The 72,089-nt window shown below is 42.8% G+C and overlaps 3 protein-coding genes and 1 long non-coding RNA gene across 6 annotated transcripts in view; 3 read left to right on the top strand and 1 right to left on the bottom strand.

Annotated features, from left to right (window-relative positions):
* Positions 1-3,894: 3,894 nt before the first annotated feature.
* On the bottom strand, positions 3,895-13,157 carry LOC120033635. The gene is made up of 3 exons (XR_005473973.1): positions 12,925-13,157; positions 4,759-4,881; positions 3,895-3,944 (listed from the first exon to the last, which is right to left on the bottom strand). It is a non-coding gene; the product is annotated as an uncharacterized LOC120033635 (long non-coding RNA).
* Positions 13,158-23,068: 9,911 nt separating this feature from the next.
* On the top strand, positions 23,069-36,630 carry atp6v0ca (ATPase H+ transporting V0 subunit ca). The gene is made up of 3 exons (XM_038980051.1): positions 23,069-23,334; positions 35,058-35,241; positions 35,574-36,630. Exons 1-3 carry the CDS (start codon positions 23,262-23,264, stop codon positions 35,776-35,778), a joined length of 462 nt encoding a protein of 153 aa, XP_038835979.1. The 5' UTR covers positions 23,069-23,261; the 3' UTR covers positions 35,779-36,630.
* A 1,568-nt stretch (positions 36,631-38,198) lies between these two features.
* On the top strand, positions 38,199-53,628 carry spsb3a (splA/ryanodine receptor domain and SOCS box containing 3a). Of its 2 annotated transcripts, none has more exons than XM_038979942.1 (7): positions 38,199-38,364; positions 45,991-46,129; positions 46,470-46,647; positions 46,934-47,121; positions 47,465-47,567; positions 50,824-50,949; positions 52,047-53,628. In XM_038979942.1, exons 2-7 carry the CDS (start codon positions 46,004-46,006, stop codon positions 52,454-52,456), a joined length of 1,131 nt encoding a protein of 376 aa, XP_038835870.1. In that variant the 5' UTR covers positions 38,199-38,364; positions 45,991-46,003; the 3' UTR covers positions 52,457-53,628. The 2 variants fall into 2 exon arrangements, with proteins under 2 accessions (XP_038835870.1, XP_038835861.1); XM_038979933.1 differs by having other exon boundaries at positions 38,199-38,381.
* A 17,887-nt stretch (positions 53,629-71,515) lies between these two features.
* The window catches only part of mrps34 (mitochondrial ribosomal protein S34), a 6,780-nt gene continuing 6,206 nt past the window's right edge, over positions 71,516-72,089 (top strand). The window contains exon 1 of one of the 2 annotated variants that reach the window (XM_038979966.1): positions 71,516-71,602. The gene's annotated coding sequence lies outside the window, so the exon portion shown is untranslated. Of the gene's footprint in view, positions 71,603-71,639; positions 71,847-72,089 lie in introns of those variants that run through there. The other variant, XM_038979973.1, reaches the window with a different exon arrangement.

Genomic DNA, 72,089 nt, shown 5'->3' with positions numbered 1-72,089 from the left:
CTCTGTCCGGAGCTGCTTTTCAGTCCGGAGTTGCCCCTCTGTCGTGAGCTACCTCTCTGTCTTGAGCTACCTCTCTGTCTTGAGCTACCTCTCTGTCTTGAGCTACCTCTCTGTCTTGAGCTACCTCTCTGTCTTGAGCTACCTCTCTGTCCTGAGCTACCTCTCTGTCCTGAGCTATCTCTATCTAGGGGGGGCCTTGGTGAGGGTTCCTAGACCAAGGTCGGGGGCGAGGGTCGCCACTCAAAGGACGCTAAGGAAGGGGACAAAGACAGTGGTAGTGGTGTCCTCGTCCTGCGCCGGAGCCGCCACCGCGGACAGATGCCCACCCAGACCCTCCTCTTGAGTTTTAGGGGTGCGTTTGGAGTCCGCACCTCAGGAGGGGGGTACTGTAACGTCCTGACCAGAGTTCTTATGTGTTTTGCTTGTTTAGTGTTGGTCAGGACGTGAGCTGGGTGGGAATTCTATGTTGTGTGTCTAGTTTGTCTGTTTCTGTGTCCAGCCTAATATGGTTCTCAATCAGAGGCAGCTGTCAATCGTTGTCCCTGATTGAGAATCATATATAGGAGGCTTGTTTTGTGTTGGGATTTTGTGGGTGATTGTTTCCTGTCTCTGTGTTTGTGTTCTGCACCAGATAGGTCTGTCTCGGTTTTCACATTTGTTATTTGGTATTTTGTATAGTGTTCACGTATTCGTCTCTTTGTTTATTAAATATGTTGAACACTAGCCGCGCTGCATTTTGGTCCTCTCCTTCACCAATGGAAGAAAACCGTTACAACTATGGTGCATCAAGTTTGTTGGAACCTCTCCAGCTATCTGTTAATAAACAATTATTCATTTAAGATTGACTTCTAGTGTCCCCTGTGTAGAATTTCCCCGACAGCAGGAATGCAAGCAAAGAACAAACACAAAACCGGTGTAGGTCCTAATAATGATAAAATAAGATAACTAACACTTTGAGTTGTGCCCATCACGCATGGCATGAACATGCCTGTTGTGGCCTATATTGACAACTATTGCTGGTATAAGAGTGAAAATGTACAAATAATATAGATGTTTATCCCCACATAAAACAGAATGATACTTGGACTATAATCCTGCTTAATCTAGTACTGTAATGATATCAACTGTAAACCAGAAAGATAAATTATAGGCAGAATTTGCAGCATAAACACTCAATGAGATTGTTACTCACAACATAGGAAGTTCTTCTATCACCTTCGAGAAAAATAGTAGTCCATCCGTGATGAAGCACGCCACCATGCGGATCTTCCATAGCCTACCACGCTACTCAATTTGTTCGGCCTCATTGACATCCGCGACACACTTCTTTGCCTCCTTTGGGTCTGTGAAACAACGTAGTGATCCTGTCGGTGTATCTTAAGAATTTCACAAGGATAGGCCGGGGGTTGTGTGGGGCTGGCTCTGGGCACAGTATCGTGTCGGTATCCAATGTGTTCTCTCGATGGTCATGTTGTTAACATCCTCCGGTGTGTCCTCAAATAAATTGCCTTAAAAGTATTTTACACAATCCACCGTATTTATGTGGATTTCGGTAACCCCTCTGATCCGAAGTGTGTTTCTCTGACTGTCATTTTCCTGGTATTGAAGTCATTCTTCAAGTTTTTCGATCACTGTCTCCATTTTTTCAACAGTGTCGTTTAGGCGGGTGTTCTTGTCCTCCAAAGATGATATCCTCTCTTCTACATTTGTAACTCGGTGGTTGAGAGTGTTTACTTTTGTTTTCAGTGCGCCCACTGTATGTTGTATTTCAGCCACATCTTCACCCACTTTCACAATTTTCTCATCGAGATTTTTGTTCATTTTGTGAATCTCCTTTAGAACTGGGTCATCAGGCTGTTCTTTACCACCATTTTCCTCGCTAGCAGCAGCTTCGTGTTTTTTGTCAAACTTGTCTGCTTTTGTGCGTTTCTAAGTTGTTTTTCCATGTAACCGATATCTTGGACAATTAGTTACCAAAATGTGTAACTGGGTGTTGAATAATTAGTTCAAATATAGTTGGAGCTACACAGCCTCTTTAGTTAGCTGCTGCTCCTCGACACATCATCACCGTAAGTCTCCACCATTGGTATTTCTGTCTTTTCTGTAGATGTTACAAACATGTATTGCTACCACTGTATCATCAAAGGTATTATCTCAGTGAGTTTCAGAGATTGTCAGAATATGAATGTCATCTGTTACTAGCAAATTATTGATTTCATGAACCTTGTTTCTTAAGCTACATATGTTAAAGTGGGCTACTTTTAGCACTTTTCTGGGATGCTTGATTGTTTTCATTGCTTTACTGGGAAGCTTAGCTGAAGTAGACATGCTCATGTTATTTATATTTGTGCATGTTGAGCTGCACACAGTGGACTTCCTACTAGGGCACACCATGCCTCAGTGCTAAAAGTGTAACTCTGGTTCATAGGCACATGATTACTGCATACAATTGCTGTAGGATCAGCAGAGGCATTCAGATCAGTTAGAAGGACATCACTTAGGATACTTACATTAAGTTGGCGCCCCCCCTTGGTTTGTGCTGTGGTGGAGATCCTTGTGGGCTATACTCGGCCTTGTCTCAGGATGGTAAGTTGGTGGTTGAAGATATCCCTCTAGTGGTGTGGGGGCTGTGCTTTGGCAAAGTGGGTGGGGTTATATCCTTCCTGTTTGGCCCTGTCCGGGGGTATCATCGGATGGGGCCACAGTGTCTCCTGACCCCTCCTGTCTCAGCCTCCAGTATTTATGCTGCAGTAGTTTATGTGTCGGGGGGCTAGGGTCAGTTGGTTATATCTGGAGTACTTCTCCTGTCTTATCCGGTGTCCTGTGTGAATTTAAGTATGCTCTCTCTAATTCTCTCCTTCTCTCTTTCTTTCTCTCTCTCGGAGGACCTGAGCCCTGGGACCATGCGTCAGGACTACCGGGCATGATGACTCCTTGCTGTCCCCAGTCCACCTGGCCTTGCTGCTGTTCCAGTTTCAACTGTTCTGCCTGCGGCTATGGAACCCTGACCTGTCCACCGGACGTGCTACCTGTCCCAGACCTGCTGTTTAGCCCATAAACAACCATAAATTCCACGCAAGGAAAACACACCATAACACAGAAGACTGATAACACTAGACAAGGAACAATCACGCACAAAACCCAGAGGGTTAAATAGGGAAATAAAGCGCTTGAGTGGGCCAACGCTGAATGGGGAAATATAGACGCAGCGTTGGCCCACTCAAGCGCTTTCCCCGACAGACAGTAGATGAGGGCGGACACGCTCTCGTATCCCGAGGGAGCTGGGTGGACGGTCGCCAGGTAGAGCTCCAACTGAAGCAGGAACCCCTGGCACCCGGCAGCCATCCCATCATATGCACTTAGGAGCGAGAGTCAATTCCCACTGGGTCCAGGTGACTGAAGGGTGGACATCGGTGTGGGTTGTGGTGTTGGTTGGGGTGAAGTTGATGGGGGTGTAGGCAAACCCCCTCTCTCCCATCGCTCCATGGTGAGCAGCACGCGATCCATTGCGGTGCCGAGATGTTGGACGCGTTCCTCCACTGGTACCGGAGGACTGGGTGCACCTGCTGACTCCATTGGGGTGGTGCGTGATTCTGTCATGTATCAATATGCAGAGGTGAGTACGGAGTCAGGCGCTGGACACAGAACTGAGTAAAATAACGTACTTTATTCGGAAAATAATCAACCATAAATTCCACGCAAGGAAAACACACCATAACACAGAAGACTGATAACACTAGACAAGGAACAATCACGCACAAAACATCATGGGAACCAGAGGGTTAAATAGGGAAATAATTAAAACGTAATGGGAACCAGGTGTGTACAATCAAGACATAACAAATTGAAAAATAATTGTAGATCGGTGGCAGCTAGAAAGCCGGTGACGACGACCGCCAAACGAACAAGGAGAGGCACCAACTTCGGCGGAAGTCGTGACACACCTACAACAAATAACACAGCAATACACAATTTAACCACCCCACTAATGGTATTGATCTCTATTAGACTGGCTAGCTTAACACACCTAACATGGACATTTCAATATGGTCAACTTGCTGTTAGTTAGCATCACTAAATTGGCAGTAATATTGTTAGACAGCTGAGAACCAACTAACCAACCATAAACAATGTATACACATTCATAAAAAATAAAAAAAACTTTACTTAACTAGGCAAGTTAAGAACAAATTCCTATTTACAATGATGGCCTACCAGGGAACAGTGGCTAACGTTACTAATTCAGGGGCAGTACGACAGATTTTTACCTTGTCAGCTCGGGAATTAACCTTTCGGTTACTGGCCCAATGCTCTAACCACTAGGCTACCTGCCGCCCCAATTCATCACTGCTAGAGAGTGAGTTACCTATCCAGAATTCTATTTTTATTAATGGAATGTTTTTCAGATAAGGGTGGAATAGATGGCTACCAGATTGAGCTACTCTTATTTGTTAATATTAGCTAGGTTATGTTAAGTAACGATAGCCAAAGATAGCACAAACAAACAAACATGTTTACTTTGCTGAAGGTACCAGTATAGCAGTGACTACGATGGCATAGGCAAAAAAGTGTGTATCCAAAAGATAGCTAGCTAGCTATATGATTTAGCTGATGGAAGAATTCAATACAGGACTGTAACATTAGCTAGCTAACTTACCTAGTCCAGTTAGGCTAGCATGCTATCTAATGTTACTTCTAATTGAAAATCTTCAGTTTTGTTGTGAAGGGAGAAAACGATGGTATCGCTCCACTTCTCACCTGTTGTCTAAATGGATTCCCCATCAGTTCAGCCTGAAAATCCCTTTGATAATCTTTGGTCACCGAAAGCATCATTCTTGATAGCCACAAGCCACTGGCAGCATCGGGGTGAATCTCTGGTAGCTAGAACGGCGAAAGATAACACATTTTTACACTTGTTTGTAATTAGCACAGACAGACACAGAACACTACACAGGCATTATGACAAACGTTAGTTTTCAAAAACATCTTGCCTAGAGAAATTCTGAGATTACCTTGTGTTGGTTGTTCAACTGCCGTAAAAATTACCACTGACATGCTGACCAGACCGGACACGTCGCGTGCGCGAGCGTCGCAAAATAAATGTAGAAATCCATGTTATTCAATTATTGCACCCACACTGCTTGCGCGCGCCAACGAGCGTCTGCGACACCAAGGGCTAAAATAGATGTCGTTCCTATTTCTGACGCAGATCGCGCTGCAAGTCCTGCCTCTCCCATCTCCTCATTGGTTTATAGAAGCAGGTACCCACGTGCCATCTCCTCATTGGTTATGCCCACGTGGGTGATAGAAAGACGAACTGTTTTGCCGGTAGTCATGGTAATACAATGAAAGTTTAGATGCGATCACCATATAATTTAAACGATGAAAAAGCCTGGAAGGAGGAGAGATGACTAGAAACGATTCGGTTGGCCGTTTTATGTGTGGATTAATTGTCGGAGTAGAGATCCTTGTGCATTTCAGGTAAAATAACAACTCAATGTTTATATCCCAGGACAAATTAGCTAGCAACAGCAAGCTAGTGCAAGCTAATTAGCCCAAATTACCATACATGTTTAATGCTTTTCGACCTGTCCCCAAATTAATGTCATTGGTTCAGAGTTTGTTTTGATATTTTAACCTGCGTGTCGTGACCGCGTTTCGTGTGGGAGGGCAAAATAAATGTATGCATGATAGCGCACGATGGCGCATGCGCGCAGCCAGTTTGTGCAAGGTGTAAGGACCCCAAAGTCAAGCTTAAATTAATTTATGTTTATTCACGCCAGCGGAGAGATTACAGACAGCACTTCAACAGCACTTCATGTGGAAGTTAGTCAGAAGCTCTGAGGTACTTCCCCCTCAGCATATTTATAATATCACTATGGGTTACACAAAGATAGCCAAGTGCATCCTTTCTCAGCAAAGCGTTTGCTCTCAGAGACCAGCTGCAAAGGAGGAGAGCACCTGGCAACCACAGAGTCTGGGCGTTCAGCCAATATTCCACTCCTACTGAGCCAACCTTGTGAGAGCAAACCTCAGGCACCCTGTCTGTCTATGGCAGGCACATTTCTAAGTATACAACAGGTCAAACATGTATGATAAGTGTGAAACACTGTAAGCCGAAAGAGAAACAGTAATATTCCACTACATTTCCCTCCTTTTATCACTATTTGTGATAATTAACAATATTTTACAAGTCTATCAAAAAGGAGGTATCTATACTAAAATCAGAAACTCAAAACGAAAAGAGAACACCCTGGAAACCACAGTGTGCCTTAATTGTTGTGAGGGCCCAGTAGGGCTCTCTTTCGACAATGACCATCTACTTCTGGGCCTCTATTCCGGGCCGGCGTTGGTCCCTTTCGCTCATGACTCCTTCTACGATGACCATCTACTTCTGGGCCATTACTCCGGGCCGGCATTTGCCCCTTTCGCTAAGGACTCATCTCACCCTATGTCAGGTTTCCCACAAGAGGACAACCTACTGTTCTTATTAGCACACTTGTGCTAATGCAGAGGAGGGCCACACTGCACCACTGGAACTGGCGAGGGCCCATCTTCTTCTGAATCAGGAACTTGTCTGCAGTGCAAAACGTGGATCCAGGTATCTCTCTCAACAACCTTCACCACATGGAGGTGGTCAGAAAAACTTGGTATGGGCCTCTCCAACGAGGGTCCTTCCAACTCTTTCTCCTGAAGTCTTTCACCACCACGAAATCACCTGGGTTCAAACAGTGTTCAGCTCCAACTGTTAGATTTTGCAAAGACGCCTTCACCTGGGGGAGAATAGTCTTAAGAACACTGTGGGTGATAGAATACTCAACCATGTCTTCCTCCATTCCTTGCAGGGACAACCTGTTCTGGGAAAAATATGTATTCGTAATCCGCATGGGACGGCCACTCAACACCTCATGTGGAGAGAGACCAGTGACTGTATGGGATCTACCTCTCATACTCATCAGTGCCACTGGAAGCACTTTCACCCATGTCAGGCATCAATTTAATTTTCAAAGATTGGTTTTCCCTTTCTACCGCACCCCCAGATCGAGGATGATAGGCACAATGGGTTCTTAAATCAATCTGCAAAGCCTCTGACAGGGATTGAACAATCACATTCACAAAATGTTGACCATTGTCGGAATATATTTTTGATGGCAGACCCCACCTCTCCTGCAAGGGAAAGCTTCAATCCATTTAGAAAACATGTCAAAAATCACCAAACAATGGTTATTCCCCTCACAGGGGGTCAACTCAATGAAGTCCACCATTAAGTGCTCAAAAGGTCCTTCAGGCCTTGGATGGGACGCGGGATTACTGAAATGCCGCGTCCAACATTGTTAGTCATACAAATCAAAACTTTCTTGCAGAAATTTCCTGCAAACACAGTAAAACTTACTGTACACCAATGTTTATTTACAAATCCACCATCCCTCCTTTTGACACATGGTATTTACTGAAAAGTACAACGGGGCATGGCAGGTCTGCTCCACTCATCAAGCCATTCACTCGAGGTGTCCTTTTTACAGCACCCCGCCCACTTGAGTTTCTCTGAAGCATCAGCCGTGGCCTGTAAAGCAATGATATCATTAACAGAGAAGTGGTTGGTGGGAGCTGGAACTGCTGCAATCTGTAGGAGGGGGGGGGGGGGGGGGGGAACAGAAAAAGAAGGAGCCAGTTTAGCTGCACAGTCAGCCTTAGCATTCACCAGAGAAATGTTACCTTTAGAGGGAGTATGGGCCTGACACTTTCTCACCGAGATTGACAAGGGAAGTTGAACAGCCTCCAACAGAGGACACAAGCTTACCGTGAGCTATTTGTTTTCCAGAGGAAGTCAAAAACTATTGGTTCTTCCATGCATATCTACTATCAGTCTAGAAATTTCCAGAGCTGTTCTCAAACCAAAATACATGCTCTTGTCAAACCAAATAATTCTGCAGCCTGTGCAAAAAGATGTGATGGGAGTCTAGCACTCTCAACAGTAGAAAGAGAAGTAACAACTGCATAGGCAACCAATGGTTCTCCTTTGTTATTTCTTTGTGCAGAACCATCAACAAAAAACTCACAGTCAACATTAGGTAAGGGAACGTCCTTCAAGCCAAGTCTTGGGCTGCAATCAATCTCAATAGTCAGCTCACAGTCATGCTCGTCACCTGAGTCTGCAGTTGGCAGTAAGGTGGCAGGGTTAAGTACAGTACACCTTTTCAGCGTAACATGTGACATAGTTAGTAGAATGTTCAGATAGTCAAACAATCTGGCTGGGGTCAGGTGTGCAGTTTTGGCCTGAGTAATAATCGCATGTACCGCATGGGGAACATGCACAGTCAGCTCAGTCATTGCAACAATAGCAGAACATGATTTAACAGCCTCTGTAGCTGAGCAACAGAGCAAAGGCAGGAAACCATTCCTCTAATAAGTGTCAAAATGCTTAGAATAGTACTCCACTGGTCTATAACCAACCCCATGGTATTGAGTCAGCGCAGCTGACATAAAACCACCCGTTTCAGAAACAAAGAGATGACAAGGTTTTGTATGGTCTGGCAACCCTGAACAAGGGATTGAGAGTAAGGTTTGCTATAACCTTACAAGGGCATTTCCAGCCTCATCAGTCCAAACAAAAACCTCTGACGCCTCCATCTTCCTCCCATAGATACAATCCTGCAAGGGCTGGACTATCTCCGCATAGTCTTTCAACCATGGATGACATTAACTAGCCACTCCCAACAGGGACAGCATGTGTTGTTTAGTGACAGGTTTAGGCAACGTCTTTATTGCCTCCAATCTGTCCTGCTAAAGGGAGCGACCCTCAGAAGTAATGTCATGACCCAAATACTTAACTGAACTCCTACACAGCTGTATTTTAGAAGGGGAAACTTTGTGACCATTCTCTGCTAGAAAGATCAATAGGGCCCTGGTGTCCTCGTGACAGATCTCATCAGAAGAGGAACAGACCAACAGGTCATCTACATAATGGACCACAGTACTCCCACCTGGTGGGAGGAAACTCTCAAGGTTTCAAGCCATTTCCCTAAATGGCAGGTGATTCGACATAGCCTTACTAGAAAAACATTTCCCAAGAAATGTGTAGGAAAACCACTCCTGTGACTCTGATTCCACAGGGATACCTTAAAAGGCCTTAGCCAAATCATTAACTGAAAAACAACTTCCAGGGGGAACCTGGGAGAGAATGGTGACAGAGTTTGGCACTAAAGGTGCTTTGGCAAACAGCATCATTCATAATCCTCAGCACGAGTGTTACTCTGTTCTCGGTCGATTTATCCCTTTCATGCATCTAGATACCATCTGTGGTCACCTTCGCCATAACCTTGAGAGAGATGACAGACCAGAACAACAGTTTAGGACATTTCTGATTCAGGAAATCCAGACAAACTATTCACTGTATGACAAATCACATTCCCAATATTCTTAATACAAATGTCTAAGACAAATGTCAAAGAGAATAACAACACACTGTTGAAACCATTTTGCAAATTGGATTATACTCCCTTATCATATTGGCGACCTCACCACAGAGTTACAGGGTCAGGGAGTTAGAGGGCTAATCCTCAGGGAGAAATCCTGACCATCCAGCAGATCCAATCTGGTGAGATTTATATTAGAGCAAAAACAAAAACATCTTTACACTTCTTCATATATCACATGAGGTGGGGAAAACTTCAATCTCTTTGGTGTAACTGTCAATCATTACCAACATATATTTATTCCTTTTATAGGCAGAAATCAATTAGTATTTTTTCTTAAGGACCCCAGAGGACTGGTAATTCCCCCTTTGGACACATGACTTACATCGTGATTCATGCGTCCCCCCAAAAAACAACACTGCCTGTTAACCTGTTTGGCGTGCAAGCCCGACGTCGGTACACTTATGACAACAGCCAGCTCAAAGTGCAGGGCGCGAAATTCAAAAGATATTTTTTTTTTAATATTTAACTTTCACACATTAACAAGTCAAATACAGCATATGAAAGGTACACATCTTGTGAATCAAGCCAACATGTCCGATTTTTAAAATGTTTTACAGGGAAGACACAATATGTAAATCTATTAGCTAACCACGTTAGCAAAAGACACCACTTTTCTTACTCCATCAGTTTTTTACTCCATCAGTAGCTATCACAAATTCGACCAAATAAAGATATAAATAGCCACTAACCAAGAAACAACTTCATCAGATGACAGTCTGATAACATATTTATTGTATAGCATATGTTTTGTTAGAAAAATGTGCATATTTCAGGTATAAATCATAGTTTACATTGCAGCTACAGTCAGAAATTGCACCGAAAGCAGACAGAAAAATTACAGACACCAACGCCAAATAACTAAATACTCATCATAAAACATTTCTGAAAAATACATAGTGTACAGCAATTGAAAGACAGGCATCTTGTGATTCCAGACAATATTTCCGATTTATCAAGTGTTTTACAGCGAAAACACAATATAGCGTTATATTAGCGTAGCCACAATAGCCAGAAACACTTGGGCGCCGACGACCAGTTCACATGCACGACAGATATTAGAAATAGCATCATAAAATGTTTCTTACTTTTGGTGATCTTCCGTCAGAATGTTGGACAAGGTGTCCTTTGTCCAGAACAGTCGTTGTTTGGATCTGGAACGGCAAATTTCCCTCTTGATTTAGCATGGGCACTTGCCAAGTGGCACGGATCTCTCCAACGTCAACAAAGTCAGAGAACGGAACACGGCAAAACTCCCGAAAAAAATTCAATAATCTGATTAAACTATATTGAAAAAACATACTTTACGATGATATGGTCACATGTATCAAATAAAATCTAAACCGGAGATGTTAGTCGTCCATAACGACAGCTAAACAGAAGGCAAATCCATGTCCCCTTTCGCGCGCTCCAGAAACAGGAAATGGACGGTCACGTCATACAAAGAGCTTTAATTCCACCTCAGACCAAGATAAACACGAAATTTCTTCTCTCACCGCCTCTTGACAACCAGGGGAAGGTGTATGAAGTGTACGTAGACTCTTACGTATCATGCCCATGTATAGGCAGGAAGTTGAACAGAGCATCGATTTCTGACATTCCACTTCCTGGTCAGGAAATGTGCTGCAGAATGAGTTCTGTTTCACTCAGAGAAATAATTCAAACGGTTTTAGAAACTAGAGAGTGTTTTCTATCCAATAGTAATAATAATATGCATATTGTACGAGCAAGAATTGAGTACGAGGCCGTTTGAAATGGGCACGATTTAACTGGCTACTCAATACTGCCCCTTGCAGCCATAAGAAGTTAAATCAAAATAACAAATTAAATTTGAATTACAACCCTCGATAACTCCATCTAAAAATAATTGTATCCCATGTGGTAATTCAAGGAATAGTAAAATTGACTAGATACAGATGTCCCTTATTCAGAGGCAACACTCTCTCTCTCTGTCCTTGCGGTCTGAATCACACATAGGACTATTGCTAAATTATAAACTTCTTCCTAATTCTTAGTGTTTCCATATTACATTTAAATGTCGCCCAATGTAACCTCACCAGAAAGTCAAAACAGAGGTCAGAGTTCATTCAATACCATTAAGTGAGTGTTTCTTTCCCTGAACTTCAGACTCATTATTTAAAGACATTTTAAACATTCTGTGTGACAGGTTTACATCAGATTTTTCAACACATTTCTTATCAGGAGAATGTACATGTGTGCAACCAAAACTCTGACAATAAATACTTGAGAAAATTTCATTTGTGTGCCCTTTAAGGTGCTAACCTGTGAAAAACCCACGAAAACCAAAATAAAAAGACCCCACACAATAAATCAAACATGGTATTAACACCACTAACAAATATTCATAACAGGTGGGTTGTGTGTGGTAAAGCGTAGGGGGAAAACAAACAAATGGCCAGGCCTTACTTTTTTGGGTATCTGTACTTTACTTTTACTTCATTACATTCCTTTAGAAAAGTATGTACTTTTTACTCCATACATTTTGCCTGACACCCAAAAGTACTCATTACATTTAAAATACTTTGCAGAACAGGAAAATGGTTTAATTCACACACTTATCAAGAGAACATCCCTGGTCATCCCTACTGCCTCTGATCTGGCAGACTCACTAAACACATCCTCATTTGTAAACTATGTTTGGGGTTGGAGTGTGCCTCTGGCTATCCGTAAATTTAAAAAACAAGAAAATTGTGCTATCTGGTTTGCTTAATATAAGGAATTTGAAATGATTTATACTTTTACTTTTGATACTTAAGTATGTTTTAGCAATTACATTTACTTTTGATACTTAAGTATATTTAAAACCAAATAATTTTTTACTTTTACTCAAGTAGGATTTTAATGGGTAATTTTCACTTTTACTTGAGTCATTTTCTATTAAGGTATCTTTACTTTTACTGAAATATGACAATTGGGTACTTTTTCACCACTGCTATTTGCTTCATACTCATTTCATTGGTTAATAATCTTACCCTTTACAGTCTAAGAATTAACAATCCACACTCTCCTCATTCACACGGGAGGCTATTCCTCCTGTCAAAAAGGTTAGTCATTCACACTATTTCAACACACCACTGTACAGTGGTCTGTACAGTGGTCAACTCTCACGTCTCTATTTTCACTACTCGTAGCTCTCAGGCTACATAGACATTTCTCTTATGCCTATCTTTACTGCTCGTACCTCTCAGGCTACATAGACATTTCTCTTCTGCCTATCTTCACTGCTTGTGGCTCTCAGGCTACATAGACATTTATCCTATGCTTATATTCACTACTCGTAGCTCTCAGGCTACATAGACATGTATATTATGCCTAAAAACTGTACTGTCAACGGGGCTCTCACTAGCCCCGCCAAATCCACTCTCTGGGATTTAGGATCCTTGACACTATTTTTATTTTCGCTACAAATTCATTTAAATTGACTTACTGAAATGCAGTGGGTTGTTCTGTCCAGATTCGTGAATGTGGTGTTTTCCCCCAGGCAGTCACCACTGGAGGTCTGGTCAGGGTGTGTCCTAGTCATCTTTGGTCGGACAGGAATTTTCTTCACTCTCCCATTTCTATGTATGCAACAGGTCAAACATGTGTAATACGTGTGAGACACTGTAGGCAGAAAGAGACACAGTAATATTCCACTACACGACATAAACAATACCATTATCCAAGTTAGGCACGCTATGAATGCCGGATGTTGTGGTTCACTATGAGCAGGCGAATACACAGGAAGTCGAAACTTCCCGAGTCTACCAGTGAAACAAAAATGTGCTCATTGAAGCTTGTGGTTTGGATCATTTTGATAATTATGACAAAAAAGTAATGTTGTTAATATAATGACTACAGTTGAAGTCGGAAGTTTACATACACCTTAGCCAAATAGCTTATAAACTCAGGTTTTCACAATTCCTGACATTTAATCCTAGTAGAAACTCCCTGTTTTAGGTCAGTTAGGATCACCACTTTATTTTAAGGATGTGAAATGTCAGAATAATAGTAGAGAGAATTATTTCTTTCAGCTTTTATTTCTTTCATCACATTCCCAGTGAGTCAGAAGTTTACATACACTCAATTAGTATTTGGTAGCATTGCCTTTAAATTGTTTAAATTGGGTGAAACGTTTCGGGTAGCCTTCAACAAGCTTCCCACAATAAGTTGGGTGAATTTTGGCCCATTCCTCCTGATAGAGCTAGTGTAACTGAGTCAGGTTTGTAGGCCTCCTTGCTCGCACACGCTTTTTCAGTTCTGCCCACAAATTTTCTATGGGATTGAGGTCAGGGCTTTGTGATGGTCACTCCAATACCTTCACTTTGTTGTCCTTAAGCCATTTTGCCACAACTTTGGAAGTATGCTTGGGGTCATTGTCCATTTGGAAGACCCATTTGCGACCAAGCTTTAACTTCCTGACTGATGTCTTGAGATGTTGCTTCAATATATCCACATAATTTCCCTTCCTCATGATGCCATCTATTTAGTAAAGTGCACCAGTCCCTCCTGCAGCAAAGCACCCCCACAACATGATGCTGCCACCCCCATGCTTCACGGTTGGGATGGTGTTCTGAGCTGCCTGCCTGCCCAGCGCCGTCTGAGCTGCCTGCCTGCCCAGCGCCGTCTGAGCTGCCTGCCTGCCCAGCGCCGTCTGAGCTGCCTGCCTGCCCAGCGCCATCTGAGCTGCCTGCCTGCCCAGCGCCATCTGAGCCATCCGTCTGCCCAGCGCCATCTGAGCCATCCGTCTGCCCAGCGCCATCTGAGCCATCCGTCTGCCCAGCGCCGTCAGAGCCGTCCGTCTGTCCCGAGCCGTCAGAGCCGCCCGTCTGTCCCGAGCCATTAGAGCCGTCCGTCAGTCAGGAGCCGCTAGAGCCGTCCGTCAGTCAGGAGCTGCCAGAGCCGCCAGCCAGTCAGGAGCTGCCAGAGCCGCCAGCCAGTCAGGAGCTGCCAGAGCCGCCAGCCAGTCAGGAGCTGCCAGAGCCGCCAGTCAGTCAGGAACTGCCAGAGCCGCCCGCCAGTCATGAGCCGCCCGCCAGTCATGAGCTGCCTTCCAGTCATGAGCTGCCTTCCAGTCATGAGCTGCCCTCCAGTCATGAGCTGCCCTCCAGTCATGAGGTGCCCTCCAGCAATGAGCTGCCCTCCAGTCATGAGCTGCCTTCCAGTCATGAGCTGCCTTCCAGTCATGAGCTGCCCTCCAGTCATGAGCTGCCCTCCAGTCATGAGCTGCCCTCCAGTCATGAGCTGCCCTCCAGTCATGAGCTGCCATTCAGTCATGAGCTGCCATTCAGTCTGGAGCTGCCATTCAGTCCGGAGCTGCCATTCGTCCTGAGCTACCTCTCTGTCCTGAGCTACCTCTCTGTCCTAAGCTACTTCTCGGTTCGGAGCTGTCTCCTCAGTCTGATGGGGCCCTTGGTGAGGGTTCCTAGGCCAAGGTCGGCGGCGAGGGTCACCACTCAAAGGACGCTAAGGAGGGGGACAAAGACAATGGTGGAGTGCTGTCCTCGTCCAGCGCCGGAGCCGCCACCGCGGACAGATGCCCACCCAGACCCTCCCCTAGAGTTTTAGGGGGTGCGTTCGGAGTCCGCACCTCAGGAGGGGGATACTGTCACGTTCTGACCATAGTTCTTGTGTGTTTTGCTTGTTTTAGTGTTGGTCAGGACGTGAGCTGGGTGGGCATTCTATGTTGTGTGTCTAGTTTGTCTGTTTCTATGTTTGGCCTAATATGGTTCTCAATCAGAGGCAGGTGTTTTGTGTTGTCTCTGATTGGGAATCATATATAGGTGGCTTGTTTTGTGTTGGGGTTTGTGGGTGGTTGTTTCCTGTCTTTGTGTTTTCTCTGCACCAGATAGGGCTGTATCGGTTTGCCACATTTGTTATTTTGTATTGTGTTAAGTGTTCACTGTTTATCGTTTTATTAAACATGTTGAGCACTGGCTACGCTGCGTGTTGGTCCGATCCCTGTTACACCCTCTCTTCTCGTGAAGAGAGGGAAGGCTGCCGTTACAGAACCACCCACCAATCTCAGACCAAGCAGCGTAGCAACGGGCAGCAGCGGCAGCAGCAGCAGCAGCGGTACCAGGAGGAATGGACTTGAGAAGCGGTGTTGGACGGAAAGGGTTGCTACACATGGGAGGAGATCCTGGCTGGTAAGGATCGCCTTCCATGGGAACAGGTGGAGGCAGCTAGGAGAGCGGAAGCAGCCGCGAAGGGGAACCGGTGTTATGAGGGAACACGGCTGGCCAGGAAGCCCGAGAAGAAACCCCAAAAATTTATTGGGGGGGGGGGGGGGGCTAAAGGGGAGTGTGGCGAAGTCAGGTAGGAGACCTGCGCCAACTTCCCGGGCTTGCCGTGGAGAGCGAGAGTACGGGCAGACACCGTGTTGTGCGGAAAGGCGCACGGTATCTCCTGTACGTGTGTATAGCCCGGTGCGGTACATCCCAGCTCCACGTATTGGCCGGGCTAGAGTGGGCATCGAGCCAGGTGCCATGAAGCCGGCTCAACATATCTGGTCTCCAGTACGTCTCCTCGGGCCGGTGTACATGGCACCAGCTTTACGCATGGTGTCCCCGGTTCGCCAGCACAGCCCAGTGCGGGCTATTCCACCTCGCCGGCCTGGCTACGGGGAGCATTGAACCAGGTAAGGTTGGGCAGGCTCGGTGCTTAAGAGCTCCTGTACGCCTTCACGGTCCGGTATATCCGGCGCCACCTCCCTTGTGAGCTGGGTGGGCATTCTATGTTGTGTGTCTAGTTTGTCTGTTTCTATGTTTGGCCTATTATGGTTCTCAATCAGAGGCAGGTGTTTTGTGTTGTCTCTGATTGGGAATCATATATAGGTGGCTTGTTTTGTGTTGGGGTTTGTGGGTGGTTGTTTCCTGTCTTTGTGTTTTCTCTGCACCAGATAGGGCTGTATCGGTTTGCCACATTTGTTATTTTGTATTGTGTTAAGTGTTCACTGTTTATCGTTTTATTAAACATGTTGAGCACTGGCTACGCTGCGTGTTGGTCCGATCCCTGTTACACCCTCTCTTCTCGTGAAGAGAGGGAAGGCTGCCGTTACACATGCACAAAGTAGATGTCCTAACCTTCTTGCCAAAACTATAGTTTGTTAACAAGAAATGTGTGGAGTGGTTGAAAAACGAGTTTTAATGTCTCCAACCTAAGTGTATGTAAACTTCCGACTTCAACTGTATATGCCATGGCAGAACCAGAGTGAAATTTCCTTATAATTTTGAGTGATCTTAATTTGGATTGGTTTGCTGCCAGCTTCTGGTAGGCTGAAACATATCTGCATTGAGCTAAATGTAACTCAACCGATAACTGAACCAACCCACCCCAACTGTAAAATCTTTAAAATCTACAAACACCCCTCATAGGTATACAGTCAATGGAATTTTTGCTAACGAGTTCAGTGATGGTATTATTAGGAAGAGATTATAGACATTTTAACGAGCAATAATTCTTGTCTGATCTGGGATTGTGTGGATGGGGGATTGTGTCAGATATCTCTGACTCGGATCAGGCCCAAAATTGTTTAACTTCTTTGTTCAACTCTATTGCAGATAAGCATGCACCGTTCAAAAAACTATTGGTAAGGCATAGTGCTATTCCCTGTTTCACGCATGAACTATCAGATGAACTTCAGGAAAGAAATTTAGCTTGGGCTAAGGCCGACTGATTCTAAGTCTGACTGGCAGTCCTTCAGACACTTGAGAAATAGATGTCTATCCCTGGTTAAAAAAGCAAAATTGACATACTTCTTGAACTGTGTATCTGAGAATGGTGGGAATCCAGCTGCCTTCTGGAAGATAACCAAATCTCTGAAACAAAACTTCACGCCCTCATTACCCCAGCAGGTTATGACAGCTTCTGGTCCCATAACAGATAAGATGGAAATGTGTGGTACTTTTAATAACCCCTTTGCCTCAGCGGGCCACCTATTTGATAGAATAGCTTCTGAAAACTGTGATCCCAGTAGAGGGTGTCCCTAAGCCAAAGCTACATTTCTCTCCTGAAGTTTCTGTGATAGTTCACGCATCCAGGTTGCAGAGAACGATAGATTCCCGGATAGGTTGCAAAGAACAATACAATTTCAACATTTGATGTCTATGATGCACCAAGTGCCTAATTGAAGATCAATGTAAAATAATCCACTGTGGCTGACTCACTTCATCCCTTTTTACTGCAGATTTCTGCCCCACTTATTGCAGAATCATTCACCTATATTTTTTACTCTACAATTGTTTCTGGGGTTTTCCCTGCAATCTGGAAAAGTCCTTCCCCTACACAAAGGCAGAGAGCCTTCTGACTTGGATAACTACCATCCAATTTCCAAGCCAACTCTCAGCTGAGAACTTCTCATTCTATTCTTAATGAGCAGCAATCTGGTTTTAGACCTTGACATAGCACTGTTTCAGTGGCTACACTTGTCTTAGATGATGTGCGATATTGTTTAGACCATAAAAATCATTACGCTGTCTTATTTATTGACCTGTCGAAGGTGTTTTGATACAGTTGACACTTTTTTTTTGTTCAAAGGCTGTCTGAAATAGGCCTAGATCAGGCATTTTGCAATTGGTTCAAGAACTATCTAACGGATAGGACACAATGTGTGCTTACTGACGGTATCAAATTTAGTTTCCTCAATATCAAATCAAATGTTATTTGTCACATGCAGCGAACACAACAGGTGTAGACATTACAGTGAAATGTTTACTTACAAGTTCTTAACCAACAATGCAGTTCAAGAAATAGAGTTAAGAAAATATTTACTAAATAAAATAAAAAGTAACAAAATAAAATAACAATAATGAGTCTATATACAGGGGTACCGGTACTGAGTCAATGTGCGGGGGTACAGGTTAGTCGAGGAAATTTGTACATGTAAGTAGGGGTAAAGCGACTTTGCGTCGATAATGAACAGGGTTTAGCAGCAGTGAAAAAACATAGTGGGAGGAGTGTCAATGTAAATAGTCCGGGTTGCCATTTGATTAACTGTTCAGAAGTCTTATAGCTTGGGCGTAGAAGCTGTTAAGGAGCTTTTTAGACCTAGACTTGGCGCTCAGGTACTGCTTGCTGTGCGGTAGCAGAGAGAACAGTCTATGACTTGGGTGACTGGAGTCTTTGATAATGTTTTGGGCCTTCCTCTGACACCGCCTAGTATATAGGTCCTGAATGGCAGGAAGTTTGGCCCCAGTGATGTACTGGGCCATACGCACTACCCTCTGTAGCACTTTTCGGTCAGATGCCGAGCAGTTGCCATACCAGGCAGTGATGTAACCGGTCAGGATGCTCTCGATGGTGCAGCTTGTTAGCAGTTGATGTTATTCTTCAATAATAGAGACCCCACAGCAAATCAGGGGGAGAAAAATTGGTTAATTCAAAGAGAACAAATCGTGTGGGGAGATAAATGGTTGATGTTCATTCTGGATGGAAATGTTATTGTGTGTATGTAGTCGTATGTTTAGCACAATGCTGCTTTTGTAATAATCTGTATTGGTTGGGTTCATGCGAGTGGCGAGTTGACTGCACAAAGGAGTAAAACAATTTGGCAGTATGCCCAGCACATTGCTCTGGGAACTAGAAGGAGTGATACAATGTCTCAGTTTCAAAGTAAGAAACCTGATGTGGTATCAGTCAGTCACATGCAGGAACCAACCATGCTTATTTGACTTGTTTGTGTCACAGTATAAAGGAACTGAAAGGGAACCTCCCCTTTGGAGTTTTCATTAAGCTTGTATTGAGTTTGTGAACCTCTCCGGACGTGATATTAAAGATTGCTTCATTTACTTTGAGTCCTCAGTGGTGAATTTCCACAACACTTTCTTTCATTGATCCCAATATTCTGAACCCATTCTCCCTGTGTATTCTCTAGGCAAATTTATATTTAAAGGTACATTGTATTTAAAAGGATGGCTTAAGATAAATTTACTGAAAACCCTATTAAATGAAGAGAGAGAATCGGTTGGCCAGCAAGTGGGTTTCCAGTGGTTGAATGTAATGAATTTTTATTGAGACCTACAGTGCATTTGGAAAGTATTCAGACCCCTTCACTTTTTCACCATTTTGTTATGTTACAGCTGTTGGGTTTTGAGAATGTGAAATATACTTATTCATGTCACTGATGGAGTGCTAAGGTTTAGAGGGTCTACACCAAAATTTAAGGGTTATAGGAGGAAGGTATATAGTGTGTGCAACTAAGCTTGGAATGTGTTGAGTGCAGGGAAGCAATTACATGTGGCAGACATTGATAAGGGGAGACGGGTGGAGATCTTAGAAACTAACAATGTCACTGAGGGAGAGAGGGTAATGTATAACGTTTACATTATGTCAGGATATGTTATTGTTAGCCATCAGGGATCCTCTGGGAGGAGAAGAGACACAGTCTGGTATCAATAACCATGACAGCCTTGAGTTAGGGAGGAGTAAGCACTTTGGGGTAGAGGTCAGGTTAGATGAAGTGAGGAAGAACAGTGTCACGTTCGTGATAAAACACGGACCAAGGCACAGCGTGATTAGAGTTCCACATCTTTTATTTAAGTGAAACTTCTACAAAACAATAAACCAACAACGAAACGTGAAAGTAGTGGGTCAACATGCATATACACTAAACAATATCCCACAAAGCAGGTGGGAACAGGGACACCTTAAAGTATGATCCCCAATTAGAGACAACGAACATCAGCTGCCTCTAATTGGGAACCATACCAAGAGCACCAACATGGAAATGAAAAGACTAGAACACCCCCTAGTCACACCCTGACCTACAACACCATAGAGAACCAAGGGCTCTCTATGGTCAGGGCGTGACAAACAGATATCACTATGGTTCTGTCTAGCAACAGAGATGCATTGACTGTTCAGTTGTGGAGGAGGAGACTCAGCCTAGGAGAAAGGGTTAAATATCAGTGCTTGTGTGAAATGTCGGTTGTCTGAATTACAGCTGTATCGACCCTTTGGGAAGAATTCAACTTGGTTAAGTTTCTCTAGTGCCCGTGAGTTATTTACTATGAAAATTAGAACCTAACATAGCCTTATTTTAAAATTGATTAAAGAAAGTTTTTTTTCCTCATAAATCTACACACAATACCCCATAATGACAAAGATAAACAGGTTAAAAAAATTAATAATAATAACTAAAATAACCTTATTTACATAAGTATTCAGACCCTTTGCTATGAGACTCGAAATTTGCGTCTTTTTTCCATTGATAATCTTTGAGATGTTTCTACAACTTGATTGGAGTTCACCTGTGGTCAATTCAATTGATTGGACATGATTTGGAAAGGTACATACCTGTCTATATAAGGTCCCACAGTTGACAGTGAATGAGGTCAAAGGAATTGTCAGTAGAGCTCCGAGACAGGATTGTGTCGAGGCACAGATCTGGGGAAGGGTACCAAAAAATGTCTGCAGCATTGAAGGTCCCCAAGAACACAGTGGCCTACATCATTCTTAAATGGAAGAAGTTTGAAACCACCAAGTCTCTTCCTAGAGCTGGCCACCTGGCCAAACTGAGCAATCGGGGGAGAAGGGTCTTGGTCAGCGTAGTGACCAAGAACCCGATGATCACTCTGACAGAGCTCCAGAGTTCCTCCATGGAGATCTGAGAACCTTCCAGAAGGACAACCATCTCTGCAGCACTCCACCAATCAGGCCTTTATGGTAGAGTGGCCAGACGGAAGCCACTCCTCAGTAAAAGGCACATGACAGCCAGCTTGGAGTTTTTCCAAAAGGAGTTTTTCCAAAAGATTCTCTGGTCTGATGAAACCAAGATTGAACTCTTTGGCCTGAATGCCAAGTGTCATGTCTGGAGAAAACCAGGCACCGCTCATCACCTGTTCAATACCATCCCTATAGTGAAGCATGGTGGTGGCAGCATCATGCTGTGGGGTTGTTTTTAAGTGGCAGGGACTGGCAGAACTTGAGAGGATCTGCAGAGAAAGAATGGGAGAAACTCTCCAAATACAGGTGTGCCAAGCTTGTAGAGTCATACCCAAGACAACTAGGCTGTAATCGCTGCCATTTGCTTATTTGCTTCAATCACTGTACACAACCGGCGCTTATTAGAGGCTGGCTTCTATTTGAGCCAGGCGTCTATTTCTTTAATGCACACAGATTTTGCTCAATAAAATATTGAAAAGACTACCACACTGTTTATTGTGACCAGTATTGTGACATTATAACACCAAATCCATCGCATATCAGACGTACACACAACCGATTTTGCGCTTCAGCACTATTCTCTCACTCTTTGCGCCTTGTATCCCTGTTGTTGCAGGGAGATCACAACAGATAGATCTCAGTATTCAACGTTTGTCCAGATGCCTCCAATACTATCCACGAGGGGCAACACGTATTAACTTTTGCTTAACAGTTAAGATTTTGCTGTTTTAACAACCTTAACTTATCCTATCCCGCGGCTCAACTTACCCCATACCCAGAGACCACTTGGCACAACTTGAATGAATTCGGATTATTTCCATGGATACACAGCATCCTAAAATATACTGTATGTAGATATCTTTGTTAGAAAGAATAATATATTTCCCTTGACGGAGTGATGCTGAATGTAGAAATGTCTAAACTTACCCCACTCTCCCCTACCTACTTTCATTTCATCTATAGACATGTATCCCTCAGAAGGGTCTTTCCATGGAAGCCTTCACCCTGTACGTGCGGCTGGCCACCGAGCTGGCAACCGCACAGAGTACTATGACAACCTCAACTTGTGGAGAAAGGCTGACTGCACCTACGGTGTGTGCATGAGTGAGGCCGGGCGACCATTTCAAGGAAGAGTCTTGGTGGTTCCAAACTTCTTTATTTTAAGAATGATGGAGGCCATTGTGTTCTTGGGGACCTTGAAAGCTGCAGAAATTTTAAATAAGGTATTTCTGTTTTATTGCTCAAATGTATAAAAACATTTTTGTCTTTGTCATTATGGGGTATTGTGTGTAGGTTGCTGATAAACATTTTTTTTAAATACATTTTAAAATAAGGCTGTAACGTAACAAAATGTGTAAAAAGTCAAGGGGTCTGAATACTTTCCGAAGGCACTCTATGTCCTTCAATCGATTACTTTAAAATCACACACAGACGAAGTCGCTAATGTCAGCCTGCAGTACCTCGGTCGGCCTTCAATTTGATATACTCAATAAGACGGGGCAGCACTGAGCTAGCCTGCAACGTCACTTCCTAAAGTAGCTCAAACTGTGCATGCGATGTTTCCAAAAACTCCTCCATTTAGCAAGATGGTGACACGCTGAAACGACACTTCATGATCTTCAGATGCGCCACTGAGCCTTCTCATAGTAAACAATGGGGTGACGTCATCGATGGCTTCGTCCATATTTTTTTCAGCCTCTGCTACAACCAGGCAGGCATAGACAGCCTTCAGCGGACCATACCACTATTATGATAAAATTAGGGATATCATCTAATTTATTTGATGATTAAATTATGTACCTTTCTTGGCAACAAATTATATTATTTTAATTCTTACGTTAACGAAATGGACATGAAATGACACGCAGGATGTTTTGGATACGCCTACATTGACATAATGGGACATGCCCAGTGGACTGATCATGTGACATTTTCCATGTCGCCATTTTCTACCGTTACGCCACTGTTCCTGTGAAGAGGTGGATTCTTCGACTGTCGTCCTTGTGCTGCATGAAAGGGCCTTGCAATTGACAGTGTTGAGAATCGACAGAAACATTTACGTTTAAAAGAAAGGAAATACACGGTTGCGCGCTTTCACTGTCAGTAGCTTTTCCTGTAAGAATGTCGTCAGAAAGTCCCGAATACTCCCCGTTCTTCGCAGTGATGGGAGCCTCTGCGGCTATGGTCTTCAGCGGTAACGTTAACTATCACAAGACCCTCGTTCAGTCATATGTCTCATATGCCTTGTTCAATCATAACGTGTGTGTGTGTTTTACACTCGCCCGAAATGTCTACTAAGGAATTTTGTGTTGAATATGGAGCGGGCAAGTCAAAAAAGCCAAGAGGATGCGATTGCTTGTTAGATCAACTGGCCATCACAACTGTGATGTGAGAGACAGTGGCGGTTCTAGACCATTTCAACTGGGGGGGCCAAGCTGGGACCAGTTGTAGTTAGAGGGGCCAGTTACATTAGACGTTATTGTTGTCATATCGTTTTTCTTCACTGCATTATCAGGCAAAAGACCATGTTCATAATCATCATCGTTGCCACTGTCTAATAACGGATGTAAAAAAACAAAGATAGCAAAAATGAGTTATGTAAAAATTATTTCATACTCCACATATAGGGGTGCCACAAGGGGGTTCAGAATTGTTGTCACAGGGGCCCCCCCCCCCCCCCCCCCCCCCAGTACCGCTAGTGATGAGAGAGTAGGCATACGGACTTGAGATTTCCATCGTACATTGACGTAACAAGCTGGCCAATTTCTATTGATGTAGGTATTTGTGTGTTAACTAATAGTTCAATGGAGACATTCGATACATTAAGTAACGACCTTTGGCGCGTGGGGTTGGTCATCGTGTCGACTAGCAGCAAGATGCTTAACTAGCTTGCTCACCTAGGCTACTCAACCACAGATAGAACAATGCGCCATATGTTTCACCGGATGTATACATCTGAAGCATCCAGTTGTCATTTCCTCTCAACCAAATATGGTGATTAGAAAAATATATATTTTAAATCAATTTTATTTAACCTGTACTTTATCAGGTAGTCAAACTTGGACCAATGTCTATTTTACAGATGAGCCCAGAATTACAGGAAATACACACATCAATATAAATATAAAATGCATGCAGAAAGAATATGGTCATAAAAGAACACATTCATCAGTAATAAGGTCCTCAATCAGCCTTTTGAATTGCACCATAACATCAAATTTTAAGAACATTTTGAGGATTGTTTCACAAAAATGATCAAATCAAATTTGACAACAGGTTTCACCTTACAGTGAAATGCTTACTTACAAGCCCTTAACCAACAATGCAGTTGTAATATTTTTTGGGGGAAATATAACAATTTAAGGCGCAACAGTAAACAATAAACAGTAGCGAGGCTATATACAGGGGGTTCTGGTACAGAGTCAATGTGCGGGGACACCGGTTAGTCGTGGTAATTGAGGTAATATGTACATGTAGGTAGAGGTAAAGTGACTGCGTGGATAATAAACAGAGTGTAGCAGCAGGGTAAAAATGGGGGGGTGGGGTGAGGACAATGCAAATAGTCCGGGTAGCCATTTGATGAAATGTTCCAAGAGTCTTATGGCTTGGGGGTAGAAGCTGTTAAGAAGCCTTTTTGACCTAGACTTGGAGTTCCGGTACCAATTGCCGTGCAGTAGAAGAGAGAACAGTCTATGACACGGGTGGCTGAAGTCCTTGGCAATTTTTGGGGCCTTCCTCTGACTGCCCTCTGGGTAGTGCGTAGAATGGGGGCGTGCTCGGTCCGCCTTTTCCTGTAGTCCCCAATCCTCTCCTTTGTCTTGATCACGTTGAAAGAGAGGTTGTTATCCTGGCACAACACTAGCAGGTCTCTGACCTCCCTATATGCTGTCTCATCATTGTCAGTGATCAGGCCTACCACTTGTGTCATCGGCAAACTTAATGATGGCGTTGGAGTCGTGCCTGGCCATGCAGTCATGAGTGAACAGAGAGTACAGGAGGGGACTGAGCATGCACCCCTGAGGGGTCCCTGTGTTGAGGATCAGCATGGCAGATGTTGCTACCTATCCTTACCACCTGGGGTGGCCCGTCAGGAAGTCCAGGATCCAGTTGCAGTGGGGCGTGTTTAGTCCCAGGGTCCTTAGCTTATTGATGAGCTTTGAGGGCATTATGGTGTTGAACGCTGAGCTGTAGTCAAAGAACAGCATTCTCAAGTAGGTGTTCCTTTTGTCCAGGTGGGAAAGGGCAGTGTGGAGTGCAATAGAGATTGCATCATCTGTGGATCTTTTGGGGTGGTATGCAAATTGGAGTGGGTCTAGGGTTTCTGGGATAATGGTGTTGTGAACCATGACAAGCACTTCATGGCTGCAGACGTGAGTGCTACGGGTCAGTAGTCATTTAGGCATATTACCTTGGTGTTCTTAGGCACAGGCACTATGGTAGTCTGCTTGAAACCTGTTGGTATTACAGACTCGGTCGGGGACAGGTTGAAAATGTCAGTGAAAACATTTGCCAATTGGTAAGCGCATGCTCGGAGTACACGTCCTTCTAATCCTTCTGGCCCTGCGGCTTTGTGAATGTTGACCTGTTTAAAGGTCTTACTCCCATCGGCTACGGAGAGTGTGATCAAAACAGTCGTCCGGAACAGCTGATGCTTCAGTGTTGCTTGCCTCGAAGCGAGCATAGAAGTTATTTAGCTCGTCAAGCCCTGCCACATCCGATGAGCGTCGGAGCCGGTGTAGTATGATTCAATCTTTGTCCTGTATTGACACTTTGCTTGTTTGATGGTTTGTTGGAGGGCATAGCGGGATTTCTTATAAGCGTCCGGGTTAGAGTCCCGCTCCTTGAAAGCGGTAGCTCTACCCTTTTGCTCAGTGCGGATGTTGCCTGTAATCCATGGCTTTTGGCTGGGGTATGTATGTATGGTCACTGTGGGGACGACATCATCAATGCACTTATTGATGAAGCCAGTGACTGATGTGGTGTACTCCTGAATGCCATCGGAAAAATCACGGAACATATTCCAGTCTGTGCTAGCAAAACAGTCCTGTAGCTTAGCATCTGTGTCCTCGGACCAGTTCCTTAGTGAGTGAGTCACTGGTACTTCCTGCTTTAGTTTTTGCTTGTAAGCAGGAAACAGGAGGATGGAGTTATGGTCAGATTTGCCAAATGGAGGGCGAGGGAGAGCTTTGTACGTGTTTCTGTGTGGAGTAAATGTTTTTTTTCTCTCTCTGGTTGCACATTTAACATGCTGGTAGAAATTAGGTAAAACGGATTTAAGTTTCCCTGCATTAATGTCCCCGGACACTAGGAGCACCACCTCTGGATGAGCATTTTCATGTTTGCTTATGACCCTATAAAGCTCTGAATGTTGTCATATTGCCAGCATCGGTTTGTGGTGGTAAATAGACAGCTATGAAAAATATAGATGAAAACTCTCTTGGTAAATCATGTGGTCTACAGCTTATCATGAGATACTCTACCTCAGGCGAGCAAAACCTTGAGACTTACTTAATATTAGATTTCATTCACCAGCTGTTATTTACTAATAGACACAGACCGCCACCCTTTGTCTTACCGGAGGCACCTGTTCTATCTTGCCAATGGACTGAAAACCCTGCCCGCTGTATGTTATCCATGTTGTCGTTCTGCAACGACTCGGTGAAACGTAGGATATTACAGTTTTTAATGTCCCGTTGGTAGGATAACTGCATCTAACAGCTTTAATGAAGTGGCAGCTGCGTTCATACAGATGATGTCGCCATAGTATTAGACAGATAGGAACATGGACTGAATCAATCATCTACTTTCTAGTATTTAGCGAGAGGCAGGACCTATTTCTATAGAAGAAGCCCATTTTTATTCTCAGGTTCTTCACTCATGAATATGCTTTTTAAAAGACAGTTTTTCATCTAACCAGATGCCCAGATATGTGTAAGCAGGGACACAATCAATATGGACACCATCCAAAGTACATATGCTTAAATCATCAGACTTATTTTTATGCACTCTAGAGAACATATACTTAGTTTTACATTTGTGATGTACCAATATGACATTTTTGGTCAATACCGATATCCAATATTTTCCTTGCCAATAAACCCGATAACCGATATTTACAATTTTAGCGGCCTTTTAAGCATTCTACTATAGTTAACACACATACGGGTGCAGCGGTCTAAGGCACTGCATCTCAGTGCAAGTGGTGTCACTACAGTCCCTGGTTCGAATCCAGGCTGTATCACATCCGGCCGTGATTGGGGGTCTCATAGGGTGCCGGACAATTGTCCCAGCGTTGTCCAGGTTTGGCCGGGGTAGGCCGTCATTGTAAATAGGAATTTGTTCTTAACTGACTTGCCTAGTCAAATAAAGGTTACACACACCACACTGATCAAAAAGTTATTTTGATGGCATTTACATATGTCCCCATTACCAGTAAAACATAATCAAAACCTATTTCTTTCACTTACTTGCTGCTTCGTTGTTCAGTCGTTTCGTTCTCAAGCAGGATTTCTATGGAACGCTGTTTGGGTCTTTGCATGTCAAAAAAGATACACGTCAAATAACACTATTTGCCGTGTCAAATAAGCTTGTTGACCAATCAGGACCTGAAAATGACTGCATGTCACATAATAATTTAGCTTGTTCATACAATTTTTACGTAGTTATTACACATTGATTACACTATCACTCGTATTTCATATGTCACGATGATTCATCGATACGTATGCTATGATGCTGGTAAGTTGTCTCGCGCACCTACAGTGCTGGTCATAAAAAAAGCTAGCTAGCTCATGGATGCAAACAATGTTCTTCCCCAAAAACATAGCAAAACAACAATCTGTTTCAGTAGCTATAGTTAGCTAGCTAACTATATAGCTAGGTGTCATCTAAAATAACGTTAATTTATAAGACAGTTCTTATTTGATTAGTGGTGGTTGGACCCATCTATGTGAAGTTTGCCACTATGGATTAGCCACAATAGTGGACTTTGTGGTTAGCCTTCAAAATGAAAGTATGTCATTGACAGTGATGCAAATTAATACAAATAGTGGAATTGTGCCATAATTGAATAGGTCATGCTAAACAAGTTTGGAATGTTATATAAAATCAACAAAAGACTAATTTGTTAAATTTGTTAATCACACTGATGTATTATACTTTAAAATTGCATTGGGGGGCATACTTATTTCACTGGTTCAGCCTTTACGTATGGATTGTGGATCAATGACATGGCATCAGTCTACTCGGTGACACCAAGAGTACATTAGCATTGCAGCTCTTATTGCGGGACTGTGAATTGAGCCACATTTGTCAAACTATGTGTATTGAACACTATTCCTGAGGAAAAACAATACTGCGTGGATGTTTTGGAGTCTAACTCTAAGGAGGACGGACGTTGGGGGAAAATATATTGGGTATTGAGTAAACTGATAACCCATTTAATTGATCCCCAATCCTTAGGTAAAGCTGTACAGTGCAATTTGAATGTCAATACACACAATAGGCTGACTGGGGAGGTGATTTCAGTAACAGTCCCGCGATAAGAGCTACAACACTAATTTTTGCATCAACTCTTCACAGTGGTGTTCTGTGGGTGTCACCGAGTAGACTGATACCCCATTTCATTGCTTCACATTTCAACCTTGTTTAACATTATTTAGTCTAAATATGGCATGATTCCACCAATTGTAACCTTCTGCATCACTTTCAAAGAGGTATTATTATTTTATTTTTTTAATGCAAACTGCAAATCCCACTATTGTGCCTTATCCTTATTGTGGCTAGCTTCACAACACAACCTGGTCAGGTCGAGCCTCACTAGCCAGATTAAGCTAGCTGGCTGCTTATAACGTTAGCTTTGGGCAACAGGGTTAAGTAGCTGGCTAGCTATTTATTTTCATCAACTGAAGTTCAATTTCAATAGGCGAACAAGTCGCTACCTAGCTAATACTTACTCACAAGGATTCCTAAATCATTGCTAAGAATAGTGAAAATGACTGCAGTTTCTACTGGTCATTGTTTTCAGGCTGGTTGTATTGGTGCTAGCTTGGTACCAAGCTAAAGCTAACTAGCTACTCCAGAAGTTGCTGTCGAACAAATAATGCTTTATTACCAATGTGGTATTGTAAACACATCGTTCGTGGCCGGTGTTTGCTTGTTAGCAGACTTCTTTGTACAGCTTTGACAGTGCTACTGATAGTAGTGGTGGCGCTTGGCTTGCACGTGCAAATTCAGAACACACAACATTCTATAATAGAACAGTGTTATTTGACGTGTCAAATTAAAAAGCTCATTTAACACATCAAATAGTGTTATTTGACGTGTGTCTTTTTTGACACGCAAAGACCCAAACTGCGTTCCATAGTATGTCATGAAGCTAATAGCAGTGACGTTATTACTGTGTAACTCCGGTAGAGAAACATTTGAACAATAGCGTACTTGGTAACGTTAGTGTCTACCGGTGCTCGACCAGTCGCGAAAGCCAACATCACCCACGACAGAGAAGGGTTGATTGTCAAGGGCAATGAATCCCATTATCTAGGCGTTAATGGATTTCGCCTTTGAGTTGTCTCGCTGAAATGTTCTTACTCTTTCAAATGACTGCACGACTTGTTGACTCCTCGATCCACACAGCAGACATTGTGGGCTAGGTTAGGAATTCTGTGTTGCACGTGTAGCGCAACATTTTACGTGGCATCATTACGTCATGTACCTACGTTATATAGGTATCCACGTCAGCCTCGACATCGGCGTTAAACTAGACATCGGGCCGATACCTATGTTGGTATTTTTAGCTAATATCGGACAATTCCGATATGTTCACCGATATATCGTGCATCCCTAGTGGAAATTCCCTGGCCGCCGTTAAGCTCGTGAGTCGTATGACTGCGGGTGAATGACTGGTTCTGGCGAGTGGGTCAAAGACAGTGTGAATGGTGCATTCAAGACAACTGGGAGCTCAAAGTTCCCAAATCATGACATCAGTAATCTTCAGGTCGGAGCTCTAGAAAGATGCCAGAGTTTCCGACGTGGATGACCGTTCCAATATATATTTTTTTATGAGTTCACAGTTGTCTTGAGTGCTCGGAAGTCTGAGATTTCAGAGTTCAATTGTTTTGAACGCGGCAGAAGGGCAACGTTATTAACCATCTTTGGTGTTGTCGTATACATAGGTCTTTTTTGGTTAATGCTACAATGTTTCATCCCTGACCTTGGAAAATAAAGTGTTGTAGATTTCCATTTGAGTCATTTAGCAGACACTTTTATCCAGAGCGACTTAGTAGTGGGTGCATACATTTTCGTACTTGCCCCCCCCCCCCCCCGTGGGAAGCGAACCCACAACCCTGGCGTTGCAATCACCATGCTCTACCAACGGAGAGGAAATTAATGCGACGGCTCTGATCAAATGAGGAAGGTACCCTAACTCGAATGAATTTAGCACCATCTTGGCTATTGATTGAATATGGCTAGTCAGGTGCTGTATTAGATTGCTTGTCAGTCACTCAGTCTTACTGTGTCATTACCATTGAAACTATTTATACGTTTGAATATTTGTAGCTACTTTTTAAGTAAATACCTTAAGTCAACTTTTGCAATACATTAGGAGATTAAGAACATTGCGTTCTTCATTTCATCGGTCACATAGTTTTTCATTATGAAGCTTACCGGTAGTCCCCAGTCACATGGTGGTTGTTTACAAGCACACAACGACGAGAGACCTGAGCCTTGTGAGTCACAAGTTTTTGTGTAGCACGCGGCAGGTGATCGAGTTACAGTATGGAATTCACAACTAAAGGTTTGCCAGCTAGATAACTTAATAGTTATAAGATAACTGGCTAAAATGTGCTAAAGGCTCTGCAGTTGTGCATTTGGTTTGCAAATTTAGTAGCTAGTTAGCTATCTAGCTAAATGTTTAGCTTCTTCCAAAATCAAGCTTCGCTTGGTAACAGCAGAGAATTCCCTCCTGGATCAAGAGCCTTGCTGTGTCTAATATTTGCTTTGTGTGTGCAGTAAACTGTGAGTAGCATCTTTTGAGTTACTTGTAAAACTTTGAGCTGTAAATGTCCTTCTTGCAAATTGTTTAGGTCAGAGACTGTATAAAATGTCTGCAGTGCACTCGTTAGCATTCTCATTCATGCACTTGTTAGCATTGCTAACTTTCTGATTAGATGTGTTTTAGACGGTGTTTAGAAAATGCGCCCCTTGTGTTCATTGACGATATTACCGAATATCCCGGTATGGCACAAGGTTGTTATGACAGTCTGGATACTGTCCAAGCCCAACGTCTTGTGTGTGTGCCCCACACTGATATTTATGGAGGTGGTGTGAGAATAGGCTACATGGCTAATTAAAGTACAGTCGTGGCCAAACGTTTTGAGAATGACACAAATATTAATTTTCACAAAGTCTGCTGCCTCAGTGTCTTTAGATATTTTTGTCAGATGTTACTATGGAATACTGAAGTATAATTACAAGCATTTCATAAGTGTCAAAGGCTTTTATTGACAATTTACATGAAGTTGATGCAAAGAGTCAATATTTGCAGTGTTGACCCTTCTTTTTCAAGACCTCTGCAATCTGCCCTGGCATGCTGTCAACATGGTTGACATGATGTCAGCTGGTTCTTTTGTGGCAGGGCTGAAATGCAGTGGACATGTTTTTGGGGGATTCAGTATGGCAAAGAGGGACTTTGCAATTAATTGCAATGCATCTGATCACTCTTCATAACATTCTGGAGTATATGCAAATTGCCATCATACAAATGAGGCAGCAGACTTTGAAAATTCATATTTGTGTCATTCTCAAAACTTTTGGCCATGATTGTAGTGTGGGCTCTAGGTTGGTTAAACCAGACTGGCATCGCTCTCTGGAATTTTTTCACTTTAGTTTGGCTAGACTAGCTCTACTGCCTTCGGGGTTCAGCACTGCATGGCTATGTCCCCATTATCTCTCATTCAGGGACTAAAATTAACACCTGTCAAATGCCGGTAGATTTTGGCATTGGCGGGTCTAATTCACCAGCCATGTTGGCAAGTGGTCAGTCTCCACAGTGCAAGTATTTCACTCACATTTGTGAATAAAAAGTCAAGTATGATCACAATTCTAGACAAATTAATTCTGCAGAAGCTTTTTTCAAAGCATTTCTGCTGTTTTGTTGCGTAGCTGGTAAATCAATTGCACAAAGTGAAAGCACTACAAAACCTATAGCCTATCCCACCTCGTGCTTCAACACTGCATGTGAAGAGCTGAGTTGAAAGATTCATTTTTAGAAGCATTGCACACAGGCATAAAAGTTTATCTAATTCACTTAAAACAAACCTCTACTGAAGGGAGACTTTGTCCTTGTTTTGTGGCTAGTTACACTGAACAAAAATATAAATGCAACATGCAATGTGTTGGTCCCATGTTTCATGAGCTGAAATAAAAGATCCCAGAAATGTTCCATATGCACAAAAAGCTGATTTCTCTGTCATTTATAAGTCTTTGCTAGGTAAAGCCCTGCCTTATCTCAGCTCACTTGTCACCATAGCAACACCCACCCATAGCACGCGCTCCAGCTGGTATATTTCACTGGTCATCCCCAAAGCCAACACTTACTTTGGCCGCCTTTCCTTCCAGTTCTCTGGTGCCAATGACTGGAACGAATTGCAAAAATCACTGAAGCTGGAGAGTCATATATCCCTCTCTAACTTTAAGCATCAGCTGTCAGAGCAGCTCACTGATCACTGTACCTGTACACAGCCAATCTGTAAATAGCAGATTCTTGCTCTTTTGCACCCCAGTATCTCTACTTGCACATCATCATCTGCACATCTATCACTCGTGTTAATGCTAAATTGTAATTATTTCGCCTCTATGGCCTATTTGTTGCCTACCTCCCCACTCTTCTACATTTGCACACACTGTACATAGATTTTTCAATTTGTTTCTATTATTGTTATTGACTGTACGTTTGTTTGTAACTCTGTTGTTTTTGTCACACTGCTTTGCTTTATCTTGGCCAGGTCGCAGTTGTACATTTACATTTACATTTAAGTCATTTAGCAGACGCTCTTATCCAGAGCGACTTACAAATTGGTGCATTCACCTTATGATATCCAGTGGAACAGCCACTTTTGTAAATGAGAACTTGTTCTCAACTGGCCTACCTGGTTAAATAAAGGTGAAAAAATACAAATGAATGTCCCTGTTAGTGAGAGGCCACTTTTGTCACACAGCACAATGCCACAGATGTCTCCGGTTTTGAGGGAGTGTGCAATTGGCATTCTGACTGCAGGAATATCCAACTAATCTGTGGCCAGATAATTGAATGTTAATTTTTCTAAAATATATATATTTTTTAATCCCCAATTTCGTGATATCCAATTACAATCTTGTCTCATCGCTGCAACTCCCTAACGGGCTCGGGAGAGGCAAAGGTCGAGTCATACGTCCTCCGAAATATGACCCGCCAAACTGCGCTCCTTAACAGCCGCCAGCTTGACCCGGAAGCCAACCGCACCAATGTGTCGGAGGAAACACTGTTCAATTGATGACTGAAGTCAGGCTGCGTGCGCCTGGCCTGCCACAAGGAGTAGCTAGAGCACGATGAGCCAAGTAAAGCCTTCCCTAACCTGGACGACGCTGGGCCAATTGTGTGCCTCACTATGGGACTGCCGGTCATGGCCGGTTGTGACACTGCCTGGGTAAGAACCCGGGCCTGTAGTGGCTCCTCAAGCAGTGCCTTAGACCACTGCGCCACTCGGGAGGCCACTGAGGAGTATTTCTGTCTGTAATAAAGCACATTTGTGGGGAAAAACTAATTCTGACTGGCTGGGCCTGGTTCTCCAGTGGGTGGTCCTGGCACCCAAGTGGGTGGGCCTATGCCCTCTGAGGCGCCCCTGCCCAGTCATGTGAAATCTGTAAATTAGAGCCTAATGAATTTATTTCAATTGACTGATTTCCTTCTATGAACTGTAACTCAGTAAAATCTTTGAAATTGTTGCATGTTACGTTTATTTTTGTTCAGTTTACCTCTTTCCCATGCCTCTAAGACAATGCTTCTTTTTAAATGTTTTTCCTTAAATCCTCGCATCCTCTCTCCTCGCTGAAAGAACGGACCAGGTGAAAGCCATCCTAATGATGAGCTGAGTTTTCACCATATTGTTTACCTGTCAAGTCTTTGCCAATTAGTACAGTTGAAGGGGAGAAGAGGACTGATTTTTAAGCTATTAAGGTAGCCATATAGGCTCTCAAGAATTTGGGAACCTTTGCAATCACAGATGGGTGTGAGCCTCAGAGTTAAAGGGATAGTTTGGGATGTTGGTAAGGAAGCCCTTTATCTACTTCCCCAAAGTCAGATGAACTTGTGTATACCATTTTTATGTCTCTGCATTCACTTTGAATGGAGTTGTTAACTAGCGTTAGACTTAACATTAGTTACCAATTTTGCTATGGGAACAGACATTGCACTAACGCTAGTTAGCATTGGCTCACGACTGTACCTATAACTTCCTTCATACTGGATGCAGAGACATAAAAACGGTATCCACATGTTCATCTGACTCTGAGGAAGTAAAAGGGCTTCTTTGCCAAAATCCCAAACTATCCCTTTAAACGCACACAAACTCCTGAAACCATTGTGATGGGCATTACCACTGTGCTAACGCATTTGTTGATCTATTGAGTTTTCCTCATAGCTCTAGGAAAAACTGAAATCTACGAAGCATTGAAAGGGAAGCTTACCTGTGACAAACGGGCTTTGATCAAGAAGCGCACACCGTACTGTCAACTCCATTGTTATAGAGCGTGGGAATATTAAAAGCAATCTAATCTCTGGTTCTCATGTTTTTTTTTTGTGTGTTTCAAGTGTGTTCTGTTGACCAAGTAGGATGGAATTCTGTGTTTGAAATTCTAAATTCTCCTTCTCTCCTCCAGCACTGGGGGCGGCCTATGGCACGGCTAAGAGCGGAACGGGCATCGCTGCCATGTCGGTGATGCGGCCGGAGCTCATCATGAAGTCCATCATTCCTGTGGTCATGGCGGGTATCATCGCCATCTACGGGCTGGTGGTGGCGGTGCTCATCGCCAACAACATTTCAGAGAAAATCACCCTCTACAAGTAAGAGCTCAGACATTGCAGATGCTAGTTACCCATTCTCAAGTCTACCGCTAGGCACTGTGTGCCTGAAACGATCTGATTGGTAGTAATATTGTATTGGCTCCACTTGATAGGATTGGTGGATTTTTCACAATTGTTTTTTAGAAGTGTTTTAGTAATGTACTACATCTGTAAACTGATGGTCTGCAATCTCTTTGGGATGCTATGACTGCAATTGTTTTAAATAAATCTTCCTCTCTTTCCCTCCCCATCTCTTTCTCCCTCTCCAACCCATCTCCATCCCCCCTCACTTTTTCTACCCTCTCTCCATCTCTCACCTCTCTCTCCTGTAGGAGTTTCCTCCACCTGGGTGCTGGGCTGAGCGTGGGGCTGAGTGGGCTGGCGGCTGGTTTCGCCATCGGCATTGTGGGCGATGCAGGTGTTCGAGGGACGGCCCAGCAGCCCAGGCTCTTCGTGGGCATGATCCTCATCCTGATCTTTGCAGAGGTCCTGGGGCTCTACGGTCTTATTGTGGCTCTCATCCTCTCCACGAAATAGAGAAAGAAAGAAAAGAGCAAAGTCCATCTGTCCGTCCGTGTACGTCGAGTCAACGCTACGTCATCCATTCCATATATAAACAACTAAGAAATAAAGAACAAATTTGAGAGCATGCCTTTACGCCTGGTTCCAAATCGACTCCCTTTAGCCACTTCTTTCCTAGTGACACTACTTAGTCCTTTGTAGATCTAATAGGTTTGAATAAGTGTTAGCAATATGGTAATGGTAAAGCCACAAACCTACCTACATTGCTTATTCATGCCTGTCAGATCTACGAGGGAGGCATCTTGAGGTGTTAAGGATTGTGTCTCAAATGGCACCATATTCTCTACATAGTGCACTACTTTTGACCAGAGTTATATGGGCTATAGTGCTCTGCTCAAAAGTAGTCCACTCAATAGGGAATAGGGTGCGATTTGGGACACGGCATGGGGTTGATTTGAGATTGGGCGTGAAGCGAAGAGTGTCTCCTATTCCAGTCGTATCTCTTTTCCTGTACAGTCGTCGTTGAGTCCACTAGCCAACCCCTTATAAATGCGCTTTGTAAATGTAGTGACGCTTTTGTCCTGTGCGTGCTTGGGTATCGGTTTACCTCCTTCCTCCCAATTTCTTCTCATTTGTGTGTCTGCTAAATGGCTTTTATTGTTCCTTTGTTTTGTTTTTTCTTTTAATGTCCGAAGAACGGACTTTTGGACAAATCATTTTATTTTTCTGGGGACCATTTTCACATTAAAGGACCTAACTAATACGAGGACATGGATAACTATTTTTTTGGTTTGGTTGTTTTTTCACAAATTATTTATGAAGATTTTGAAATGTTAATAAAACTGTTTTATCGAGTTCCCAATGAGATGGAGAGGTGTGTGCGTGTATTTATATCTCTATCTAATAAATATCTGTATAGCTAGATTAATTGCACTGTGGGTAATTGTTCTAAGGGCTTTGAGTTCCTCTGGATGCATGTATCCAGTGGTTACAATGGAGACTGTCTCTGATGTGCAGATGTTGGAGTGGGAGTTAACTGTGTTTATGGTGGCTGGCATGTAAAATTGTGTGTGTATGTTAACTCTTAAGACATCATTCTCATTCGTACTGTTGGCCTGTAGTACTGGGGTATAATCAATATTCCAAATTAAAACTGGACAGATTCAGGTAGGTCCCCGTTTCATTCGTAAATGGTTTCCATTGCAAGACGTAATAAGTAAACCCCAGCCGTGTGGTTGCAGTTGCTCACTGGCGGGCTTCGTCTGTCTAATATCCAATTAAATCTCAACCACATATTTTCTTGCATTATTTAATGATTTTCTGAAACAATGGAAGAATAGCTCTTTATCCATTCTGTTCTAGTACTCAACCCGGAAGCAGCACGGGGTTAATTGCGTTCACCATCTTCACATCTATACAACTGCTCTATAGTTGGAGGGGGAAAAAATCCCACGTCACGGCAGTTGCATGACAATACAAGTGTCCAATCATTGGTGCGGCGGGGGTTTGACAATGTATTGTTTTATGTCGGTGTCCTGAAAGTAAATCATGATCGTGAAAGACAGAACAATGAGCCAGAAATTGCACCGGATGTATAAATGTGAAGCATTCCCGCTCACTACTAAACATGGTAATGAGGAAGCCCAGTGGGAGAAGGTGTAGCGAGATGGATTTTGGCCGAAATTCTTAAAATTTTCTCATTGATGAAACATTTGATCTCCATTCAGTTTTCTGTTTGCAAAACTAAAATATGTAAGAGTGGACTGCGTTTTGTAGGCTTGACCCTTTTCAAGTTTCAAAAAATTGGTTGTTTAGAAGTGCAAAGGCAAATCGAGTTGCTGCACACGCGCACTTCAGAGTGGGCGTCCCCTAACGGAAAAATGGAAATACATGCTAGAACGCGCCAATAGGATTTCACTAGCTGGTGCTTGGCTCTGCCCATCTCTTTGCTTATTCCGCTCACTCGGATTAATTTATTCCCATTGGACACGACAGGCTCTGGTCTATCTTGACGTAGGTAGGGTAGTTAGGTAAAATTTTAGGTATGAAGTTGGGCAGAAACTGCTTCTCCAATAGAAATCCCGGATCACACTTGTAGGGATGTCATGGCGACTTTGGCATGCGAAGGAACACGGCATTCCGTCTAACGGTCGTCTCGCGCCAAACTGCGAATGTGCAGGCCGTCAAATCAAAGATATAGATATAAAGTAATTTGTGATGAAAATGAACACGTGTCAGTTTCTCACTCTCACGAGGTTGGAATAATAACATGTTGGAAGTACTTAAAACATTGTCTCTAATCCAGGTTGTGCCTTTAGATTTTGAGAAAATTGACAACTAAGGGAAAAAAATGTACGTATCTCATTGAAATCTCAAACCCAGGCCTGGTCTGTTTTGCAAGCTTTCCCGGAAGTCTCGCGATGTTGCGACTCTGGGCTGAGAAACTCTCATTACTCTGTTGGCCGACTAGCATGCTAGTAAAGAAAGTACTGAGCTGCAAATGTTTGATTAAGATATTGGCGTATTCAGTCCTGTGATGTTTAACGAAGACTGAGGGCTTATTTTTAAGTGTAAGACGGGAAACGGCCGACTGGCAAGCTGGTAACGTTACAGTACAGGTACATTAGCAATCACGCTAACGCTATCTAGCCAGCAAACTAGCTAGCTAGCTAACGTCAACAAAAACATGTTGTTTTGCCATGATGTACATTTGTAGTTCTTGACCAAGGAGGCACAGCTAGCCGGTTAACGTTAGTTAAATTGACAAAAAGTTGCAGCACGCTATGGCTGTTCCGCGAGCCAGCTAACGTTAGGCCCAAAACGTACCCGACGAAATGCACGAGATGATTGATTGCATGATCTAATCAGTAGCCTAGCCTACATTTGTGTGTTCTAGTCACTTAATTTGATCAGATATCTTATGCACAGCAACTAGGTAAGTAAAATATAGCTAGCTAAAATATGTGCATGACAATTGAAGGTGTGTTAAGTGTACAGTAGGCAGGGTTGCCAGGTGAAGCTAAAATGTTAGCCCAATTACCACTCAAATCAACTCAAGAAGAGTTGCCAAATCTCGTAAATAAACCATTTTCCATAACGTTATCGAGCCAATTAAGGAGGATTATCATAGTAACGTGTAACGACGTTAGAAGCATAATTCGGGTTTCCTCAAAATAATTATCGGAAGTTATGATATTGCTAAATCATAGCAGTCAAACCGACATCCATTGATGGAAAATAATCTGCCGAGTTTAATAAGGGTTAATTATATTTTCTCTTGCCACATATTCAAATTCCTTTTATGTCATAAGGCACAAGGGGTATGGTATATGGCCAATATACCATGGCTAAGGGTTGTTCTTACGCACAAAACAACGCGGAGTGCCTGCAGACAGCCGTTAGCCATGGTATATTGGCCATATACCACAACCCCCCGGGGTGCCTTATGGCTATTATAAACTGGTTACCACTAATTAGAACAGTAAAAAGTAATGTTTTGTCATACCTGTGGTACGATATACCACGATATACCACAGCTTTCAGCCAATCAGCATTCAGGCCTTGAACCTTTGCGCATGTGCATAACTATAGATAAATCCGACAGGAGAGTTTGAGTGATGAAAGTTAGACAGAGGATCTCAATCTCTGAGCAAGAAACACTTGGATGAACATAAAACAACTGTTAGGCTATTTTCTGGAAATTGTGCTTTTATGTGCCAAATATTAAGACTGCAAACCATTATAAATGGCCAATTTGCAATGACAGTTTGCTTAGCTAAAGGTTGGTATCCTATAGCCCCATATAGGCCTACATCTAATTTCAGATAGTCTACAGTATCCTAGACAAGATGTAGGCAAGCTGTAAACTGAACGATTTAGCAGCTTGCTAAATTCAAATTAAGACTAATTAATGAATAGCGAGGCGATTTCGTCATAAGTGCTTGTTTCCCGATAGCCTGCTGGAATAGGCTACTGAGGATGGGGTCATAATTTCATTTACTCAGTTAAATATTAATAATATTCATATGAACTGAATATGCATGTCAACAACAGCCAGTGTTTCATTTTGATTTGTATTACCTGTAGCCTAATCTGACAACTGTTACCGTCAATCTAATGTGTTCATAATAACACAAGGCTACAACAACAAACTGAAGTCATAGGCTATTTATTAAATTGCTTTGCCAGGTCCAGGTGGCACAAATTGATTTGCAATGACTCGTGATATTGTCATTTAATTTCAGCATATTTATTGTATCAAATGGTAGCCTACGATCACATATATATGAATAGGCTACTTGATGGCCAACAGAGGCAAATTTGTAATTCTCCACATTTAGCCAAAGTCAGTTTCAATGAGGACTTTTCCCCATAAAAAGAACCACATGAGGGAGTTTCATAACTTCCATTTCAAATTTCCACTCGGGTAGCCCCCGAGACCCAAGAACTGAGCATGCATAAAGCACTTCGCTTGATACCTTTTTCTTTAAGTAGTCAACGTTAGAATGGAGTTTAAACCACCTCCGAGCTAATTTATGTAATGCGCTCTAGTGCGTTTTCCACTGCTTTTGTAACAGGTTCTGTACTGGTACCTTTTTGCGTTGTGTTCTGGTATTTTTCGTAGCTGTCTACTTACCACAACAGACCGATGCTGGCACAAATTCAAGCAAACAGGAAAACGCTCCTCCAGAGGCGGCGCTCCTAGTGGCCTGGGACTTTAATGCAGGGAAACTCAAATCCATTTTACCTCATTTCTATCAGCATGTTAAATGTGCAACCAGATGGGGAAAAAATTCTAGACCACCTTTACTGCACACACAGACGCGTACAAAGCTCTCCCTCGCCCTCCATTTGGCAAATCTGACCATAATTCTATCCTCCTGATTCCTGCTTATAAGCAAAAATGAAAGCAGGAAGCACCAGTGACTCGGTCAATAAACAAGTGGTCAGATGAAGCAGATGCTAAACTACAGGACTGTTTTGCTAGCACAGACTGGAATATGTTCCGGGATTCTTCCAATGGCATTGAGGAGTACACCACATCAGTCACTGGCTTCATCAATAAGTGCATCGATGACGTCGTCCCCACAGTGACTGTACGTACATACCCCAACCAGAAGCCATGGATTACAGGCAACATTCGCACTGAGCTAAAGGGTAGAGCTGCCGCTTTCAGGGAGCGGGACTCTAACCTGGAAGCTTATAAGAAATCACACTATGCCCTCCGACAAACCATCAAACAGGCAAAGCGTCAATACATGATTAAGATCGAATCATACTACACCGGCTCCAACGCTCGTCGGATCTGGCATGGCTTGCAAACTATTACAGACTACAAAGGGAAGCACAGTCGAAAGCTGCCCAGTGACACTAGCTTACCAGACGAGCTAAATAACTTCTATGCTCGCTTCGAGGCAAGTAAAACTGAAACATGCATAAGAGCATCAGCTATTCCGGATGACTGTGTGATCACGCTCTCCGCAGCCGATGTGAGTAAGATCTTTAAACAGGACAACATTCATAAGGCCGCAGTGCCAGACGGATTACCAGGACGTGTACTCCGAGCATGCGCTGACCAACTGGCAAGTGTCTTCACTGACATTTTCAACCTCTCCCTGTCTGTCTGTAATACCAACATGGTTCAAGCAGACTACCATAGTCCCTGTGCCCAAGAGCACTAAGGTAACCTGCCTAAATGACTACCGACCCGTAGCACTCACGTCTGTAGCCATGAAATGCTTTGAAAGGCTGGTCATGGCTCACATCAACACCATTATCCCAGAAACCCTAGACCCACTAAGCTAAGGACCCTGGGACTAAACACCTCCCTCTGCAACTGGATCCTGGACTTCCTGATGAGCAGCCCCCAGGTGGTAAGGGTAGGTAACAACACATCCGCCACACAGATCCTCAACACGGGGGCCCCTCGGGTGCGTGCTCAGTCCCCTCCTGTACTCCCTGTTCACTCATGACTGCATGGCCAACCACGACTCCAACACCATCATTAAAGTTTGCAGATGACAAATAAGTTGTAGGCCTGATCACCGACAATGATGAGACAGCCTATAGAGAGGTGGTCAGAGACCTGACCGTGTGGTGCAAGGACAACAACTTCTCAACGTGATCAAGACAAAGGAGATGATTGTGGACTACAGGAAAAGGGGGACCGAGCACGCCCCCATTCTCATCGACGGAGCTGTAGTGGAGCAGATTGAGAGCTTCAAGTTCCTTGGCATCCACATCACCAACAAACTAACATGGTCCAAGCGCACCAAGACAGTCATGAAGAGGGCACAACAAAACCTATTCCCCCTCAGGAGACTGAAAAGATTTGGCATGGGTCCTCAGATCCTCAAAAGGTTTACAGCTGCACCATCGAGAGCATCCTGACGGTTTGCATCACTGCCTGGTATGGCAACTGCTCAGCCTCCAACCGCAAGGTACTTCAGAGGGTAGTGCGTACAGCCCAGTACATCACCGGGGCCAAGCTTCCTGCCATCCAGGACCTCTATACTTGACGGTGTCAGAGGATGACCCTAATAATTGTCAAAGACTCCAGCCACCCAAGTCATAGACTGTTCTCTCTGCTACCGCACGGCAAACGGTACCGGAGCGCCAAGTCTAGGTACAAAGAGGCTTCTAAACAGCTTCTACCACCAAGCCATAAGACTCCTGAACATCTAATCAAATGTCTACCCAGACTATTTGCATTGCCCCCTCCCTTTTACGCTGCTGCTACACTCTTATTATCTATGCATAGTCACTTTAATAACTACCTACTGCCTACTGCTGGAGGTCATTTTGCAGGGCTCTGGCAGTGCTCCTCCTTGCACAAAGGCGGAGGTAGCGGTCCTGCTGCTGGGTTGTTGCCCTCCTACGGCCTCCTCCACGTCTCCTGATGTACTGGCCTGTCTCCTGGTAGCGCCTCCATGCTCTGGACACTACGCTGACAGACACAGCAAACCTTCTTGCCACAGCTCGCATTGATGTGCCATCCTGGATGAGCTGCACTACCTGAGCCACTTGTGTGGGTTGTAGACTCCGTCTCATGCTACCACTAGAGTGAAAGCACCGCCAGCATTCAAAAGTGACCAAAACATCAGCCAGGAAGCAAAGGAACTGAGAAGTGGTCACCACCTGCAGAACCACTCCTTTATTGGGGGTGTCTTGCTAATTGCCTATAATTTCCACCTTTTGTCTATTCCATTTGCACAACAGCATGTGAAATGTATTGTCAATCAGTGTTGCTTCCTAAGTGGACAGTTTGATTTCACAGAAGTGTGATTGACTTTTAGTTACATTGTGTTGTTTAAGTGTTCCCTTTATTTTTTTGAGCAGTGTATATTCCTACCGACAGTAGTGCAACAACACAAAATGTATTGTATGTTGTTGTTCATTTGTGAACATTTGCTAACATGTACATTCAAAAGACAGAAATAAACACATACCTCTCCTCATCACACTTTGAGCAAACTGAGGAGTAAAAGCATGGCTCCTGTTGATGACATCACAATTTAGAAAATAAATACAATAAAATGGTTCACTCTTGAAAGTTAGTGTAATGCATCTCAAAATAGCGTTAAAATAAATGAGGGATTTTCGGTGAAAATATATTTTACATCTGTTACACTTTGTCTCCATTATTTCTTGATGTGCATTCTAGCATATTATTATGATTATGAATAAAGGGTTAGAAATAGCTGTCTCCATAATGACAATCTAAATGGCCTACCTACAACTGGTAAAAAGTTGGCACAACGTGCTGCTCTCTCTCTCGCTCACATGACTGTAGTGCTCTCTCAACAAACAAACATACAACATCCTCTGGCCCTCCCCACCAATCACTCACTCAGCATCAGCCTGACTCATTGCCTAACAGTCAGCAATAGGTCACAGTGAAATATATATTTTTAAGAGAAATGCCGGAAGATGAAACAACCTCTCCAGTAATACCCGACTGAATAGGGCTATAACATGGCAAAGAACAGGTTTATCAGTGTAGTGCGCCACATCATCCCATGGGATCCGTCTAGGCTGCACACAGATAAATATCACAGAAATATTCTAGTTCCTACACATCATCTATCTTCAAATAAAATGGGCCTTTTATAGGCAAGTGGGCAGCATCATGCTCATGTCAGTCCTCTAGAACGCAAATGTCGTCTTCCTAGTAGGACTGCAATAATTTGGGGATTCGAGCTAGAGTCGACTACTTTCGACTCAAAATCCTGGAGTCGTGCACCACTAGTTTTCCAATGGGAGTAAAAGAGTTATAGTGGGCAGAACAAGCAAGGAGGTGGGCAGAGCCAAGCACAAGCTAATGAGATCCTATTGCCGCGTTCTAGCATTTTATTTGCACATTTATGTTGGGGAACGGCCTACTCAGAAGTGGGTGTGCAATAAGTAAATTCGCTCTTGAACTTCTAAACCATGCAATTTTTTAAAACTCTGGCAAAGGTTGAAGTCTACAAAAAAGTATATTCTGTTAAAGATTTTAGTTTTGGAAACAAAACTGTATGGTGATCAAATGTTTAATCGATGAGAAAATTAGCAGAATGATGGCCAAAATCCATCTCGCGCCATCTTCTCACACTGCTGGCCACTGGACTTCCTCTCATCACCATATTTGGTAGTGAGTGGAAACGGCAACTGGATGCTTCATATTTATACAGCCGGTGAAATATCTGGCTCATTATTCTATCCGTTGCATTGGTGCCCCTTTAGCAAACCGGAACTGTGACAATTTGTTTTAAATGGTAAAAGGACTGAATGGGAAATGTTAATTTATGCATATTTTTTGGTGTGGCTAGGCATCAGTTAGCCCTAGATGTACTGTTACCCCCCCTAGTCGATTGATGCACCCGTGCATCAGTCTAACATAATAAAAATGTCCCCATCAAAATCCGTCTAAGATAGAAATGTTTTTTTTTTTTTTTACATGGGCTCAATCCGCCACATCCGCCTATGTCGGCTTTCTGCATCTGCTGTGGAATGTGGCAGAGCTACATCACTGTTTGTCAGACCAGGAGAAATCCAGAAAATCGGTCATCTCACAAAAACATGCGTCTGTAGCATCCAAACGGTTTGGCCTACAAACTAATAGACGGGTTGGTTGTTTAGCAACAAAACCAACACGTGCGCAACTATGAGGCAAAACAGACAGGGTTGGCTTAGATTGTTGACAACATGTAAACTGTATTTTGTCTCCAATGTTTGTCAAAAACATAAATACATTTGCACAATGAGCACCTGTTGTCTCACATGGTTACGATTGTTGGTTAGCTAAGTAGCAAATTTTTGCAGTCTACAAATCCACTCAAGATAAAATCGGCCCACGGCTGAATCTATTTGATGATCCCTGGCTTAGACTTTGAGGTTAAGGAGCCTACCGTTACTCCTTAAGGTCCAAGGACCTTCAGAGTATCTTAAGAGGTAGACTGGCTCTGGCAGCCAAAACAGCCAAATACTCTTATCTAAACCTGAATTTATTCTAAATTGCGATATGGTTCGAGAAACATAAAGCCCTTTACTTTCATATCGCATCAATATAATTTCACAAATGCAAAGTATACACTTTTAACCGGCTTTATCACAGTTGCAGCCTCCAGTGTTTTTCAGTGACAACACGTTACTTGCGGCCTTCTTCCATTACACACAGGTGTTAGGAGCATGCTAGAGAGCTAATTAGCACAGGTGGTCCCTCTGTCTTCCGTAAACACACTGTAACATGGAGATGGCGGTGTGGAAACACTAACCCTATAAAGGCGTGTGTGTATCAATTTATCCTTTTTGTTTTTTGAAAATTATTTCTCGCTGATATGAAATATAAAGTCCTTATGCTTCCAAAACCATACCACAAGCGATGCGTGTTAATGTTCAGACCGAGCGTCGGGGCTCTCAAAGTACTGAGTAAAGGGTCTGAATACTTATGTAAATGTGATATTTCAAACTGTTTTTGCTTTGTCAATATGGGGGTATTGTGTGTAGATTGATGAGGGGGGAAACAATTTATTCAATTTTAGAATAAGGCTGTAACGTAACAAAATGTGGAAAAGGTGAAGTGGTCTGAATACTTAGCAAATGCACTGCATTTCACATTTTTGCCTACTTTATAAAAATGTCAACTCCTGGAGCTCATAGGGCTGGTCAAAAATAATGCACTGAATAGGGTGCCATTTTGGACGCAACCTTTGTCCATCCAACTCTCCTGACTCCTCCCTCCCCCAGGTGTCCTGCTGCAATGTCAAGGCGGAGCAGGAGCAGCCGGGCATGGCGTTACGTATGGAGTGGAATACGGCGAGACGCTGATTCCCGAGTGCTGGTACTGGCCTCAGAGAGTCAGGAGTGGGGCTACGAACGCTTACAGGTAAGGGTCGTTTTGTGACGGACGTAGACTAGGGGTGTGAAACTCATTGCATGGAGGGCAGATTGTCTTCTGGTTTTTGTTATTTCCTTTCAATTTGTGTCCAATTAAGACCTAGATAACCAGGTGAGGGGAGTTCCTAACTAAGCACGGACCTAAGGCTAGTTGACCAATCAAGTACAAGGGAGGAGCGGAAATCCACAAACAATTGGCCTTCCATGGAATGAGTTTGACACCTCTGACGTAGATGGTTCCATTGTGCCAGAAATGTGGAGTCAAGCACAGCTGACATATTTGAGCACTGTTAGGTACTGTTTGTAAATAGTGTTTGTACCCTGTGCAGTACAGTGACTCAGACTCTGAGCCAGACTACCGGCTCATGGTGCCACCGGTCCCCAGTGCCGTGCCCGTTACCGGAGAGTCGTACTGCACCTGCGACTCCCAGGCCGAGCCCAGCTACAACCCACGTCTCCGGGGCTTCCACCGTGTCAAAGACTGCCACTGTGGAGAGGAAGACCAGGGTGAGAATGGGAGGGGCAGGGAGGAGAAACTAAGGTGGTGTTCAGAAGGGCGCACCGTAGCAAAACGTTTTGAAGTGGAAAGTGAGTGTTTTTTATCGGTCAAGTTCAGGTAGTCCCTTCAGGTATTTCACACGGTTTCTGAGGGCTTTCATCTGTTTCATGCCCAGGCTGTATCAGGACGTTCCCAAAGTTAAACTCTCACCATTATTTGCTTATTAAAATATCTAAGTGTCTGAGATGTTGCAGGTCAACTGTCATTGGATCCACTGACCTCTTGACATTGCAGACTTCGACTGGGTGTGGGACGACAGTAACCGCTCCACGGCCACGTTGATGACCTGCGACAACCGCAAAGTCAACTTCCACACGGAGTACAGCTGCGGCACAGCAGCCATCAGAGGTTCCAAGGAGCTGGCAGATGGCCAGCACTTCTGGGAGATCAAGATGACATCACCAGTGTACGGGACAGATATGGTGAGGCTCCACCCATCATTACTCAGGAGACAGGATTATAATGATCAGTGGAGGCTGGTGTCACTTTAAATAGGAGAACGGGCATATTTAATGGAATTAATGGAGCTGTTTTCATTCCATTCCAGCCATTACTATGAGCCTGTCCTCTAATTTCTCTCTTCACCAGCCTCCACTGCTGGGGGTTGGGGCTTAGGCTTGTAAGACCTTAGGAAGTTTAGTGGTTTCTCTTTCCTAAAGCTTATTTTGTGAACCTTTTGTATGATGGTGAGCATGTTGATTACTGTTCTATTTTTATATGTGATTAAGGTGAACATGTTGAATGAAGACTTTTGATGTTGTGTAGATGGTAGGCATCGGAACCTGTGACGTGAACCTGGATAAGTACAGACATACCTTCTGCAGCCTGTTGGGGAAAGATGATGACAGCTGGGGTCTGTCCTACACTGGTAAAACCATATAATCCATCAGATAGTACTTATCACAAACATTCCTGGGTTCATATAGTATTCGTTTCTTTCAGATATGTTCAGCGTTTGATTGAGTGGTGCCTGCTCTGCTGGACAGGGTTTTCACTTTTGGAGCTATCGTATTTGTACCAGGCAAGCTCAATCAAGCATAGCTCAAAATAACAAATACTATTTGAACCCATGCCCCTGATTACGAAATATACACAGTGAAATCATCACCCAGTGTTGCCTGTTTTTTTGTTTTCTTTAACTTCTTTGGGAAAGAGGGGCAGTATTGAGTAGCTTGGATGAATAAGGTGCCCAGCGTAAACTGCTTGTTACCCAGGCCCAGAAGCTATGATATGCATATAAGTAGTATATTTGGATAGAAAACACTCTAAAGTTTCCAAAACTGTTAAAATAATGTCTGTGAGTATAACAGAACTCATATGGCAGGCAAAAACCTGAGACAAATCCAACCAGGAAGTGGGAAATCTGAGGTTTGTAGTTTCATTTAAGTGATTGCCTATCCAATATGCTGTGTCTATGGGGCCAGATTGCACTTCCCAAGGCTTCCAGCAGATGTCAACAGTCTTTAGAAAGTTGTTTGAGGCTTCTATTGTGGAAGGGGGTCGAATAAGAGCTGTTTCAACAAGTGGACTAGGCTGAGGCCAATGAGTTGTTTACTGCGCGGTCACGAAAGGTGCGCCGTTCCTTCTTTTTCCTCTGTAATGAATACGCTATTGTCCGGTTGGAATATTATTGAAGATTTATTATAAAAAGACCCTAAGGATTGATTGTAAATGTTTCTACAAACTGTAATGGAACTCTTTTGACTCTTCGTCTGGATTTTGCGCTCGCGCATTGTGCCTTTGGAATAGTGAACTAAACACGCGAATAAAACGGAGGTATTTGGACACTTAATTTAGAAATGAAGGCACACTTAACCAGCAGGGCTTCCGCATCATTCTGCAGCGATACGCCAACCCATCTGATTTGCGCTTAGTGGGACGATCACTTGTTTTTCAACAGGACAATGACCCAACACACCTCCAGGCTGTGTAAGGGCTCTTTGACCAAGAAGGAGAGTGATGGAGTGCTGCGTCAGATGACCTGGCCTCCACAATCACCCGACCTCAACCCAATTGAGATGGTTTGGGATGAGTTGGACCGGAGAGGGAAGGAAAAGCAGCCAACAAGTGCTCAGCACATGTGGGAACTCCTTCAAGACTGTTGGAAAAGCATTCTAGGTGAAGCTGGTTTGAGCGAATGCCAAGAGTGTGCAAAGCTGTCAAGGTAAAGGGTGGCTACTATTTTTATTTAACTTTTTTTTGGTTACTACATGATTCCATATGTGTTATTTCATAGTCTTGATGTCTTCACTATTATTCTACAATGTAGAAAATAGTAAAAATAAAGAAAAACCCTTGAATGAGTAGGTGTCCAAACTTTTCACTGGTACTGTATGTTTGACTAAAACAATCATTTCAAACCTTCCTTACATTTGTATACGATCACGTGTCTTTCTCTATTCTGCTTGGGAATACTTGAACAGATTTAGTAAATTAAAATAATTTAGTGCTGATTTCTTGATCTTTTTACTCTGTCCAACAAAAAAATACTTTAGGGTCCACATAAAACCACCGCGGGCCGCCAGTTGGGGAACACTGGTCTACAGCTTATCATGAAGTATTCTAACTCAAGCGAGCAGAACCTCAAGACTTCTTTAATATTAGAGATTGTGCACCAGCTGTTAACAAAGACACACACCTACCCTTTGAGTTTACCCGATGCTGCCGTTCTGTCCAGCCGACACAAAAAAACTGCTAGATGTATATTATCCCTGGCCTTGTTCAGCCAGGACTGAGAAACATAGGATATTACAGTTCTTCAGGTCCCATTGATGGGATAGTCTCCAACGGAGCTCGTCCAGTTTGTTCTTCATTGATTGTACATTTGCCAATAGAACGGCGGGTAGAGGCATTTTATGTACTCGCCAACGTAGTTTCGTCAGGGAGTCGGCATGCCGCCACCGCCTTTTCTGAGTCTCGGGGATTATGGCCTGGTCCCGGTTGAACAGTATGTCCTGAGATAAACAAAATTCTATGAAGGGGATACAAAAATGGTCAGATCAATACTGCCATCGAGAAAATAAAAAACAAAGAGACATGATCTCTTTCAAGGACAGTCTCGCAAAAATAATAATTATTGCATTCTCCCTAAGCGCTACTCAAAATGCTCGGAACAAATGAAAGGAATCATTCAAAAACATTGGCACATTCAGAGATCAGTCTCGGTAAGTCATTAGCTCCCGGAATAAGAACGGCACTGCAATGGACAGCAGCCTTTTTACAGGCTCCTGACAAACTCTACTATTCTTTGTACATAATGTTTCTGCCATTTCCTATGACCGAAAAGAGCTTCTGGACATTAGAACAGCGATCACAAACCTAGATTTGAATGAAGATTTCTACTTCAATGAGTTGTTTTAAATTCTTTTGATTCTGCAAAATTGCCTATAAGGCAAACAGTTTTTCAAGGGAAGCAGGTGACAGCTATCAGCCTTCAGCAAACTGTTATGATCAGTGGGTTTCTTGTAAAGGTCTGTGTATAGAACATTAACCTCACAAATAATCAAAATATCAAGTAAACTGATTTGATGTGTGTAAGATTGCATAATGAATCTTTGGTGCTCCGAACAAGAGTTTAAGGGATACTTCGGATTTTGGCAATGAAGACCTTTTATCTACTTCCCCAGTCAGATTAACTTGTGGATATAATTTTTATGTCTCTTCGTCCAGTATGGTTTTGACTAGAAGGAATACAGCTTCTGTCAGATTTGACTTTTTGTAGCAGGTTAGGAGATTTGTGTTAAGGTTATGAAAAGGGTTAACTAAAATGCAAAAACATCACTTTTGATGTCAATTTGACAAAAGCTGTTAAGCCATGACCATCCAGTATGAAGGTAGGTCGGTAAGCTGTTCCCATAGACTTCCAGTCATTGCTCTAACGCTAGTTGGCATTTGATGAGCTAACTGGAATGGAAAATTCCAGAATGGAACCAAGATATCAATGTACCATTTCCAGAGGGTTGAGAATGGACTGTAACCCACATACAAATTAGCACAATTAGGAGCCATAGGGGATTCCATAATAGTACCCTTCATCTGGATAAAGACATTTTGAAACATTAAATAATTTTGTGTGTGAGCCTTTGTTTTTCCCTTATAATACTAATATGGTCATCTTCTTCTAGGTCTGTTGCATCATGAAGGAGACAAGGTGAACTTCTCCTCACGTTTCGGCCAGGGCTCAATCATCGGAGTGCACCTGGACACATGGCACGGAACACTCACCTTCTTTAAGAACCGCAAGTGCATAGGTAATTACAGGGGTCACAGGTAAAGGGGACCAGGTGGGGTGAGTAGTGATCTACACATAGTAATTTAATTACGTTTTGCAGTAGCTTGGTGCTAGTTGAACTAAATTCAAATCTTGGTAACGCCTAACCACCCATCTAACATGCAGTGTTGGGGAAGCTACCCTGAAAATATAGTTTATCAAGCTACCAATTGCAGCATGCCTAAGACACGTTCACGCAGATGAGCAGGGACCCTGGGCATCTTTCTTTTGGTGTTTTTCAGAGTCAGTAGAAAGGCCTCTTTCGTGTCCTAATTTTTCATAACTGTGACCTTAATTGCCTAGTGTCTTAAGCTGTTAGTGTCTTAATGACCGTTCCACAGGTCCATGTTCATTACTTGTTTATGCCTCATTGAACAAGCATGGGAAACAGTGTTTAAACCCTTTACAATGAAGATCTGTGAAGTTATTTGGATTTTTACAAATTATCTTTGAAAGACAGGGTCCTGAAAAAGGGACGTTTATATTTTTCTTAAGGGAAAATTACACCCAAACTATCTTTTGGTATTTTCTTAATTAGTCCATTGTTGATTTAGATCCAAAATGTTTTGCATGTCAGCAAAAGTTACAGAAATACTTCCGGTAAAGATCGTTTTTGGGTGAAGTTTTTCTTTAAGGGTAGCTTAACTTTCTCCAGTGTGAAGTAATTGGTAGTTTGATAAACTATATTTTCAGGGTAGCTTCCCCAACACTGCATGTTAGATGGGTGGTTAGGCAGCATGTAACTAGATGGGCATTAGGGGCCAGTTTCCCAGACACTGATTTAAGCTTAGTCCTGGGCTACAATGCATGCTCTATGGAAAGTTTCCATTCAAAGTGATTTCTAGTCCAGGACTAGGCTTGATCTGGGATGGGAAAACTGGCCCTATAAATCACTTCTAGAACAAATTAACATGGAACGTACCTAGGATTTCTCATATTCCCCCTCTGCATGTACCCAGCTAGTTACCCCTGTGCTGTGCCTAGCCTTTTGCTTGTGTGTGACGTTGGGTAATGTGACAGCAAATGGAACCATTTCCATTCTAAACTGGACAGTAAAGTGTGTATTCTATTCTGCAGGCGTTGCGGCTACGGCGCTACAGAACAAGCGTTTCTACCCCATGGTGTGTTCCACAGCAGCCAAGAGCAGCATGAAGATGATCCGCTCCTGCTTCACGCCCACTTCCCTGCAGTACCTGTGCTGTGCCCGCCTCCGCCAGCTCCTCCCTGAGTGCCCAGACACCCTGAGCGTACTGCCGCTGCCCCCTGGCCTGCGCCACCTGCTGCACAATAAGCTGGGCTGGGTCCTCAGCCTCAACAACGGCCTCCTGGGGGCCCCAGAGGGGGAGGAAGGGAGGGTGGGGGGCTTGGGGTCTGACTCACCCCCTACGCCCCCCTTGGCCGGGGCCTTGTCCTCTGAAAGCGATGACTCTGAGGGGTGTTCGTCGGACCCTGAGGCGTGTCAGAGGAAGAGATGTCGTTGGACGTGACGGGTATCCGACGTGACCCCCAATATAAACACGTCGGGGTCCTAAATGACACCCTATTCCCTATAAAGTGCATTACTGGTCAAAGGCCCATAGGACTCTTGTCAATAGGGTGCCATTTGGATGCAGCCATGAACTGGACTGAATCCCTGTCCCCTCCCTGAGACACACTCAAGTTATAATCCCTTACACACATACGCACGCACACACGTTACCGTTAATGGGTGAACCCAGGACCTGGGGACAGTGTTGTGGAAACATTTTAATCAAGATCAAACAAAGACCGATGGCCAAACTTCAGTGTACATTAACAGTATATGCAACAACAACAATGACATGGAATCAATGAAAAGAGACCAAGTGCAGTATTATGTGAATTGTCACCATGCATTCTCCTTGTACATGAAAAGCTGGTTGGATTGCTATAGGAGTGGCCTGTAAGGCCATATTTTAAGTTTCTGTTTTAGCTGACCGAAGAACAAAAGTTGAGTCCAGAGAGTTGTCAAAATGTCGTCTCCAAGACATTTATTTGTTACATTTATATGTTCTTGCTCTGCAGGTAATACACAGTTCAAGTCATCAGTTTGACAGTTATGAATACTCAGTGAAACAAAGTTATTTTGTTGTTAATCAACACATTTGTTTCGGAGCAGGAACAAACTTTTATTCTTTCTTTTATTTAGATCAGCTTGACAATGTATTCCCCTGAATTATTTTTGTCATATCGACACCAGACATTTTTATTTATTTTTTTAACAAATGTTTTAGGGGGGGTTCTGATTCATTTTTCACTCAATACTGCTGTCGTATTAGATATTGGTTGGGGGAGGGATGACTGTTATACACACCCTCTATGTTGAGCTGTGAGTTGTCATGCACCGTTCTTATACTGACCTCCCTGTTATGATCTCCTTCTGCTTGATGGTAGACTCATGTCTGTTAGTCAGACAGACATTTGATTTAGTTGTCACCCCTGTGCATCCAATGGTTGGGCTGCAGACAGTGTACTGAATAAAGGCAAAGGGGTGTCCACATATTATAATAAATATATCTGTGTTATTATTTTTCAGTGTACAATGTTTATTTTATGCATCAAAGCACTTGTATATACTGTGCATTTGGAAACTATTCAGACCCCTTGACTTTTTCCACATTAGCCTTATTCTAAAATTGATTAAATTGTTATTTTTTCTCATCAATCTATACACAATACCCCATAATGACAAAGCAAAACAGGTTTTTAGAAATGTTAACTTAAAAAAAAAAATAATAATAATAATACATTTGCTATCAAATTTACATAAGTATTTAGACCCTGGAAGTTTTTTATCAAGGATCACTCTATACTTTGCTTTGTTTATCTTTCCCTCAATTCTGACTACTCTCCCAGTCCCTGCCGCTGAAAAACATCCCTCCAGAATGCTGCCACCACCATACATAAAGGCCTGATTGGTGGAGTGCTGCAGAGATGGTTGTCCTTCTGGAAGGTTATCCCATCTCCACAGAGGAACTCTTGAGCTCTATCAGGGTTCTTGGGTCTTGGTGGTTCCAAACTTCTTCCATTTAAGAATGACGGAGGCCACTGTGTTCTTGGGGACCTTCAATGCTGCAGAAATGTTTTGGTACCCTTCCCCAGATCTGTGCCTCGACACAATCCAATTCCTTCGACCTCATGGCTTGGTTTTTGCTCTGATATGCACTGTCAACTGTGGGACCTTTATATATACAGGTGTGTGCCTTTCCACATCATGTCCAATCTATTGAATTTACCACAGGTGGACTCCAATCAAGTTGTAGAAACATCTCAAAGATGATCAATGGAAACAGGATGCACCTGAGCTCAATTTTGAGTCTCCTAGCATAGGGTCTGAATACTTATGTATACAAGGTATCTGTTTTTTATTTTGAATACATTTTCTAAAACAACTCTTTGCGCTTTGTCATTATGCGGTATTGTGTTTTTTAAATACATTTTAGAATAAGGCTGTAATGTTACAAACTGTGGAAAAAGTGAAGGAGTCTAAATACTTTCCCAATGCACTGTATAAACGGGATATATAAATGGATCTTCTATGCTATGTAATGTTCATACTGTATGTATAGGCCTTTATTCTTATCTTGATCTCTGTCTTAATCTTTCTCTCCAATAATGTATATCTAAAGCATGGCCTTTGACTGAAACTAAGATGAATAGGTGAAATATGCACAGAACTATCGCTGTATTGGCAAGGTTTTAAAAAAAAAAATCAAAACATTATCGGTGCTTTTTGCCTTTTTTCCCCACTGGTTCCAGCAAATGTTTAATCTTTAATAATCATTTACATTCAGTATTCTCTTCTCTGTTAGGTTGCAATAACAATATAAATCTTATGTTTGCACACCAATGTTCCTCCAGGATTAAGTAAGTAATGTTTGCGAATGTCTGTTGGTCTAAAGAACCTACAATGGCACAATGCAAATACCTTGGCATATCAACATCAAATAAAATACAAATAAACCTTTCTTTGCAAATCAAAACAAATGCCACTTTCAGAGTACAGACAGCAGTATCAGCTGAGGCAGCTCTGGCCAAAAAATATATTTTTGTGATCTGAAAATCATATTGACAAAAACATTCTACTGGTATTCATATTCGTAGTCTAAGCAGAGGTCGCTTCCCAACCTAGCAGGTGACATGACAACAGATGGCCATAGATGCGGAAAAGGAGTCAATGGAACTCAGACCGTTCCATTGCCCAGATTGGTGTACATTCAGCAAATCTGATCTATCAAAGTTATTTTTTTTTCTTCCTTTATTTAAACAGGTAGGTCAGTTGAGAACAAGTTCTCATTTACAACTGCGACCTGGACAAGATAAAGCAAAGCAGTGCGACAACAACAACAGAGTTACACATGGGATAAACAAACGTACAGTCAATAACACAATAGAACAATCTATGTACAGTGTGTGCATATGTAGTAAGATTAGGGAGGTAAGACAATAAATAGGCCATAGTGGTGAAATAAATACAATTTAGCATTAACCCTGGAGTGATAGATGTGCAGATGATGTTGTGCAAGTAGAGATACTGGGGTGCAAAAAGAGCAAAAATAAATAATTTGGGGAAGGAGGTAGTTGGGTGGGCTATTTACAGATGGGCTGTGTACAGGTGCAGTGATCGGTAAGCTGCTCTAACAGCTGATGCTTAAAGCTAGTGAAGGAGATTTAAGTCTCCAGCTTCAGTGATTTTTGCAATTCGTTCCAGTCATTGGCCGCAGAGAACTGGAAGGAAAGGCGGCCAAAGGAAGTGTTGGGGATGACCAGTGAAATATACCTGCTGTGTACTATGGGTGGGTGTTGCTATGGTGACCAGTGAGCTGAGATAAGGCGGAGCTTTACCTAGCAAAGACTTATAGATGACCTGGAGCCAGCCAACGAGAGCATACAGGTCGCGGTGGTGGGTAGTATATGGGGGTTTGGTGACAAAACGGATGGCACTGTGATAGACTACATCTAATTTGCTGAGTAGTGTGTTGGAGGTTATTTTGTAAATGACATCGCCGAAGTTAAGGATTGGTAGGATAGTCCGTTTTACGACGGTATGTTTTGCAGCATGAGTGAAAGGAGGCTTTGTTGCGAAATAGGAAGCTGATTCTAGATTTAATTTTGGATTGGAGATGCTTAATGTGAGTCTGGAAGGAGAGTTTACAGTCTAACCAGACACCTGGGTATTTGTAGTTGTCCACATATTCTAAGTCAGAACCGTGCAGAGTAGTGATGCTAGTCGGCGGGCGGGTGCAGGAAGCGATCAGTTGAAAAGCATGCATTTAGTTTTACTAGCATTTAAGAGCAGTTGGAGGCCACGGAAGGAGTGTTGTATGGCATTGAAGCTCGTCTGGAGGTTTGTTAACTTCTTATGGCTGCATCCCGCTACCGGGATCAGACAGCAGCCAGTGAAAGTGCAGGGCGCCAAATTCAAACAACAGAAATCTCATAATTAAAATTCCTCAAACACACATGTGTATATTATCATTTTAAAGGTAATCTTGTTGTTAATCCCACCAAAGTGTACGATTTCAAATATGCTTTTCAGCGAAAGCACTATAAACGATTATGTTAGGTCACCACCAAACCACAATAAGCACAGCCATTTTTCCAGCGAAAGATAGCTTTCACAAAAAGCAGAAATAGAGATAAAATTAATCACTAACCTTTGATTATCTTCATCAGATGACGCTCATAGGACTTCATGTTACACAATACATGCATGTTTTGTTTGATAAGTTCATATTTATAACAAAAAATCTGAGTTTACATTGGCGCGTTACATTCACTACTTCCAAAAACATGAAGTGATTTTGCATAGCCACATCGTTTCAACAGAAATACTCATCATAAATGTAGATGATAATACAAGTTAGACACATGGAATTATAGATATACCTCTCCTTAATTCAACCGCTGTGTCAATTTTTTTTTTTTATTACGGAAAAAGCATGCAATAATCTGAGACGGAGCTCAGAACAATAGCCAAATTAGCCGCCATGTTGGGGTCAACAGAAACCAGAAAATACATGATAAATGTTTCCTTACCTTTGATGAACTTCATTAGAATGCAGTCCTAGGAATCCCAGGTCCACAACAAATGCTTGATTTGTTCGATAATATCCGTTATTTATGTCCAATTAGCTACTTTGGTTAGCGCGTTAGCGGTAAACAATTCCAAAGTCACAAAGCGCATCCACTATAACGTGACGAAATGTCCAAAAGTTCCGTAACAGTCAGTAGAAACATGTCAAATGATGTACTGAATCAATCTTTAGAATGTTGTTAACATACATCTTGAATAACGTTCCAACCGGAGAATTAGATTGACTTCAGAAGAGCGGTGGAACGGAGGTCCTCCTCATGTGAAGGCGCGTGTTCAATGCGTGGTCACCTCATGGCAGCGATTACTAATTCCCGTCTCCTTCGGCCCCCCTTCACATTAGAGTCATCAATATCTCGCTGTAATTTCAATGAGAGCTTGGTTGAAAATCTGCCACCTCAGAAACAATTCAAACAGGAAGTGGAACTTCTCAGGTTTTTGCCTGCCATATGAGTTCTGTTATACTCACAGACATAATTCAAACAGTTTTAGAAACTTCAGAGTGTTTTCTATCCAATAAGAATAATAATATGCATATATTAACAACTGGGACTGAGGAGCAGGCAGTTTACTATGGGCACCTCTGTGCACCTTTCATCCAAGCTACTCAATACTGCCCCTGCAGCCATAAGAAGTTAACACTGTCTAAAGAAGGGCCACAAGTATACAGAATGGTGTCGTCTGCGTAGAGTTGGATCAGAGAATCACCAGCAGCAAGAGCAATGACATTAATATATACAAAGAAAAGAGTCGGCCCGAGCATTGAATCCTGTGGCAGCCTCATAGAGACTGCCAGAGGTCCGGACAACAGGCCCTCCGATTTGACACACTGAACTCTGTCTGAGAAGTAGTTGGTGAACCAGGCGAGGCAGTCATTTGAGAAACCAAGGCTGTTGAGTCTGCCGATAAGAATGCGATGATTGACAGTCGAAAGCCTTGGCCAGGTCGATGAAGGTCTTTGCACAGTACTGTCTTTTATCGATGGCGGTTATGATATCGTTTAGTACCTTGAGCGTGGCTGAGGTGCACCCATGACCAGCTCGGAAACCAGATTGCATAGCGGAGAAGGTACAGTGGGATTCGAAATGGTCGGTGATCTGTTTATTAACTTGGCTTTCGAAGATTTTAGAAAGGCAGGGCAGGATGGATATAGGTCTATAACAGGTTGGGTCTAGAGTGTCTCTCCCTTTGAAGAGGGGGATGACCACGGCAGCTTTCCAATCTTTAGGGATCTCAGACGATACGAAAGAGAGGTTGAACAGGCTAGTAATAGGGGTTGCAACAATTGCGGCGGATCATTTTAGAAAGAGAGGTTCCAGATTGTCTAGCCCAGCTGATTTGTAGGGGTCCAGATTTTGCAGCTCTTTCAGAACATCAACTATCTGGATTTGGGTGAAGCAGAAGCGGGGGTGCAGGGCTGTTGGCCGGGGTAGGGGTAGCCAAGTGGAAAGCAAGGCCAGCCATAGAAAAATGCTTATTGAAATTCTCGATTATCGTCAATTTATCGGTGGTGACAGTGTTTCATAGCCTCAGTGCAGTGGGCAGCTGGGAGGAGGTGCTCTTATTCTCCATGGACTTTACAGTGTCTTAAAACCTTTTGGAATTTGTGCTACAGGATGCAAATTTCTGTTTGAAAAAGCTAGCCTTTGCTTTCCTAACTGACTGTGTATATTGGTTCCTAACTTCCCTGAAAAATTGCATATCGCGGGGCTATTCGGTGCTAATGCAGTACGCCACAGGATGTTTTTGTGCTGGTCAAAGGCAGTCAAGTCTGGAGTGAACCAAGGGCTGTATCTGTTCTTAGTTCTACATTTTTTGAATGGGGCATGCTTATTTAAGATGGTGAGGAAAGCACTTTTAAAGAATAACCAGGCATCCTCTACTGAAGGGATGAGGTCAATATCCTTCCAAGATACCCCGGCCAGGTCGATTAGAAAGGCCTGCTCGCTGAAGTATTTTAGGGAGCGTTTGACAGTGATGAGGGAGGGTCGTTTGACCGCGGACCCATTACTGACGCAGGCAGTGAGACAGTGATCGCTGAGATCCTGGTTGAACATAGCAGAGGTGTATTTATTCTTCAAATCTGTCATGATTTCTGTATTGTATTAGGCCCACAATGTGGTTACTTAAGTCTGATTTGGATATATTTGTCTGTTTTTGCTGCGTAACATTTAGAAGTTCTCCCTTTTCAGGTTTAGAAGAAGTGTATGGGATCAATATCATGACAAATTTATTCGCAAATATAAATCGCTATCCACAAACAAACACCTTTTGATTTGTATTTGTAAATCGAGGGCCTTAAGTAAAATGACTGCCATAAAGATTTGCACATAGGAGAGATATGGAAAACCTGCAACTCCATATTTGGAAGCACTTAGGTCACCTGACTTTTGGCAGGGATTTGACGACAAGAAAAATACGAAGTTCTCACACATAGACAAGAAGTTCTCATGGTAGAAGGCGATTTGTAGTCATAGAAAAAAAGTATTGCCATAGATTTACAAGCAGATTTAAGTCAGAACTAACTTTGCCACTCAGCAACATTCACTCTCTTCTTGGTAAACAACTGCAGTGTAGATTTGGCCTTGTGTTGTAGGTCATTGTTCTGCTGAAAGGTGAATTCCTCTCCCAATCTCTGGTGTAAAGCACACTGAAGCAGGTTTTCCTCTAGGATTTTGCATGTGCTTAGCTCCATCCTGTTTCTTTTTACCCTGAAAAACTCCCCAGTATTGTTGATCCATCCTCAGTTTTCTACCATCACAGACATTGAACTCTATAAATGTTTTAAAATCACCAATGTCCTCATGGTAACGTCCCTGAGCAATTTCATTCCTGTCCTGCAGCTCAGTTCAGAAGGGCGACTATCTTTTATGTGTCCGGGTGGTTTAATATACACTGCTCAAAAAAATAAAGGGAACACTTAAACACAATGTAACTCCAAGTCAATCACACTTCTGTGAAATCAAACTGTCCACTTAGGAAGCAACACTGATTGACAATACATTTCACATGCTGTTGTGCAAATGGAATAGACAAAAGGTGGAAATTATAGGCAATTAGCAAGACACCCCCAATAAAGGAGTGGTTCTGCAGGTGGTGACCACAGACCACTTCTCAGTTCCTATGCTTCCTGGCTGATGTTTTGGTCACTTTTGAATGCTGGCGGTGCTTTCACTCTAGTGGTAGCATGAGACGGAGTCTACAACCCACACAAGTGGCTCAGGTAGTGCAGCTCATCCAGGATGGCACATCAATGCGAGCTGTGGCAAGAAGGTTTGCTGTGTCTGTCAGCGTAGTGTCCAGAGCATGGAGGCGCTACCAGGAGACAGGCCAGTACATCAGGAGACGTGGAGGAGGCCGTAGGAGGGCAACAACCCAGCAGCAGGACCGCTACCTCCGCCTTTGTGCAAGGAGGTGCAGGTGGAGCACTGCCAGAGCCCTGCAAAATGACCTCCAACAGGCCACAAATGTGCATGTGTCTGCTCAAACGGTCAGAAACAGACTCCATGAGGGTGGTATGAGGGCCCGACGTCCACAGGTGGGGGTTGTGCTTACAGCCCAACACCGTGCAGGACGTTTGGCATTTGCCAGAGAACACCAAGATTGGCAAATTCGCCACTGGCGCCCTGTGCTCTTCACAGATGAAAGCAGTTTCACACTGAGCACATGTGACAGACGTGACAGAGTCTGGAGACGCCGTGGAGAACGTTCTGCTGCCTGCAACATCCTCCAGCATGACCAGTTTGGCGGTGGGTCAGTCATGGTGTGGGGTGGCATTTCTTTGGGGGGCCGCACAGCCCTCCATGTGCTCGCCAGAGGTAGCCTGACTGCCATTAGGTACCGAGATGAGATCCTCAGACCCCTTGTGAGACCATATGCTGGTGCGGTTGGCCCTGGGTTCCTCCTAATGCAAGACAATGCTAGACCTCATGTGGCTGGAGTGTGTCAGCAGTTCCTGCAAGAGGAAGGCATTGATGCTATGGACTGGCCCGCCCGTTCCCCAGACCTGAATCCAATTGAGCACATCTGGGACATCATGTCTCGCTCCATCCACCAACGCCACGTTGCACCACAGACTGTCCAGGAGTTGGCGGATGCTTTAGTCCAGGTCTGGGAGGAGATCCCTCAGGAGACCATCCGCCACCTCATCAGGAGCATGCCCAGGCGTTGTAGGGAGGTCATACAGGCACGTGGAGGCCACACACACTACTGAGCCTCATTTTGACTTGTTTTAAGGACATTACATCAAAGTTGGATCAGCCTGTAGTGTGATTTTCCACTTTAATTTTGAGTGTGACTCCAAATCCAGACCTCCATGGGTTGATAAATTTGATTTACATTGATCATTTTTGTGTGATTTTGTTGTCAGCACATTCAACTATGTAAAGAAAAAAGTATTTAATAAGAATATTTCATTCATTCAGATCTAGGATGTGTTATTTTAGTGTTCCCTTTATTTTTTTGAGCAGTGTATAATGCACAGCATAACTATTAACCTGCTCAAAAATATATGTTTGATTAGTTATTTTTAACTATCAACCAATCACTGCCTTTCTTTGAGGCTTTCGAAAAGCTCCCTGGTCTTTGTAGTCGAATCTGTGCTTCAAATTCAAAACTTGACTGAGGGACCCCTTTTTCCAAATTGTGTTACATTACAGCCTTATTCTAAAATGGATTAAATAAAATGTTTTCCTCATCAATCCACACACAATACCCCATAATGACAAAGTGAAAACAGGTTCTTAGAAATGTATGCACATTTATTAAAAATTAAAAACATAACGTAAGTATTCATACCCTTTGCTGTGAGACTTAAAATTAAGCTCAGGTACATTCTGTTTCCATTGATCATCCTTGAGATGTTTCTTCAACTTGGAGTTCCCCTGTGGTAAATTCAACTGATCACTGATATTTTTCTCTTCATCTTCCTAGGGTTACCTCGGTGGAAGCCAACAATCTTCTCCAGTTGGAGCAGTTGGACGATCGACCACTGAAAGCCCTGACGCCATACACTTCGGTGAAGCCCAATAGACAAAGTATGTTATGCTTTGGTTGACATTTGAGAATGCAAGAAATGGTAGTTATGCTGAGTTTATAAGAATGTACTTCTTCAATTTACCTGTCCAAATGACTTTAGGACAATCGACTGTCTGAGCCCCCCCATGAGGTATCCGATCCACCAGAGCCAGTGAGTTCAGTTCAGTCTGATTCTCTGTGCTCTGAGTTGGAGGGGGACCATCTTGAGGTAGGCTATACCTTCCAAAACTGTTGCAAAGTACATATCTACCATTTATAACACTGCACTAATCCATCAAATTTTCTCACAGTAAAGTGTAACGTGTGTTTGCTTTTTTACTCTCTTTCTCCTTCCCTGTTCCCTTTTAACTCCTGTTCTCCAGGACATAGGGGTTCTGCCCAACACCCAGACATGGCTCCACCTGATGTCCTCCATTACCAACCAGCCTCCAATTTTTCATTACATTATCTACAGCTACTGTTGTTGTCATTATCTGCTAATTAAGGTTTCTTGCTCTATCATACTGGGCACATAATATGTAAGATACACAGATTAACTAAAAACACTAGCACTGCAAACACTCAGAACAAAGAGAGCAGTAGGGCTGGGCGATAAATCAATAATTATCGAGGTAATTACTTCCCTCAATAACGATATAAAAACGTTTAGATTAATTTTCGATAATGTCGATATAGAATAATTAGGTACAGCTGTCTATTTCACCTCTGTGACGCAGCAGGAACGTGGGGAGAAGTGACAATATGCATGTGGGGAGGTATACGCCCACTAAAAACCACTTAGCACCTCGAGTGATGGAGTAGCTATTATTAACCACGAAAAAATTGTGATGTGGGCGAAAACAGTGGCAGTGATAACCATAGAGAAGGAGTAGCTTCCAACGAAGAAATTATTGATAAAAAGGGTTCAACTGGTTCAGTTATTTGGAAGTGGTTTGGCTTTTTGAAGTCCGACAAAGAGCGGAGCAATGTTCGGTGCAAATTGTGCCGTAGACAGGTGGCTACCAAGTCTGGTAATACGACAAACCTTTTTCACCATCTGAAGCAAAATCACTCTTTAGAACATGCAAAAAGTTTGCGCCACAGTATTGTTAAACGCCCCTCAAGCACCAGCCAATCTAGGGATGTTCGCCAGAAGCAGTCAACACTGACAGCGTTTATGCCCTACGAGCAAACATCGAAAAGACACAAAGACATCACAAATGCTATTATGCATTGCATTGCTAAGGACATGCTACCAATTAGCACAGTCGAAAAGGAAGGTTTTAAGAGGCTTACTAATTTAATTGAACCCAGGTACGTGCTCCCTGACCGAAAACATTTCTCTCACACCGCACTGCCTAAACTCAACACCGAGTGTAGGGAAACAATTGAGGAACAGCTCAAGACAGATTTTACGTATTTTGCTACTACTACCGATCTGTGGTCTAGTTGCACGTCAGAGCCTTATATTTGCCTCACTATATTGACAAAGACTGGAATCTTCTAAATAAATGCCTTCAAACATCATACTTTCCCGACGACCACACAGGAGAAGCTATAGCAGAGTGGCTCATTGACGTTCTCGCCTCCTGGGGACTCAGTCAAGACAGACCGGTCTGCATTACAACGGTTAGTGATGCGAATGTGGTGAAGGCCGCTCAAATCAACAAATGGACCCGACTGCAATGTTTTGGACATCGTCTGCGCTCTGCCATTGGTAAGAAACCTAGTCAATTGTATATATTGAAGTGATTGGTTAGATGAAACTAAATGTTATTTTTTTTCATCAACTGATTAAGTTAAATATTACATTTGTACATAACTAAAGGGATTATTGTGATTAACATTTTATTAAAATCTTTTGATTTCTCTTGGGTGGGTAGAGTGGGTAGAGACAAACGGGTGGATCGAGCAATTGGAGTGTGTAAGAAAGTGGTAGGTGCCTTTTCCTATTTGTGGAAAAATAAGAGAGACCTGGCAGTTGTTCAAAAAGAACACAACACCTGCATAAGTTGGTGACAGAGTCGCATACCAGGTGGGGATCACGTCAAAAGATGGTGCAAAGAGTAAGCCAGTTCTTGTCCAGTGACATGAAGACCCAGCACTTAGCTTCCACCTATACAGATATAGTTGTTCTTGAGTCCATCAACCAGGCATTGACCCCACTCCTAGAATTCACAGATGCTCTGTCTGGTTAGTCTTATGTCAGTGTGTCTTACCTGAAGCCAGTACTACACCTGTTCAATACAGAGGTCATGAAACCTGATGATGGTGAAACAGAGCTCACCCAAACTATCAAAACGATAGTCATGGACTATCTGAATGAGAAATATGATGACCTAGCCACAGATGACCTCCTGGACATAGCCTCGTTGCTCGACCCTCGGTTTAAAACACATTACATCAAAGAGGAGAAGGTGGGCCACATAAAAGCACGAGCTGTCTCAGATGGTCAATGAGGGACATGAAAACCCAAGCCCAGCACAGGGAGACGTTGCTGCTGCTGCTTCACCACAACTGCCAGCTAAAAAGAGAAAGTCACCAGGCAGTTTTTTCAAAAAGTCATGCTCCACCACCACAGGTCTTACTGAAATCCAGCTGGTAGAAAAGGAACTCAGCTGCTACCTTCAGTCTCCTGATGCTGACCGTGAAACCAATCCACTAGACTGGTGGAAGATCCACCCAAAAAAACTTTCCCCAAGTCAGCCACCTTTTTAGCACAAGTGGCAACATAGTGACCCGCCATAGGGCAGCTTTAAAGCCAGAGACCGTAGACAGACTTGTCTTTCTTGCTTGTAACTTGTAAGACAACTACCCCAACTTCAACTGTGATGTGCCATTAGGCTAACAGTCATAATGCATATTGACTTGCATAATGTTTTTTTTATTTCTTGTTCATAACTTGTAAAGGTTTACAGCTTTAAAAAAAGGAGTTAATGTTATTTGTGAGTTCTTCTACTTCTGACAATAAATAAGAAACATTAAAGCCTTCGGTTTGTTCAGGCAGGCTTGAGTCTGAAGCAGAAATGACCCTTTTAAACATTATTTGATTAAAATTGTGAAAATTATCATTAAAGCTAGAGACAGTAGACAGACTTGTCTTTCTTACTTGTAAGGTAAGACAACTACCCCAATATAAACTGTGATGTGCCATTAGGCTAAAAGTTATAGTGAATATTGACTTGCACTATTTTATTTAAAAAATATATATTTATTGCTCATGACTTGTAAGGGTTTACAGCTTAAAAAAAAAAAAAAGGAGTTAAAATGTTATTTGTGAGTTCTACTTCTGACAAATAAGAAACATTAAAGCCTTTGGTTTGTTCAGGTATTCTTGAGTCTGAAGCAGATATGCAACTTTTAAACATTATTTGATTAATATCCTGATGATTATCATTATCGAATGAAAATATATATATATACAGTTGAAGTCGGAAGTTTACATACACCTTAGCCAAATACATTTAAACTCAGTTGTTCACAATTCCTGACATTTAATCCTAGTAAAAATTCCCTGTCTTAGGTCAGTTAGGATAACCACTTTATTTTAAGAATGTGAAATGTCAGAATAATAGTAGAGAGAATGATTTATTTAGCCTCCAACACTCTACTCAACAAATTGGATGCAGTCTATCACAGTGCCATCCGTTTTGTCACCAAAGTCCCATACACTACCCACCACTGCGACCTGTACGCTCTCGTTGGTTGGCCCTCGCTTCATACTCGTCGCCAAACCCACTGGCTACAGGTTATCTACAAGACTCTGCTAGGTAAAGTCCCGCCTTATCTCAGCTCACTGGTCACCATATCAGCACCCACTCTTAGCACGTGCTCCAGCAGGTATATCTCACTGGTCACCCCCATAGCCAATTCCTCCTTTGGTCGTCTTTCCTTCCAGTTCTCTGCTGCCAATGACTGGAACGAACTACAAAAATCTCTGAAGCTGGAGACTCATATCTCCCTCACTACTATTAAGCACCAGCTGTCAGAGCAGCTCACAGATCACTGCACCTGTACATAGCCCATCTGTAAACAGCCCATCTATCTACCTACCTATCTACCTACCTCATCCCCATACTGTATTTATTTATTTATCTTGCTCCTTTGCACCCCAGTATCTCTATTTGCACATTCATCTTCTGCACATCTACCATTCCAGTGTTAAATTGCTATATTGTAATTACTTCGCCACCATGGCCTATTTATTGCCTTAACTCCCTTATCTTACCTCATTTGTCAATGTATATAGACGTTTTGTTTTCTTTTGTTCTACTGTATTATTGACTGTATGTTTTGTTTATTCCATGTGTAACTCTGTGTTGTATGTGTCGAATTGCTATACTTTATCTTGGCAAGGTCACAGTTGCAAATGAGAACTTGTTCTCAACTAGCCTATCTGGTTAAATAAAGGTTAAATAAAAAAATAATTAAAATGTTCTGCTTTTATTTTTTTCATCACATTCCCAGTGGGTCAGAAGTTTACATACACCCAATTAGTATTTGGTAGCATTGCCTTTAAATTGTTTAACTTGGGTCAAATGTTTCGGGTAGCCTTCCACAAGCTTCCCACAATAAGTTGGATGAATTTTTGCCAATTCCTCCTGACAGTACTGGAGTAACTGAGTCAGGTTTGTAGGCCTTCTTGCTCGCACACGCTTTTTCAGTTCTGCCCACAAATTTTTTATAGGATTGAGGTCAGTGCTTTGTGATGGCCACTCCAATACCTGGACTTTGTTGTCCTTAAGCCATTTTGCCACAACTTTGGAAGTATGCTTGTGGTCATTGTCCATTTGGAAGACCCATTTGCGACCAAGCTTTAATTTCCTGACTGATGTCTTGAGATGTTGCTTCAATATATCCACATACTTTTCTTTCCTCATGATGCCATCTATTTTGTGAAGTGCACCAGTTCCTCCTGTAGCAAAGCACCCCCACAACATGATGCTGCCACCCCCATGCTTCACGGTTGGGATGGTGTTCTTCGGCTTGCAAACATCACCCTTTTTCCTCCAAACTTAACGATGGTCATTATGGCCAAACAGTTCTATTTTTGTTTCATCAGACCAGAGGACATGTCTCCAAAAAGTACCATCTTTCTCTCCATGTGCAGTTGAAAATCGTAGTCTGGCTTTTTTTATGGCGGTTTTGGAGCAGTGGCTTCTTCCTTGCTGAGCAGCCTTTCAGGTTATGTCGATGTAGAACTCGTTTTACTGTGGATATAGATACTTTTGTACCTGTTTCCTCCAGCATCTTCACAAAGTCCTTGGCTGTTCTTCTGGGATTGATTTGCCCTTTTCGCACCAAAGTACGTTCATCTCTAGGAGACAGAACGCGTCTCCTTCCTGAGCGGTATGACGGCTGCGTGGTCCCATGGTGTTTATACTTGCGTACTATTGTTTGTACAGATGAATGTGGTACCTTCAGCCGTTTGGAAATTGCTCCCAAGGATGAACCAGACTTGTGGAGGTCTACAATTTTTTTTCTGACGTCTCGGCTGATTTCTTTTGATTTTCCCATGATGTCAAGCAGAGGCACTGAGTTGGAAGGTAGGCCTTAAAATACATCCACAGGTACACCTCCAATTGACTCAAATTATGGCAATTAGCCTATCAGAAGCTTCTAAAACCATGACATCATTTTCTGGAATTTTCCAAGCTGTTTAAAGGCACAGTCAATTTAGTGTATGTACATTTCTGACCCACTGGAATTGTGATACAGTGAATTATGAGTGAAATAATCTGTAACAATTGTTGGAAAAATTACTTGTGTCATGCACAAAGTAGATGTCCTAACAGACTTGCCAAAACTATAGTTTGTTAACAAGACATTTGTGGAGTGGTTGAAAAACGAGTTTTAATGACTCAAACCTAAGTGTATGTAAACTTCCGACTTCAACTGTACAGTCGTGGCCAAAAGTTTTGAGAATGACACAAATATTAATTTTCACAAAGTCTGCTGCCTCAGTTTGTATGATGGCAATTTGCAAATACTCCAGAATGTTATGAAGAGTGATCAGATGAATTGCAATTAATTGCAAAGTCCCTTTTTGCCATGCAAATTAACTGAATCCCCCAAAAACATTTCCACTGCATTTCAGCCCTGCCACAAAAGAACCAGCTGACATCATGTCAGTGATTCTCTTGTTAACACAGGTGTGAGTGTTGACGAGGACAAGGCTGGAGATCACTCTGTCATGCTGATTGAGTTCGAATAACATACTGGAAGCTTCAAAAGGAGGGTGGTGGTTGGAATCATTGTTCTTCCTCTGTCATCCATAGTTACCTGCAAGGAAACACGTGCCGTCATCATTGCTTTGCTTTAAAAGGGCTTCACAGGCAAGGATATTGCTACCAGTAAGATTGCACCTAAATGAACCATTTATCAGATCATCAAGAACTTCAAGGAGAGCGGTTCAATTGTTGTGAAGAAGGCTTCAGGGCGCCCAAGAAAGTCCAGCAAGTGCCAGGACCGTCTCCTAAAGTTGATTCAGCTGCGGGATCGGGGCACCAGCAGTACAGAGCTTGCTCAGGAATGGCAGCAGGCAGGTGTGAGTGCATCTGCACGCACAGTAGGGTGAAGACTTTTGGAGGATGGCCTGGTGTCAAGAAGGGCAGCAAAGAAGCCACTTCTCTCCATGAAAAACATCAGGGACAGACTGATATTCTGCAAAAGGTACAGGGATTGGACTGCTGAGGACTGGGGTAAAGTCATTTCCTCTGATGAATTCCCTTTCTGATTGTTTGGAGCATCCAGAAAAAAGCTTGTCCGGAGAAGACAAGGTGAGCGCTACCATCAGTCCTGTGTCATGTAAAGCATCCTGAGACCATTCATGTGTGGGGTTGCTTCTCAGCCAAGGGAGTGAGCTCACTCACAATTTTGCCTAAGAACACAGCCATGAATAAAGAATGGTACCAACACATCCTCCGAGAGTAACTTCTCCCAACCATCCAGAAACAGTTTGGTGACGAACAATGCCTTTTCCAGCATGATGGAGCACCTTGCCATAAGGCAAAAGTGATAACTAATTAGCTCGGGGAACAAAACACTGATATTTTGGGTCCATGGCCAGGAAACTCCAGACCTTAATCTCATTGAGAACTTGTGGTCAATCCTCAAGAGGCGGGTGGACAAACAAAAACCCACAAATTCTGACAAACTCCAAGCATTGATTGGCCTGCCATCAGTCAGGATGTGGCCCAGAAGTTAATTGACAGCATGCCAGGGCGGATTGCAGAGGTCTTGAAAAAGAAGGGTCAACACTGCAAATATTGACTCTTGGCATCAACTTCATGTAATTGTCAATAAAAGCCTTTGACACTTATGAAATGCTTGTAATTATACTTCAGTATTCCATAGTAACATCTGACAAAAATATCTAAAGACACTGAAGCAGCAAACTTTGTGGAAATTAATATTTGTGTCATTCTCAAAACTTTTGGCTGTGACTGTACACACACACACACACACACACACACACACACACACACACACACACACACACACACACACACACACACACACACACACACACATATATATATAAACATGCATACATATTCATACACTACCGTTCAAATGTTTGGGGTCACTTAGAAATGTCCTTGTTTTTGAAAGAAAAGCAAATTTTTGTACATTAAAATAACTTCAAATTCATCAAAAATACAGTGTAGACATTGTTAATGTTGTAAATGACTATTTTAGCTGGAAACGGCATATTTCTTTATGGATTATCTACATAGGCGTACAGAGGCCCATTATCAGCAACCATCACTCCTGTGTTCCAATGGCACGTTGTGTTAGCTAATCCAAGTTTCTCATTTTAAAAAGCTAATTGATCATTAGAAATCCCTTTTGCAATTATGTTAGCACAGCTGAAAACTGTTGTACTGATTAAAGAAGCAATAAAACTGGCCTTCTTTAGACTAGTTGAGTATCTGGAGCATCAGCATTTGTGGGTTCGATTACAGGCTCAAAATGGCCAGAAACAAAGAACTTTCTTCTGAAACTCATCAGTCTATTCTTGTTCTGAGAAATGAAGGCTATTCCATGCGAGAAATTGCCAAGAAACTGAAGATCTCGTACAATGCTGTGTACTACTCCTTTCACAGAACAGCACAAACTGGCTCTAACCAGATTAGAAAGGGGAGTGGGAGGCCCGGTGCACAACTGAGCAAGAGGACAAGTACATTAGAGTGTCTAGTTTGAGAAACAGACGCCTCACAAGTCCTCAACTGGTAGCTTCGTTAAATAGTACCCGCAAAAAACACCAGTCTCAACGTCAACAGTGAAGAGGCGACTCCGAGAAGCTGGCCTTCTCAGACTGGCCAATTAAAAGAAATGTTAAGATGGGCAAAAGAACACAGACACTGGGCAGAGGAAGATTGGAAAAAAGTGTTATGGACAGACAAATCTAAGTTTGAGGTGTTTGGATCACAAAGAAGAACATTCTTGAGACACAGAAAAAATGAAAAGATGCTTGAGGAGTGCTTGACGCCATCTGTCAAGCATGGTGGAGGCAATGTGATGGTCTGGGGGTGCTTTAGTGGTGGTAGAGTGGGAGATTTGTACAGGGTAAAAGGGATCTTGAAGAAGGAAGGCTATCACTCCATGTTGCAATACCATGGTATACCCTGTGGACGGTGCTTAATTGGAGCCAATTTCCTCCTACAACAGGACAATGACCTAAAGCACAGCTCCAAACTATGCAAGAACTATCTAAGGAAGAAGCAGTCAGCTGGTATTTTGTCTATAATGGAGTGGCCAGCACAGTCACAGGGTCTCAACTCTCTTGAGCTGTTATGGGAGCAGCTTGACCGTATTGTAAGAAGTGCCCATCAAGCCAATCCAATTTGTGGGAGGTGCTTCAGGAAGTATGGGGTGGAATCTCTTCAGATTACCTCAACAAATTGACAACTATAATTACCAAAGGTCTGCAAGGCTGTAATTGCTGCAAATGGAGGATTCTTTGACAAAAGCAAAGTCTCTGAAGGACACAATTATTATTTCAATAAAAAAATCATTATTTATAACGTTTTGACTATAATTCCTATTCATTTTGAAACTCATTTCATGTATGTTTTCATGGAAAACAAGGACATTTCTAACTGACCCCAAACTTTTGAACGGTAGTGTACATATATACATCTTTTTAGAATATATTTTCCTTAATTATTCCCCACAATCCCTACTAGCCCTCCCCCAATTGGAGTAAACTAATAAACGATAACACTTGGGCTTCTACTTCCATCTTATACATATTATATACATTTTACAGAATCTATTTTACAATAGTTATATTTTGCTTGTTATAACTTCAATCTTTGCAAACAACGCAGAGCAAAAAGTAAGTCTGGAGTGTCCCCGGAGTGACCACCCTCAAAACGTTTCAAAGCGGAACGGTTTCTATCCCGGAACTAAAGAAATGTATCAATAATTCTAGGGAGGAATTTTGTCCGTCGTTTGACAATTTCGGAGGAAGCAGTGTGTTGTGGAGGTCAAGTCTCAGGTAGCTATCTAGTTATGCAAAATAAAACATCCCTTGGAAATTGAAGGAACTCTTTTATTTATTTATTTATTGTGATAACAAGAATAATGTGTGTTGAATAGTGGAGTACCTAGCTAGCCCGCTACTGTTAGCGTGTCATGCTCTCTGGCTAACATATGTAACGTTAGCTAGCTTGCGATAGACAGATTGCCAGTCTACGTGAAATAGTAGCTAACCTAAGTGGACCGCATTTAGCTATTTAACGGTAATCATTATTCAATTTAACAGTATTGATTGTGATTCTTAATAAAGATGTGTGGCTTTAATGGGATTGCCTACAGTATGATGACTAGCTACTTAATGACTAGAATGTTGCTATCTTACATAACAGTCAGACTCTTGAGGAGTACACTGAATGCAGGCCCAGAAAAAACTAGGGTTCCATGGTCTGGTGAATTTGGGGCTGTATCTACCTAGCTATCTGCTGAAACAGAATCATCACCTAAAT

The sequence above is a fragment of the Salvelinus namaycush genome, chromosome 3 (genome assembly GCF_016432855.1).
Source record: "Salvelinus namaycush isolate Seneca chromosome 3, SaNama_1.0, whole genome shotgun sequence".
Lineage (NCBI taxonomy): Eukaryota > Metazoa > Chordata > Actinopteri > Salmoniformes > Salmonidae > Salvelinus > Salvelinus namaycush.
This window is presented reverse-complemented; position numbering and strand designations above follow the sequence as displayed.

Bases quoted from the DNA above. Each gene is read 5' to 3' on its own strand.
- atp6v0ca (XM_038980051.1), top strand. From the start codon at position 23,262: ATGTCGTCAGAAAGTCCCGAATACTCCCCGTTCTTCGCAGTGATGGGA. The intron at 23,335-35,057 runs GTAACGTTAACT...TCTCTCCTCCAG, and splicing joins TGCGGCTATGGTCTTCAGCG to CACTGGGGGCGGCCTATGGC. The intron at 35,242-35,573 runs GTAAGAGCTCAG...TCTCTCCTGTAG, and splicing joins GAGAAAATCACCCTCTACAA to GAGTTTCCTCCACCTGGGTG.
- spsb3a (XM_038979942.1), top strand. From the start codon at position 46,004: ATGTCAAGGCGGAGCAGGAGCAGCCGGGCATGGCGTTACGTATGGAGT. The intron at 47,568-50,823 runs GTAAAACCATAT...ATCTTCTTCTAG, and splicing joins CTGGGGTCTGTCCTACACTG to GTCTGTTGCATCATGAAGGA. The intron at 50,950-52,046 runs GTAATTACAGGG...TCTATTCTGCAG, and splicing joins TAAGAACCGCAAGTGCATAG to GCGTTGCGGCTACGGCGCTA.